Below are 72,089 nucleotides of genomic sequence, written 5' to 3'. Positions count from 1 at the left end.
ATTTTGCTTTCCATTATGTCACAAAGCCCTTTTACTCTTTCCAATTGTTGTGTTGTTGCTCTAAAGAAGGTTTTGCTCTTTGTATCCTCATAATGTGCTATCATTTCCTCCATGAAAATTGACCACGTAACAAGTTTTTTACGAGAACAAAGCCCTTCATACCATAAAAATTGATCTGGTTCTAAATATGAAGATGCAATACATACCTTTTGTAACAGTTGTACACCATGTAGATCAAAATATTGCTCCAACTGAAGTATCCAATTTACTGGATCCTTGCCATCAAACTTCCTCATCTTGCTTTTTCTTGATTTTAGGAGCTCGACCTTGAAATGAATGTAACTCCGTACTTTCAGATCTTTAAGTTCTGAAATTGTGAAGTATAGTAGCCCTTTGTGTCCTCTTTCCAATGCCACCAGTCTGATCCAAATTGGATTCTCCAAGAAAGAGTTATGCACAATCTCCCAAGATGACCTGATTATAGACCTTTCCAGAAGAGCGAAATTGTATGAAGTGCCACGTGTCACTGTTTCAACCTTTGGATCTGAAAAATATATAAAAGAAAACTACAGTCCGTCCTCTTTCTGTATCTTCTTACAAAATTTCAATCCGATGCTCAGAAAGAACGTTATGACGATTTTCCCCAGGTCACCTGTTTTAAGTGTAATTTAGAAGTATGCAAAAAGACCAACTTCCTCAGATCATATCTCCGAAAATATCATGCGAAAATCTCTGAAATTCGGACCCAAAGTTCAGCGCGCTTTCTTCTCAAATGGGTTTTTTTTTAGACTTCTGAAACGTCACAGAAAAAACGTTATAGCGAAAATTCCACGATGACCTGTTTGGAGCAGCGAAACCCTAGAATCCAAAGCTCTGATACCAAATGTTATGAAACCAGCTCAAGAAAAGATAGAAAAGATAAATCCACGCCTTATAATTCATCCTCTTCGAGGGGGCAACCTCTTTTACATTACATAAATGAACAATTCTTGGATGATACAAATGAAAATACCTCCTTTCTATATATAGGAGTCTAAGTGGTCCCAATACAATCAAAGCCTACATAACAATAATATTGTAGGGCACAACAATAACAATAGTGGGCTTCTATGGGGCACAATAGTAACAATATGGGCACTACATGGGTATGTCAATATAATAAGTGGGTTATACTAATAACAATAAAGGGTTACACTAGTAGTATAGGGGCCTAACACCCACACAGAGGTGGAAAAGGAAACCCTTCAAGCTCAAGTGGATGGGGTAAAAATCGAAATTCAAGTCAAGTCTCAATCAAAAATCAAGAACAAGGTTAGAGGTATGATAAATCGCAAGTTCAATGTCATTATTATAAGAAGTATGGTCATTATGAAAATGAATGTAGAAAGAAGAAACGTGACATAAGTAACAAACACAGTGCAAATTTCACAAAATAATCTTAGAACCAAGATAGAATTTTTTTAGCTTGTAATGTAGCATAAGAAAAACAAAGGGATGTATGGTTTCTAGATTCAGGGTGCAACAACCATATGACATGGAACATAGAAATGTTTTCCAATATAGATGAAAGTGTGAAATTTGAGGTGAAATTAGGGACTAATAGCAAACTCTCTATCATGGAAAAATGAAGAGCTTATATTCTAAAAAAGAGGGGGAGAAGAAGTACATTTCAGATGTCTATTTTGTCTATGGTTTGAAGCATAACCTTATAAGCATTGGACAGCTCATGCAAGAGGGCTAATGTCTTTTTCAAAAATGACGAGCGTGGAATTTTGGATAAGTCTCCAAGTAGAAAACTGTTTGAAAAATTTTAGATGGAAAGTAGTAGAATGTTTGCCCTAAAGACAAAACCAGATTTGGAGGAAGAAGGTGCCTAAGCACAATTTTCAATGAATTCACAAGAGGATGAAAGAAAATTTGTAGCTGTCACACAAGTAGACTTTCAAGTAGACGTCAAATATTAAAATTGGTTATGGCATTTGAGATTTGGTCATCTCAACTTTGGAGGCTTGAATTTGTTGCATAGGAAAGGCATGGTGAAGTGATTTCCACTCATAGAAAAATAGGACATCCTATGTGAAGAATGCATCTTAGGAAAAAACATAGAGAGACATTTTGAGTAGGAAAGTCAATAAGGGAAAAGGAACCTTTAGATATTTTCCATTCAGACTTATGTGGACCAATGCAAACACCATCAATTAGAGGCGGCTATTATTTTTGACTTGCATAGATGATTATACAAGGAAGACATGGGTCTTGTTATAAAACCAGCTCACAAAAAGATAGAAAAGATAGATCAACACCTTAGAAATAAGCCTCTTCAAGGGGGAAACCTCCTTTACATTACACAAATGAAAAATTCTTGGATGATACAAATGACAAGACCTCCTTTCTATATATAAGAGTCTAAAGGGTCGTAATGTAATCACAATTGACATAACAATAATAATGTAAGGGCACAACAATAACAATAGTGGGCTTCTATGGGGAACAATAATAACAATATGGGAGCTACATGGACACAACAATATAATAAGGGGGTTGCACTAATAACAATAAGGGGTTACACTAGTAGTATAGGGACCTAACATGCCTCTCTCCTTCAAAAAGTGTTGTCCTCAACGCTTGAGTAGTTCTAGATGCTTCTGTATAAAATTCTCGTCCTCTCGTGTGGAATCTTCAGCGGGTAAGTTCTTCCACTTGAGGAGATACTCTGAAATTGATCGATTTTGTAGCCGTTGGGTTCTTATTTCCGTGGTTGCTTTAGGTTCCAATATTATTTTTCCTTCCTTGTCAAGTTCCAACAATATTGTTTGAACTGGGATCTTCTCATTATGTAAGGTCACCATTTCTTAAGTGTATGTAGTATGTCCAACATTTCCTTGTCATAAATAGCTTTTCGTAAATACTTTCCTTTGATTGGACGAATTTCGAAAGCAATGGGTCTTTATTCTTGCATTAAAACATCACCAATTCCATTTCCTAATGCACCATATTCCACAATAAATGTTTTTGTGAAGTCTCGCATAGCTAAGGCCAGTGCTTGGCACATTACCTCTTTAAGATGTTAAAAGGCCTTCGTTGCTTTTGGAGTCCATGAAAATGCATCTTTCTTCAATAATGTTGTTTTTGGAATGTCTTCAATCTTCATTCTTATTTGATGATATCCTGAATGAAGAGCCAACTTGGTGAAGTAAATCAATCTATGTAATTCATCCATTAATTCGTCAATGATAGGAATGGGAAATTTATCTTTAATAGTGAGTTTGTTGAGCTCTCTATACTACAGAAACATGCGCCATGACCCATCCTTTTTGTGCATCAATACTACTGGAGTAGAGAAAGAACTTTGACTAGGTTGAATTATACCAGCCTCTAGCATTTCTGCAACCATATGTTCAATTTCACTATTTTGGGCATGTGGATATCTGTAAGGCCTGATGTTTGGAGGAACACTTCCTAGAATCAAATTAATATAATTATCATGATCACGAATAGGTGGGATGCCTTAGGGAGTCTCAAATGCCTTGAAATGATTGTCCAAGACTTTTTGGAGATCTTGAGAAATAGATGATTTCAATGTGGGAACCTCTAACGAACATAATTGTGCAATTACACCTCATTTTTCTTTCTTTAGAATATTTTTCATTCTGTTAGAGATAATTATCTTTCCCAGTTTCCCTATGATACCCCTTAATTCAAATTCCTTTCCGTCCAAAAAAAAATTCATGAAAAGTTCTTGAAAATTAAAAACTATTGTACCCAAGGATCGTAGCCATTAGACTCCTAGTATAACATCAGCACCACCCATTGGAATGGAAAGCATTGGGCTATTCAATACATATTCTCCCATAGATAGCTTGATATTATGGTAGTTTCTAGAGCAATTTATGGTTCCTCCACTTACAACCATCACTTGACACTCTGGTGTTGGATATAGGAAGCAATTCAATTCCTTGGCTATCTTACAATGAATAAAATTATGGGTACTGCCTGAATCAAATTACCTTTTTCTTCTTGATATGTCCTTCTATCTTGATAGTTTGAGGAATGGTAATTCCGGCCAATGCATTACAGGATATGGTCGGATTCATTTCTTCTTTATCAATGTGATCTTTCACTTCTTGAACCTTTTTCTTCTTGATATTTCCTTCTATCTTAAGAGTTTGAGGAGTGGTAATTCTTGCCAATGCTTTACAAGATATGGTCAAATTAATTTCTTATTTCTCTGGGGTTGTTTCCTGGTGTATATCCTCTTCTTTTGATGTTTCTTGATCCTTTTCTTCCTCCTCTTCACAATCTATGTAAAACAATTTCTTCTCAACACACATACAACCTTTAGTGTATTTGCTATCACAAATGTAACAAAACCATTTTTCTCTTTTTTCTTCCAATTGTTTTGGTGTAAACCTTGTAGGTTGTGGAAGGCTACGAACAAAAACACTTCCATATTTATAGTTGTGAGTGTTGGAATTCCTTGTTTCCATAATTCTGCTTTCAATTTTTCTTGCCAACCCGAATGCCTTCTCCAATGAATCGAGTTCCCAAAGACGAACCTCATGTTGAATGTTATCCTTTAAAGTCCCTATGAAGACATCAATCCTTTTCTTCTCTAGAATATCATTTACCCTTATATTCAATTTTTTAAAGTCCTCAATGTGCTCTACCATTGAACCCTTTTGTTTGAGATTTATCAATTGGCTAAAGAAGGTGTTTCTCTATGTATACTCATAATGTGCCATCATTTCCTCTGTGAAAATTAAACCATGTGACAAGTGGGTTATGAGAACAAAGCCCTTCATAACATAAAAATTGATTCGGTTCTAAATATAAATATGCAATACATACCTTTTGTAACAGTTGCACCTCATATAGATCAAAATATTGTTTCATCTATAGTATCCAATTTACCAAATCCTTGCCATCAAACTTCCTCATATCAACTTTCTTGATTTTAGGAGCTCGATCTTGAAATGATTGTAACTTTGTAATTTCAGAACTCTTAGTTCTAAAATTATGACTTGCGGTAGCCCTTTACATCCTCTTTCCAATTCCACCAGTCTGATCAAAATTGGATTCTCCAATGAATATTAATGCACAATCTCCCAAGATGACTTGATTATATACATTTTCAAAAGAGCGAACTTGTATGAAGTGCCATGTGTCACTGTTTCAACCTTCAGACCTGAAACTGATATATAGAAATATACAGGCCATCATATTTCTGTAACTTCTTACGAAACTTCAATCTGATGCTCAGAAGAAAAGTTATGACGATTTCCCCAAGGTCACTTGTTTGGGATGTAATTCGGGATATTGCAAAATCCCTAAAAGTCTTGCACTGTATCTCCGAAAATGTAGAGAAACATGATCTAAACTTTGGGCCTGAGCTTCATCAAGATTTCCACTCAAATGGGTTTTAATTTCAGAATCTAAACCTTCATAGAAAACAAATTATAGCGAAAATTCCACAATGACCTATTTGAAATGGAATTCTGGAGCTTGCAAAAATGCTAACTTCCTCAAATCATAGCTGCGAAAATATAGCATAACAAGATCTGAAATTTAGACCCAAGGTTCAGTTTGATTTCAACTCAAATGGGCTTTTTTTAGCTTCTGAAACATCGCAGAAAAAAAATTACAGTGAAAATTCCACAATTACCTATCTAGGGTAGCGAAACCCTAGAATCCAAATCTTTGATACCAAATGTTATGAAACCATGGTTTCACAAAAAGATAGAAAAGACAGATCAACGCCTTAGAAATAAGCCTCTTCGAGGGAGAAACCTCCTTTCAATTACACAAATGAACAATTCTTGGATGATACAAATGACAAGACCTCCTTTCTAGATATAGGAGTTTAAGGGGTCATAATGTAATCAAAGTCGACATAACAATAATAATGTAAGGGCACAACAATAACAATAGTGGGCTTCTATGGAGCACAATAATAAAAATATGGGGACTACATGAGCACAACAATATAATAAGGGGGTTTCACTAATAACAATAAGGGGTTACACTAGTAGTATAGGGACATAACAAGTCTACTTCGTAAAAAAAAGTGAAGTGATTGAGGGCCTCTACCAATGAAAATCTCTTGTTGAGAATAAAATTGGACATTACATCAAATTCTTGAGGACTGACAAAGGTGGCGAATACATCTCAAATGACTTCCTTCGATTTCACCAGGAGAATGGAAATCATAAGCAATTTTCAACAAGGTATACACCTTAGCAAAATCATTTCATGGAAAGGAAAAATAGGACTATTTTGGAAATGGCAAGAAGTGTGTTGAAGGAAAATTATTTTCCAAATGATTAGTAGGCTAAAGCTATCACTTGTGCAACATATATCATTAATAGGTGTCCAACTAAAAGTGTAAAGAATATGGTTCCTGAAGAGGCATGCAGTGGAAGAAAGAATAGTGTCACTCACATGAGAGTGTTTTGATGTGTGGTGTATGCATATGTCTCGGATGAGTTGGGGGAGAAATGCATTTTTTTGGATATAGAAATGAAACCAGTGCATACAAGTTCTACAATCCATCAACCAAGAAGTTCATAATTAGTAGAGATTTGCAGTTCATAGAAGAGGAAGCATGGGATGGAAGTTCAGAGAAGACAATCAATGTTAAAACATGCATACCACATGAAGACAAAGATGCATTGATAGCAGCAACTAATTCCTCAATAGTGCCTCCTTCTACTCCTATTCAAGCTCAACAAAGCAATCATCAAGTAACACCATCAACAAAAATAAGGACAGTGTCGGACAATCAAGCAAGTACTACTCCAAGAATGTCGCAAAGACATGCAACCTCATCTACTTCAAGCGCAAAATCAAGTGGCATGTCAAGCCCATCTTTTGCAAGCATAAAAAGACAAAAAATTATAAATTTAAGTGAAATTTATAAGCAAGATGAAATGGATAGTAGTGTTGGTCTAAATTCTTATTTGCATTGTTTTGTCATGTAGATCACCCAAACCATTTTGAAGATGCAGCCAAAGAAGTGGGCTGCGACAATTGATGAAGAAATAGAAACAATAGGAAAGAATGACACATGGGAGTCAGTGGACCTTCTGCAAGGAAAATAAGTCATTGAAGTGAAGTGGGTCTATAAGGCTAAGAGCAATGCTAAATGATAGATTGAAAAACATAAAACAAGGCTAGTTGTCAAGGGACACAAGCAACAACATGGAAGAGATTATGCGGAGACATTTGTGATAGTCACGAGGATGGAACCAGTGCATATAGTGTTGTCAATTGTCACACAACATAAATGGAAAGTGTATCAAATGGAAGTAAAATTAGTGTTCTTGAATGGAGTGCTGAAAGAGGAAGTATATGGTATGCAACCACCTAGTTATGAGGTAGAAGGCCAAGAAGAAAAGGTGTATAGGTGAAGGAAATCTATTTATGGGCTTAAGAAAGAACCGCATGCATGGTATAGCAGGATAGATGCTTACTTGATAGACAATGGCTTCAATAAATGTGACGATCATCCTACTCTCTACATCAAAGAGAGTGATGGTAAGCTTGTTGTTGTTGTTTCATATGTAGATGATTTGATTTTTATAGGGAGTGATGATTTCCTCGTTGCTAATTTCAAAGAAGTCATGAAAAGTGAGTTTGAAATGACTGAGTTGGGGTTGTTAAGGTACTTTTTGGGCATAGAAGTGAAGCAAATAGAAAATGGTATTTTTATTTCTCAAGAAAAGTATGTAGCAGAAATTTTGGAGAGGTTTATTATGCAAAATATCAAGCCCACACCAATTCTAACTGTCATGGGGTTGAAGTTGAGCAAAGAAGATCGCAACAATTTCAATCCGACATTATAAAAAAGTAAGGTGGGCAGCTTGATGTATTTGACGACAACTAAGTTGAATATAATATATGTAGTGAGTTTTGTGTCAAGGTTCATGTAGACATCCAAGCATACACACTGGAAGGAAACCAAAAGGATTTTAATGTATGTCAATGGAACAAAGGAATATGGTATTTTGTACACCGCAACAAATGATTTTAGGTTGGTTGGTTACACTGATAGTGATTGGGCAAGAAGCGTTGATGATAGAAAGAGTATGCTAGGATATGTTTTTCATTTGGGTTCGGGAGTCATTTCATGGGCCTCCAAGAAGCAACCAATAGTGTCATTGTCAACAACAGAAGCTGAATATGTCCCCGCAACAACAACAACGTGTCAAGAATTTTGGATGAGAAGAACATTGAGGGATTTATGCCACGACCAAGAGGGAACAACAACTATTTTATGAAACAACAATTCTGCAATTGCACTATCAAAGAATTTTATTTTAACAAAAATTTTGCTAAATATCATTTTATTAGAGAATTGCTTAACAATGGTAAAATTGTGTTGTTGCACTGCAAGTCACACAAACAATTTGCAGACATTTTAACAAATTCATTAGCACATGAAAAGTTTGTTTATATTAGAGATTGTTTGGGAATTGTCAATGGCGACAGTTGTGATTAAGGGGGAGTGTTGGAAAAATTAATCTCAACCACCGTGTTAAATAAACTAACAACAACCATACTTGTGGTACACAAGCAAATGAAGCAAGTAGAATTTATTTGCAGGTTGTAGATTTTTGTTTGCATGTTGAAGGTAGATTAAATGAAATTCTAAGTAGGAGCACAAATTCTTCATTCCGTGACACACATCAAGCAAGTAAGAATGAATGTGCACTTAATGAAGGGTTGTTGAAAAGGTATGGTCAAACATTTATTCCACAACTGTTATTTGTATCCAGCAACACTAGCTTAGAAGAATTATGTTTTGGTACAATCACCCATCCTAAGTTTTAAATGTTTTGTTCTGTCATGCATTAATGTGTCAAAAATGTATGTTTTGAAATACATGTATGTAAACATTATTTTATATACTCTAGGGTGGAAGTACGAGAGAAGAAGAGGAGAAAATCATGGAGTAATTTGTATAGTGAAGGGTGGAAGTATGAGATAAGAAGAGGAGAAACTCATGTAGAAAATTATGGTGGGTGCATGAAAACAAATTTGTTATGGGGTTTTACAGATCAACTCCTGGTGAAGTGTAAATTGTAGTAAGAATTTTGTTTTACTTGGTGAAGGAGTTGCAGCCTCCATTTATCATGTGAATTTATTTTCATGTGTTTTGAAATATAATCACGTTAGTTTTACGGTGCAACCACTCTCTTTTACTCTCTTGCGAGTTAATTTTTGAGTTTTTAGCTCCATTCTAGTTGCAATTTGATATCGGCAACTGAAGTGTTGAAGGGGACTCCTATGCCCTAAATCTTTCACGACACATGTTAATACAAACTGGATGGCACAAAGATGATGTACAAATAATTTTGCAAGATATCCAGAGAAAATTCATATAAATTCACCTTAAGGAAATCCACCTAAACAGAGATTATATTAAGAAAATTGTAACCTTAATGTTCTAGGGTATGAGAGAAAATTCATATAAATTCACCTTAAGGAAATCCACCTAAACAGAGATTATATTAAGAAAATTGTAACCTTAATGTTCTAGGGTATGTGAGCAAACAAGACTGTAAACATGACATATATTCTATGTTAGGGATTTGTCTATCTAGTTATGATATCCTTTAAGTCCCACTAAAAGAATCAAGCCTTTACACATGTATAGATGCCTGGGAATCTACCAAAATGATAAAATATTGTTGTCTAATTTTTTTATCCTCTTCTACAGCCAACAACCGATTTGTTTATCGTGTTATGAAGCTAAGCTCCTAGCAGGACCAACAACCCTCCATAGGGAGTACCACCTTCTTACTTTCTAGGAAGTGATGGAAGATCCATTCCTCATTCTCACCTTCTTACTTTCTAGGAAGTGATGGAAGATCCATTCCTCATTCTCAAAAGGATGATCCTCACTGAGCACACCGAACCCCTTGTCTCAAAGACGAAAGAAAAAAGATCTTCCAATAGAGGTTTAAAAATGGGATAGAAAGGCTAAAAAAGTATATTATTTGCATATCTATCCAGGATTTTTTACATTAGAGTTTTGGCATAGTTTTACATTAGCTCAGTCTATTTTGGGGAAGGGATTTCCCGATAAAGCCTTAATTATGTCTTTTGGATTCAGGTGCGCAGCGAAATGCGAATGGACAATTCAAGTGGACATGGTGTTCGGAGTGCCCATAGCTGGCCCGAAAGCAACACGGAATATCCAAATCTAAAATCAACAAATGGACTCTTTGAACCTCTCTTAGTCGCTTATAGTTTTATTAATTTTGATCCTTTGAGGGAAAGGTGTAAAAAGAAAAGCTCGAGTCCCAATTTGAGAGTTAACATTCTGACAAAGCACACGCCCGATGCTGGATGAGCCATCCTTCCGTCTCTCTAACATCTTTTGTGATATGATAACAACCAAATTCCGCTCTATTATTATGAAGGCCTAGAAAGACCAACCTCGAAAGATAAAGGCATAGATTGGCTGATCTGATGGAGCCTTGGAGCTTGCAGGGGTAATTTGTAACCAATTTTAGAAAAATGAAATTTTCTAAAATGGCGTTATTTCCACCAACTGATCCCATGGATTATGTCCTCAAATGAATAGTACATGGATTCTGTAATTACCTGCCTAATCGGATTTTTTCATCGAAGGCAGGTTCCTTCTTCAAAGGGCTTTACCTGACTACCTTTCTGTTGGCAATAATATGATGGATGGTTCCCCTGAAAACGCTATGCTAAGAACTATGATAGCTCTGTTCGCTTAGGCACCTCTGTCACCATAGGACTTTGCAACTATCAAAATGTATAGAAACGTCATTTTAAACATATTGCCTCACTTCACTTAACAACGCGGTTCTTCTTAACTCTGAATCCCCCGGGTTTTCGATAGAATCAATGGCACTGTGTTTTGTATAATGTTGTACAATTATAAATTATTTGGACTAGGTGAGATGCAAACGTTTAAACTGGGCACGTGGTTTGCATGCAAGCCCCACAAGACAAGTTTTTTTTAATATATATTAGTTAGTATATTCTTATGTTTATTTTAATATATTTATTTAAAAATTCCTTTATAATAAAAGTAAAGTTAGTTTACACTCATAATAATGCGTTTATTCTAGGTGATATCGCCTCACCTAGAAACTGTTTTCTGTGGAAAGACAACTTCATGTGCTTCACAACCTTGTAAATAAATTACCCTGCTTGACCTGGAAGAGCTTCCTTAAGTATACTTCCCTAGTTGAGTATTCTTGCCATTATTGGAAATTGTTTCTACACCACCTCTAGAAGCACTCAACGAGTAGCTACAGTTATAGGCACAATACATCGTAGTAAGAGGAAGATGGATTTTTTATTTCTAGGTAGAGGGAAGACGCGTAAAACAACCTTACTAGTTACGCATGGTAGCCAAGTTTGCATGGAAAAACTGTTGAAAGCATCTCTGTCATAAATATCTGTTCGACTGATTCTTTTCCTTCTTGTTCACTTCAGAAACCAGTATCACATCAGAAATCATTCGAAACAAAGATCAGATTGAACCGAACTTCTATTGTGTACGATAGTCCCTGAAGTCGTGGAGAAAACTATGAACTATGCATGTAAATGTCATTTTTAATTCAAAATCGAATGTATTTTCTTTTAGTTAACTGAAAATATTGTATTTAGTGAAACTTATAGTGTTGAATTAAAAAGTTTTCCAAGTGAAGATTAAGTCTATGTTTTTATATAAATAGTGTGATGCGCAAACTTTGTTTATAAATATTGACAAATATTTTGAAGTTCATATCAGCTATATATATATATATATATATATATATATATATATATATATATATATATATAATGCTCCTTGGATTACTATTCATGCACGTTCGCCATTTCTATCATAGTGTAACCGTAATTAAACAAAGAAAATATTTATTTTACATTCTGAGTGTGGATCTTTGTAGCTCTAATATTTAGTGACAAGTGGGAAGGATGTCCATTTTACCTGCAACCATATTAAAATCCCGATTAACACTTTATTAAAATCAAAACCGACATCAAAATCCTGAGTAGACACACTCCTTGAGCTAATCATAAATTCACTTAAAAATTTTAACGAAAAATTAAAACACATAACATAGGTTTAAATTTTTACGATAGAACATGTACACTAATAAAAAAAGCTTATAACTATTTCACCTTTAATCGTGTTCACCTTTATTTTAGTGGCAATAGATGGGAATGGTTTAAATGCTTAGTTGGTGATGGGAATGGTTTAAATGCTTAGTTGGTGTTTTTGCTTATTGTGACATTGTTTTGCTTAGGGCAAGGACTTCTTGCTTCGCAACTTGAATTCACAATTAAATAAAAAGAAACATACATCATAGGTTAATAGTGAAAGTTTTAGATCCAATTCAATTGGGAGCGATAATCTTGCTTCTAACTCAAACTCTCAGTCGAATACAAAGAAGCATTCACCATAATTTTACTCAACTCTGACAGCATGAAAGTGTTCTTTTGGATCATGATATTTATCATTTAAAATCGATTTTTTCTCCATATATACCAAAATGAAGTACCATCATTAAATTTTCAGTTGACCAGTAAATTAAATTTGAAGACCCATACCTGGTTAAACGTATAAAAATCTAAATGTTGACCACACTTATTGTATGGTGTCTAATGTCCAACTTATGATTGGAATGTATAAAAACTAAAGGGAAGCGCGCTGGAAGCTTGTGAAATGTCCAGACCAGCTACATGGAAAATTTGTGTTGAGATTTTCGGTTTTCATAAATTAGGCAAAAATCTCAGTAGGTGACAACAATAAGATTTTGTTGCTATATTAGCTCTATTTTGTTGGGAGAGAGTTAATGCATCCTATATTTGTTGTAAGAGGATTTATGAGACAGTTAGATTCTCTTAACTATAAAATAGATGTCCATACGGATTGGGAGGTGTGAAAGTTTGTGAGGAAATTGATTATTTTGTAATCTCCTGTTTGATAATAAAGATTTCCGATGCCTATGTTTGGTGGACGTAGCCCAGATTGGTTGGGTGAACCAAGTTAAACAACTGTGTCATTTGTGTATGATTTTATATGCTGTGTTTGTCTTTTATTTTCGCTGCGCACCGTTTGCTCTAACAAGTGGTATCAGAGCGAGTTGGAGGAGTGGCGCAGCGGAGGAGTGGCGGGCCCAAATCTGCTGGAGGTTGGAACTGTTGCCTGCGCGTTGGACCAGGCGGCATTGAAACAGACATGGCACGTTGCTGGAGGAACTGCGTGTTTGAACATAGCGTTGTGGCTGTGCATGCAAGACGGGAGCGGCGTGGTTGTGCTAGCCGAGCGGTGGTGCTGGCGTTAGAGTGAATGCAACGCTGGAATGATCCACGAACCTCGAAGGTTGTCAAAGACGTTGAGGAGCAGGTGCGTGATTTTTTCCAAGAAAACTCAGAAAATTGCTATGGAAGGTGGGTGTTGGCTGATTGGCGCGTTCTCTATAGGAACAGTCGCGCCAATGTTAGAACAGTGGTGCTAATTGGCGTGGTCCCGAAGATAATAATCACACCAGCGCGCTAAGAGCCTAATGGGCGCGGAAACTACAGGTATACTCGCGCCAATTTTCAACACTTAAACTGATTTTCAGTTGGCACGGATCTTCTATTGTTAAGCAAGCGCCAAGTCCATTTTTCTAATTTTCTGTGCGCCAATCCATTCACAATGTTTTTAATTGTAATTTGAAATTTAAACAGCAGAGATATTTTATGATAAGGAAACAGCAGTGTAATAAGGCAACGGTATTTGTTTTATATATTAACTTTATTTATTAAAAGGTTGCAATTGGAGATTGTTTTTTGGTCGATACAAGATGGCGAAAACTCAGAGTGCTCGGTTTGAAATCGAGAAGTTTAATGGCAAAAACAACTTCGAGATCTGGAAAGTAAAGATGCATGATCTGCTGGTACAACAAGGCGTGGCGAAAGCGTTGTTGGGAAAATCCAAACAGCCATACAATATCACAGATAATGAATGGGCCGAGATGGATGAAAGAGCAGTGAGTGCTATTCGGCTGTGTTTGGCGGATGATGTGTTGTTTAATATCGTGTCAGAGAAAACAGCTGCAGGCCTGTGGTTGAAGCTTGAGAAGCTCTACATGATGAAATCCTTGACAAATCGAATTCTCCTAAAGCGACAGCTATACAGTTTGTGAATGAAGGAAGGTACATCGATTACTGATCATTTGAATGTTTTTAATACTCTACTGGTGCAATTAGAAAGTATAGAAGTAAAATTTGAATCAGAGGATAAAGCTATTACTTTATTGTGCTCGTTGCCCGAGTCATGGGATCATTTTGTTACTTCTATAAGTCTTAGTTCATCAGAAACCATTGAATTTGATGATGTCGTCGGAGCTTTGTTGTCCGAGGAGACAAGGAAGAGGTCGAATGCTGACACCTCTACATCAGAAGCAATGATGGCTAGAGGTCGTTCTAGAGAAAGACGCTCTGGTAAGCACAGCGACTCGCGTTCAAAATCGAAAGGGAAGAAGAGTAAAGTAAAGTGCTGGTTTTGTGGCAAATCAGGGCATTTGAAGAAGGATTGCTGGAAGCGACAACAAACTTCTAAAGAAGCTTCATCGACAGAGAAGAAGGAAGCAAACACGACAGATACAGGTTCGGCATCTGGTTCAGGTATGAGCGACGAAGTGTTATCAGTTAATTTGTCAAATCATGATCAACATTGGTTGTTAGATTCCGGTGCATCAAACCACATGTGTATTCATAGAGAATGGTTTAAGACGTATAGATCAATTAATGATGGAGTCGTGTACATGGGTAATGATGTCACATCTAATATTGTGGGAATAGGGAGTATACAGCTGCAAATGTTTGATGGGACAGTTAAAATGTTAACTGATGTAAGACATGTACCAAATTTAAGGAAAAATCTAATTTCACTGGGAGCACTTGACACAAATGGATATAAAACTGTCATTCAAGGTGGAGTAATGAAAATTTACAAAGGTATTTTAGTAGTAATGAAAGCTAAGAAGGTACGAAATCTATTTCAGTTAGAAGGAAGAACAGGGTTAGATCATGTGTCTACAGTGTCTGAACATGACAGTAGTTCCATTCGCCTATGGCATCAAAGGTTGGGCCATATGAGCAAAAGAGGGTTAAAGATTTTGGTTGATCGCAAGATAATTCCTAATCTAAAGTCTGGAAAGTTAGATTTCTGTAAACATTGTCTGTTTGGAAAACAAAGTAAGCAAAAGTTTAAAACAGGAAAACATACTAGTAAAGGAATACTTGATTATATCCATTCAGATGTTTGGGGTCCGGCCCCTACAACCTCATATGGTGCCTCGTCATATTTTGTATCGTTTATTGATGACTTTTCTAGGAAAGTGTGGGTCTACATGTTGAAAAGGAAGTCTGATGTTTTTACAGTTTTCAAGCAGTTTAGAGCATTGGTAGAAAACATCACTGGTAGAACTATAAAATGTTTAAGAACTGACAACAGTGGTGAGTTTACCTCCAAGGAGTTTGAAAACTATTGCAAGGATGCAGGGATCGAGAGACATAAGACTACTATTTATACTCCTCAGCAAAATGGAGTTGTTGAACGCATGAATAGGACTCTTTTAGAGAGAGCAAGGAGTATGCTGAGTAACGCTAGTTTGTAGAAGGAATTGTGGATAGAAGCGGTGGCTACAGCTTGTTATGTGATAAATCGGTCACCATCGACAGCGATAGGTTGCAAGATTCCTCAAGAGGTATGGAAAGGTCACCCTTGTGATTATTCTAAACTCAGAGTGTTTGGTTGTGATGCATATGCTCTAGTGCCTAAACATCAGCGAACTAAATTAGATCCAAAATCAAAAAGGTATATCTTTGTTGGATATGGTGATGGAACAAAGGGATTTAGATTGTGGGATCCTACTACCCGCAAAATCATCATCAACAGAGATGTAAAGTTTAATGAATCCTCTCTTGTACAGTTAGATGTAGATAATAAATTGAAACAGGATGATGTATCTGATTTTCAGCACATTCAGTTTGACAGCACTTCTAATGATAGTCATGATGACCATAGTTCAGATTCTAGTCATGAACAGGTTTCAGAATCAGATTATGAATAGGGTTCAAATGTAGATCATGAACAGGTCTCAGATGGTGATCATGAAGAAGTTCCTACAGATGGTAGTCAACCAATTGTGGAAGCACCAGAAACATCCTTAAGGAGGTCTACAAGAATCAAATGCCCTCCGAAAAGGTATGATGATTATGTTACTTCAGTTGCATTTACCGCTAATGATGATGAACCTCTGTGCTATCAAGAAGCTATAGAAGGTTCGAAAAGTGACAAATGGAAAGCAGCTATGAAGGATGAAATGATGGCCTTAGGTAAGAATGGGACATGGGATCTGGTTGAGCTTCCGAAAGATAGGAAAACTGTGGGATGTAAATGGGTTTTCAAGGTGAAACATGGTGTGAATGATACGGAGGACAGCTACAAAGCAAAGCTGGTTGCAAAAGGGTTCTCTCAGAAAGCAGGCATTGACTTTCATGAGATATTTCCACCAATTGTTAAAATAGTTTCAATTAGAATTGTGTTAGCGTTAGTTGCTTTGCTTGATTTAGAATTACAGCAAGTAGATGTTAAGACTGCATTTTTACATGGAGACTTAGATGAGGAAATTTATATGGAACAACTGGAAGGGTTTGTTCAGCATCGCAATAAGAAATTTGTCTGTAGGCTCAAGAAATCAATGTATGGTCTGAAGCAGTCACCTCGACAGTGGTACAAGAAATTTGATTCTTTCATGTTGAGTCAAAAATATATAAGAAGTGAATATGATCATTTCGTTTACTTTAAGCAATTAAGTAATGGCATGTTCATTATCTTAGTGTTGTATGTTGACGATATGCTTTTAGCAAGCAAAATAATTGATGAAATCAACAAGTTAAAGACTCAGATGGCAAGGACATTTGATATGAAAGATCTAGCAGCAGCAAGACAGATTTTGGGCATGGAGATTTTCAGAGACAGGAGCAATGGTAAGCTGTGGCTATCACAACAGAAGTATATTGAGAAAATACTCGTGAGGTTTGGTAAGAACAATGTGAAGCCTATGTCAGTCCCTTTAGCTTCCCATTTAAAGCTTTCTTCCAGTTTATGTCCTAATACAGATGAAGAAGAGGAATATATGTCTCGAATTCCATATGCCAATGTAGTAGGATGCTTGATGTATGCGATGGTTTGTACTCGACCAGATATTTCACATGCAGTTGGGGTTATCAGCAGGTATATGGAAAATCCAAGTAAAGAACACTGGTCAGCAGTAAAGTGGGTGCTTCGGTATTTGAGAGGCACAAGTAGTTATTGTATCACTTATAATAAGAGTAGTGAATTTGCTTGCGGGTATGTTGATTCCGATTTTGCAGGTGATTTGGATAAGAGAAGGTCAACTTCAAGGTCTGTCTTTACTCTTGCAGGTGGAGCTATTAGCTGGATGTCAAAGCTACGAAACATTGTTGCTTTATCCACTAATGAAGCAGAATACATTGCTGCTTCTCATGCTTGCAAAGAAGCAATTTGGCTGAAAGGTTTGCTTGGTGAGTTTGGTAGGTTATAGGACAACATCAAGTTACTTTGTGATAGTCAAAGTGCAATACATTTGGCTAAGAATCCGGCCTATCATAGTAAATCAAAGCATATACCAATAAAGTACCATTTTGTAAGACAGGTTATCACTGAAAGGGGAGTCTCTCTTGAAAAGGTGCATACAAAGGAAAACTGTGCAGACATGTTCACGAAACCAGTTTTGTTAGAGAAGCTACGTTGGTGTTTGGCTTCTCTTGGCTTGCAGAAAAGATAAAATAATAAATGAACAGGGTATCAGGCTAATTGTTGTCAAGGTGGAGATTGTTGAGATTTTCGGTTTTCATAAATTAGGCAAAAATCTCAGTAGGTGACAACAATAAGATTTTGTTGCTATATTAGCTCTATTTTGTTGGGAGAGAGTTAATGCATCCTATATTTGTTGTAAGAGGATTTATGAGACAGTTAGATTCTCTTAGCTATAAAATAGATGTCCATACGGTATGGGAGGTGTGAAAGTTTGTGAGGAAATTGATTATTTTGTAATCTCCTGTTTGATAATAAAGATTGCCAATGCCTATGTTTGGTGGACGTAGCCCAGATTGATTGGGTGAACCACGTTAAACCACTGTGTCATTTGTGTGTGATTTTATATGCTGTGTTTGTCTTTTATTTTCGCTGCGCACCGTTTGCTCTAACAATTTGTTGTTGGTTTTGAAACATCAACCCCCTTGTTCAAGACACGAAGGTCCATCTGATTATGGGACACGCTAGTTAGTCCCGGACAAAGAGACGATAAATTAGGAGGAAGTTTACCATCTCATGATCTCCCCATTTTTAGAAAGTTTTTCTTAAATGAATTTTTTTATGCAGTATGAAAATACATTATAATTGAGTTGTCAAATTAGTCGTGGGACAATTATTATTGATGTAGAAATATATTTTACTATGGGGAGAAATAGACGACAAATTAGGAGAAAGTTGACCATTTCATTATCTCCCAATTTTGCAAAAGGACTTTTTATAAATGATTCATCACTATTGTTGAAGGAAAACCATTCCATTTGAAATTATCAAAGGTGCATTCACTAGATTCTTCTAGGTTCTAATTTTTAGGACAAACTGCAAGCCCAATAGAGGGTTGATTATATTAAGTATCTTTTTATTTATTTTTTATTTATTTTATAAGGGGTTTTATATTTTTATTATTTAATTATCAATAATTATTAATTCGATGGTATGGATTGAACCTTCACATAATATTCTTACTAGTAGTCACATATTAAAGGTTGAGATTTATCTTAAAAGTAATTATGCCATTTTCCCCCTTGTAATTAAAATGATTAGTGAAAAAAAAAATGCCATGTGAACATGTATCATATGAACATAAGTTAGGATTTTCTTGGAATATGGTATTAGTAAATTATGGTATTGGTGTAGGTATTCTAACAAAGTCTTAAGGATCTCAATGTTTAGATAGGGTAAATCTTCATAATTAAAGTTTTGTGTTTTTGTAAATGTAATTTATGTATTAATTTAGAAAAAAAAAAAGTTATAATTTAGTTATTTTTTATGTTTTTTTAATCTTGGTAATGTAAGATGTATCATGAAGTAAGTGACTTGATGCATATCCACATTTACCAACCATTTATTTTATGTGGTTTCTCTAGTTAATATATTAGCAAAAACAATTTATAAACAAAAAAAATGACTAGTATTATAAGATTAAAAATATATTATTATTATTATCATCATCCAATTGGTGTATGAGAGCCCCTTCTTTGTGGGATAAGGGAACCACCTCCGGGCAGTGATTTGACTGATAATTCTACTAAGGCATACATTATCCCCATCAAGTCTACTAAGGCATACATACTCTACCTGCATCTGGTCTTGAACCGGTGACCTCTTAGGAGGGAACACATGCTCTTAACCATTAGACCCACTCAAGTTGTAAATTTGAAGTATTATATTTATATTAGTTTTTTTTAATATTTAATTCTCATTTTAATCACAATATTATTTTAGTTTATATTTTAGTGTATAAATTTTCTTCAACCAATTATTATTATTTTAATGTAATTATTAATAATTAGTCGGTGGATGGTGGAGATCCATAGAATATTTTTGTGGCATATCTATTTTGAAACAGGGTTCCATAATTTTAATTTAATTGTCAATAATTATTAACTGGGTAGTAGACATTTAACCTCCACATAATATTTTAAAATATTCTTGGTAATATTGAAGATAGAGAGTTGACATTTATCTTAAAAGTAATTACACCCTTTTTATTTTTCAATTTAATTAGAAAAAACATAGTTACAAGTGTCATAATAGATTTTTATTTATGACAATGAACTTTTATTACTTATATATTAATGCTTTTTATAGTTAATAATGAGAATAATAATTATAATTATTTGAAATAAAACTATAATTTAATTAATTTTTATGATTTTAAAAATTTTGTCAATATGAGATGCATAAAGAGATAATTGTTTTGATATCCGGCCTAATCAACCCACTTTAACTAATTATTTAATTTATATAGTTGTGCTACTTTATAGCTTCAATTCAATAATAAGTAAAAAAATCTTTAATATTGTGATTAAATTACAATAATTTTCACATAAATATTTTTGTAATAATTTTTCCATTCTATATTATATAATAAATGCAAAAATCTATAACTTATAAGAAAATAATACAAAAAAATTATAGTATTAAAATAATCTTATATTTTTTTCATCATAATAAAACATTTCTGTTAGTCATAAAAATAAAAGAATACATACTCCAAACAAATGTAAAGCATAAAAAGGATTATGAGTCTTCTTTCAACCCATTTTTTTTAACTTGTCTTTGTAATGTAATATAAAAGAATTCCATTAGCTTATCAAAATTTATATCTCTACCCTATTATCTTGGAAATCATACCAGACATAGTAAAGTCCAAATCAAGCAGCGTTAGAAATGTTTGTTTATTTTTTGGTTGCCCAAATTACTACAAACCCATATATATGGTCATGTAACTTCCCATTAAGTGTTGGCTATGGTTGGAAGTAACCACCTCATTTAGTCCAAGTCAATTAATGATATTTGATGGAAATATCATCATTAAGTTCAAGTTAATTAATGATATTTGATGGAAATATCATTATAAAGATGAGTGGATTACAAGGATTTCTAATTTTATCAAGAAATGAAATGCATGTGATTCCATCCTTTGGCACATTAAGTCTTGGGTAGATGAGGATATCGATCTATTGGATTTATGAAAATATTTCCTACATCAAATCTAATCACCATGGCCAGAGATAAGTTTCATTTTATTTCGCATTAAATTTAAAGCTTACATTTGGTATAAGAGCCATCCTTCATATTCTAGTGCTTGATTTGAATATTTTACTCCCTTATTTCTCTAAATGAAATTTTCTCTCTACCATGGTCTTTTCCTTGGAGCCATTTCATAACAAAGAAATATCTTTATTGATTTTCTTTGAAACCTTATTATTTTGAGAATGCAAGCCCATAAATTATGTTAATATATTGGTGGCTTTCAATGTTACAATACATATTTATACATGCCTAAGCATCCAATACCATGGACCGAAAACCATAGTGTCCAAAACCATTTGTGAAAATCATGCACAAAACCATAGGTAGGTCAGCCCACCTAATATAAGGTCCAAAAAAATTTCCTTGGGACATTTCCCTAAACCCCGTAGAGGGGGGATACCCATCCACCTCTAACCACCTATGACCCCCTTGCTATGTAGTCAAAGCAATGAAGGGGGGGCTCCAACCCCCCCAGTTAACTAGGGGGGCTAGTCGTGGAAAGAATATAACACAACCCAAAATTATCCCACTTGTTCTTTTCTTTCCATAGGAGGGCACAGGAGAGCTTAGTCATTTATCTAGCCCTACAACGCCCATTGTTTCTCCATAGTAAGAGAACTTCTCAGAGCTCACAGATTTTTTCAATGCATCTTCAGTATTCTTCAAAGTGTCCACATTACCAGCAACACCTTTTTGTCTTCTATCATATCCTCACAAAGTGATACTGAACATCAATGTGCTTTGCCTTTGAATGGTAAGAAGGGTTCTTTGCCAAGAAAATTTCACTTTGACTATCACAGTCTATTCTTATAGCTCCCTATACGAACCCCATACTTGAACACAATCTCTGCAACCAAACTGCTTCCTTGCTTGCGTGAGTTGTTGCCATGTATTCTACCTCTATAGTTGATAATGCCACTACATATTGTTTCTTACTCATCCAACTGATTGCACCTCCAAATAGTTTAAACACATACCCACTTGTAGATCTTCTCTGATCGAGATCTCCAGCCCAGTCTACATCAACAAAGCCACGGATATCCAAAACTTTGTCCAATCCTAGTCTTCCTTGTTAACGCAAACCATAATCACTAGTGCCACACAAATACCTGAAAACCTGCTTCATTGTTGTCCAATGCTCCTTTCCTAGTTTTGATATAAACCTGCTCAATACTCTCACTGCATGTGCAATGTCTAGTCTAGTACAGATCATCGCATACATCAGTCTACTGACTGCACTTACATATGGAACATGGGACATGTCCTCTTCCACTTCTTGTTTCTTGGGATACTGTTCAGCAGATAACTTTACACCCACAGGAATAGGAACCTTCACCGATTTACTATCTTGCATATTAAACCTCTGTAGTATTGTCTCGCCACACTTCCTTTGGTTTAACTAGAGCTTCCTCTTTGCCCGATCTCTTTTAATTTCCATGCCCAAAATATAATTTGCAACACCAAGATCATTCATGTCGAATTTGGAGGACAATTGGGTCTTCAAATCCTGGATAATTTCTTTGTCATTTCAAACTAGAAACATATCATCCACATACAAGACCAGATAAATAACATGGTCACCAATTACTTTAAAATACACACAGTTATCTTCTTTGCTTCTGGTGAATCCAAGTCCCCGTATAAATGTATCAAATTTATGATACCACATCCTTGGTGATTATTTTAACCCATACAAAGACTTTTTTAACTTGCATATCGGTTCTTTCTTACCCTTCACCACAAAGCCTTCAGGTTGCTTCATGTAGATCTCCTCTTCCAGATCCCTGTGAAGAAATGTTGTCTTCGCATCCATCTATTCTACCTCAAAATCAAAAGCAGCAGCAACAGATAAAAGTATTCTAATAGAAGCTACCTTGGCAACAGAAGAAAAATATCACCAAAATAAATTCCCGACACCTGGGAATAACCTTTTCCTACCAAACTAGATTTGTATTTCTCCACCTTTCCTTCTGCATTTGTCTTCTTCTTGAACACCCATTCGCTGCCAATGGGTTTCCTTCCATCTAGTAACTCCACCAGATCCCAAGCCTTATTTTTGTGCAAAGATGTCATTTCATCAACCATGGCCTCTTTGCAGAGTTTTCCATCCTCTGAATCTACTGATTCCTTTATAGTTCTGGGATCATCATCAGTAACAGATAAGGAAAATTTTGAATAGAAAGTAGATGGACTATACCTTTCTGGTTGCCTCCTTTCTCGAACTGATGTTCTCACAACCGGAGTTTATGGTTCTTCATCTTTTGATTGCTCTTCTGTCGTAGAGTCTGATTCTTTCTCCTTTAGCTCAAACTCTATCTTCTCAGGTTCCTTTGATGGCACTTCATGTTTAATAACATCTTTCACCTCTCTGAACACCACATCTCAGTTGTACACAACCTTCCTTGTTACTGGGTTCCAAAGCTTATAACACTTTAAACCATCCTTATACCCAATAAAGATACACTTTTCATATTTACTATCCAACTTGGTTCTTTTCTCCTTTGGAACATGTACATATGCATCACATCCAAATACCTCAGATGTGAAAGAGAGGGTTTCTTACCAGTCCATACCTCTTGTGGAGTCTTATCCTCCAACACTGATGAAGGTGATCTATTGACCATGTAACATGTTGTCTCCACTGCCTCTACCTAGCATTCATGTCCTAACCCGACACCACTGAGAATGCTTCTTTCCCTTTCCATCAACGTCTTGTTCATTCTTTTTGCAACTCCATTTTTCCCAGGTGTGTATGGAGTAGTCTTATGCTGTGCTATACCACACTTCTTACAAAATTATTCAAATTCCTTGTTGCAAATTCTCCATCGTTGTCTATCCTTAGCACCTTTAACTTCTTCTCTCTTTGGTTTTCCACCGGAGCCTTAAATTCTTTAAACCTGTCAAAGACTTCAGATTTCTTCTTGAGGAATATATCCATGTATTCCTTGAGAAGTCATCTATAAATGATACATAGTACACAGGCTTACGTGGTGATGGAAACTTCACAAGTCCAAACACATCTCTATGCACAAGCTCTAATATCTGTTTCGCCCTCTTACCACCAGAGGGGAAACTCACCCAATTCTGCTTCCCATATACATAATTTTCACATAAATCAAAATCCGGAGAGCTATTAGTCATACCTTCTACCATACCTTTACCATGAAGTATTCTAAGGCCCTTCTCTCCAATATGTCCAAGCCTTTGATGCCATAGCATGATCTTTTCTCCAGAGACCACTAGATTTTCTGCTCCACTTTCAAGAACCACAAAACTGTTGCACCCATAAATAACAATGCTACCTTGTAGCTTGTACAGAGTTCCAATATGAACTCCCCGCATCAATACCAATGCTCCCTGAACCATCTTGCAAGTATATTTATTGAACACTATTTTTGCACCTGCATCATCCATCCTGCTTACACAAATCAGATTTCTGGCTAATGCGAGAATATGCAGAACACTCAGAAGTGTTCTAACCCTTCCACCTTGCAAATTCAACTTTACTTTTTTGTGACCAATGATTCTAGCCTTCCTATCGTCCCCTAAGGAGACATCACCACCATTGTATTTCCCATACTCACAAAACCACTCTCTATGGGGAGTGAAGTGAAAGGATGCACCTAAGTCAATCAACCATGCCTCATGATCTACATGTGTACTTGAAGAAGCCAAATACACATCCCCACCTTCATCTGAGGTGGTTTTCACCTCTGCAGAAGAAGCATCATCAAATCCCTTTCCTTTGTCAAAAGCTTTAGATTTACCGTCCCTTTTGTAGTGCCCTTCCTTTCGCATTTCCAACACTCCACATTTACAAGTTTTCCTGGAGATTTAGATCTCCCTCTAGATTTAGATCTCCCACTCAATGACTTATTTTTGTTTATGTTCTGGGACCGTCCTCGTACAAACAAGGCATCACCATTCTGGCTATCCATATTTTTCCATCTCATCTCCTCCATCAGCAAGGATGAGACTATTTCATCAAACTGCAAGGCAATTGCATTGCTACCTATTTTAATAACTAGACTATCCCACGAATCTGGTATAGAACACAACAAACTGATGCACTTATCTTCATCTGAAATTTTAATATCAACAGATAATAACTGACTTACCACAGTATTAAATGCGTTCAGATGCTCCGTCACCGAGTCTCCATCTTTCATCCTCAGGTTATACAACTTTTTTTGTAGGAATAGCTTATTCACCAGAGACTTAGATTGGTAAAAAGTCCCTAACTTGACCCACAAATCCTTAGTCGTAGCATCCCCTGATACATTCAACAATACTGAATCTGAGACACACAATTGTATTGCGCTCTTTACCTTCCGATCCAACTTCTTCCATTCTTCATCGAACACTCCCGTTGGTTTAGTACCTGGATCTACCACGATCCACTAATCTTTATCTACAAACAGATCGTCCATCTTAATTTTCCATAACTGAAAACTCTGACCATTAAATTTCTCAATCTCTATTTTTCCACTACTTGCCATCTTCTTTCACCACGACGATCGATCCAACAGATCTCCCACTTGTTATAGACATTTTTGGGCACTGCAACCCCAATCATAAATGTCCATAAACCAAGGGCTCTTAAGTCCCTAAAAGTGTTGTTCCAACCTCTAAAAGAACAAGGTCAACTGATTACATCTTCTCCCAGAAGTTCTCCATGAAAAACTGCTCAGAACTGGTCAAAACTGGACCATCTCACCTGCTCCATGGTCAAAGTGCACTGCATCCCACCTAAATACACACGGGAGGTGCGATGCATCTTGAAAAGCCCTTCTATGGGGTGCAGTGGGCAAGAGTGGACAAATGGCAGGGTCAATCTACAAGGTGGAAGATCATGGAATCTTCCAGAAACTTCTCCTGTGACACTTGCCTCTCTGCATTCGCCCAGGGATGAGTAAGAGATCATCAATCTCCAAGTGGAATCAAGAACTATCAGAGAGAGGACACTAATCAAATCTCAAAAGCTGACTCACCCCCTTGCAAACATCTATATGGATCCCTCATCCCAGAGATCCAGGGGCTGGAATTTTGTATCTTGTAAGGAAGCGCTGCTGGTTTCTTGGTGCAACATCATAGTGTTGGGTGATCTAAGCTTTTCATGAGGTGAAGAAGGGCTTTCTTGCTGAGAGGATGATGCTGGGTCAGAACAATTGGTTGTAATCCTCTTTGCTATTCTTGATTATTAATAAAGCTATTCAAGTTTTCCTCCACATTCTTGTATGATTGATGATATATGCGTTTGTGTGGTCAATATATATCTGGTCCTATATTTCTTATGATAATAGATCTACGTTTTTGGATAATGTTATGCTGCTTTGATTCTACAGGTGCTCTTTGAAGCTGGGCAGACGAGGAAGCGAGTGGTAAAGATCTATCAGAAGGGAGAGGAATCAAGCAAGGAACCAAGCGCAAGACAGAGGTTGTTCTCATTCATTCCCCTCTTATCTATTTCTCATAAAGGAAAATGAAAGTAGTTTTAGTTTGTTTGTTTCTAAGGTAGCTACTAGCCTTAGTGGGACTAGCAGCTCTGCATAGACACTACATTTCCCGGTAACAAAATGGCAACTCCACTGGGGAGCGAATAGATTTTTTGTTTATCTACATTTGTTTACTTTATAAACTTACAGACAGAGCCTGAATTCAAGCCAACTAGCCTTCGAACTGCATTTGCTATGCAAGTACAAAGTAGATCAATGCTGCTTCAGTCTATCTCCGGGTTTTGTTTATGAATTGAACAATTGATTTACAAGCTCTCTAATTGCCCTTGTGGTGGCTCTAGTAACCTCCTTAGATCTACCCCTGTGATTGATTTACTGATTACCACTTGATCGGCCTAAATCCCTAAACTGCGCTGCAAACTATGACCCAGAACCCGGTTAAAGTCTCATCCCTGGTCCATCGCACTGTCTCTTCTTTGGATTCTAGATGCATCGCACTTCCCGAGTGTAGTAGGTGCGCTGCATCTCTTTTTCCCTGTGTTACAGGTGCGCTGATCAGACAAGGCCTTTTCTACTCTTAGATTTTGATTTCTGTTTTCACTCTTTTCAGCTCTATTCAGGAGTTTTGCTGTCTGTAGTCAGTACACCTCTGTTGAAACCCCCTTCCTTGCCATTATTCCGCCTCCATTGTGCAAAGGACTGTAAATGTTTTTATGTATTTTGAGCCATTTTCAGTTCTCTTTTACAAAGAAGTAGCGTAATTGAACTGTCATTTCTTGATTTGAAAGTGTCGCAAGTGTCGTTTTCAGTCATAGAAGAGAATCCAATTGTTCTTGATAGTCGATTACATTGTTACTCTTGTATTTGATTTGAATTAGTAGTTTTTCAAGTGTCGAAAGCAAGTTTTCAATTCCAAATTGCAAAGTGTCGTCATTGTCCTCAATTTGTCTTGAAAAGGAACTTGCTAGTAATGTTGCTTTGAAAAATAATTCAGATTTGTGCTTAGCTTTCTTTTTATCATTCACACATTAAGAAGGCTGAAAACAAATACATGCATGTGCATTTGCATTTAGACTGTTTTTCGGTTTGATTTAGGACAGTGCATATAGTGTGTGCTCTCTGCTCTATGTTGAAAGAATATCATCTCTCTTTCCTTAGTAGCTAGGATTTTCATTTGTAAAAAGAAGATTAAATGATTGTTTATCATCTTAGATTGCATTTTAGGAATTGTACATCTACATCACACGGTGAACCTGAAAGGAAAAGTTCTTAAGCAAGATCAACTGTAAAATAAATTTAATGAATCTAAAAATGCTTTGGAACCTAACGCACAACATTTAGAAGTCTAGGCTAGAGACGTATTCCGGTGTCGTAAAGCCTGGTAACTGTTGTTTTCATTGATGGTTGGGTGATTCCTCCACTTTGAGACGATAAGTGCCAGTATGGACTTGTCCTCCCACGTACCGTCGAGTATATATTGCGAGACCACAATAGGCTTTATCCTTTATCCATAGGAAGCCGTGTATGCCGCCCTATCGATCGCAATGCACTAAACACAGCATTCGGGAAGATTGACTGTGGTACCGTGAAAAGTATTCTGCAGTTTTGCGATTGGTTTGGTAATCCCTCTGTCTAGATTTCTAGAGCAGTCTCTTCATTCCTTTTTAGACTCCTTAAAGGAAAAGGTCCATCTGAGCACTTGTCACTTCAGTCTCATTAAAAATCGAAGGCGACTAGAGTCATATTTTGTTTTTTCTCGACTCTTAAAAATTGAAAAAGCAAGTTGTGTCAAAGCGTCTAAAATTTATTTTAATCGGAATAAATATCACCTTTTCTATGTTGGTCTTAGGTTGAGAAAAATGGAGTCCACCAACCAAGGAGTTCCCCTTGGGGGAAATCCTAGTCCTTTCTCCTCTTGGGGAGATGTTGGCGCACCCCATATGGCCACATTGTCGCTTCCAGGATTGACAATCGGCTTGCCCGTATGGCTCTTCTCAACTTCTGTCGTTCATAACACCATGATTCCTGAACAATCAAGTCAGCAACTAAACGATACCAGAGTTACCCCCCAACCTTCTACTTCGTCCAATTCTTCCTCTCCTCCTTCCTCTTCGCTTGATGAAGCTGGTAAATCCAAAAATCAAGTAACCGAGAAGAAGAAGGAGAAGAAGAAGAAAGAGAAGAAGAAGAAGGAGCCAAAGGCAAAAAGGGGCAACCAAGCATCGTCTAGCGAAAATCCACACACTGCACCATCCAGGCCTAAATCGCCATGTGTCATTTGCAAAGGAGACCACTATCATTGAGATTGTCCTTTCATCCCTCGGATCTTAAGGGACTGGTCTCCTCGTTTGCACAATCCGGTGTTGTCAACCTCTGATGATCATGTTGAAAGTACACCGTCAACTAGTGAAAGTGAAGCCCCTGGAAAAAAAGGAAGATGTAAATTTCCTTGTAAACTGTGTGAAGGTGATCACGTCGTCCACCATTGTCCCTTCTTAGACGAGGCTAAAATAGTTTTGGACGACCGTTCGGTTTCACCGTTACGGCTTCCTCCTGGATATAAGAAGCTCGTGCCGAGTCCGTCACTAGTTGAAAATCCGGCTGACACGCCCTTGTGGTTGGCCGAAGCATCTATCATTGAAGATAAACCATCTGAATCCACACCAGATGAAAGTCAAAAGGTCGAGGCGGCAGTTGACCCGGTCTTGCCTTCAGAGGATCCATCTTCAGATGATACAGTGACTGAAGAGAACAAGAACGATACCGTTCAAATTCTCTTCATAAGCACAAACTCCGATGAACATGGGAGCAGTCTACTCGTTCCTTTACCGCAAGAAGGAAGTTTGTCAGAGTCATATCCGGCCGTCTATCTGGTCCCACCTCCAAGCAACCTAGTTGTTTCCTTCGATTGGAATCTACTAGGCAGACCCCATTTACCAGCTAGTGTACCATTTCAAATCATTACTCAAATATATATAATGGTCATGGCTGGTACCATCATAGATGAAGGGGCTTCTGTGAGTATCCTTTCCTAAACTGCTTGGAAAGCGCTTGGTTCGCCATCGCTTTTGCCTGAAATGAGAAATCTAACAGGCTTTGACAAAGGAACCAGTCGACCGTTAGGGATCCTTCCCAATGTGCCGATAACATTGAGAAGGAAAACCGTTCATATGAACGTAATGGTAGTCCAAGGACCCCTGGATTATAATCTACTCCTTGGACGTGACTATATTTATTGCATGGGAGCCATTGTCTCCTCACTCTTTAGAGTAATGTGTTTTCCACATGAAGGAAGAGTGGTCAAGCTCGTAGACCAGCTTTCATTTCCCGGTTCACACATAGAAAATAGTCATATACCATCCCTGAATGGTCTTTTCACGCAAGGAATGTCTCATCAATCCCCAGTCCGTCCTCCCGATGAGCGCGAGTGATTCGGGGGATATGACTGAAACCCAGGGGGCATGCACCCTAGCCTATTTCGACAAGAAAACCTTGGGTATAGGGTAGGTTTCTGCAAAGGATATATGACTGGTTGACACACCCATCCATTTAGGAAAATGGGGTTAGACCAGAATAAGATACCTCTGTTAAGGTAGGCCGTAAAATATGAAAAGATTGTCGAGCAATTGGCCTCTCTAGCTCGTTAAAGGGACCGGAAGTGCTATCCCTCCTTTAGATTTTAATCTTTTTGGACTTGAGGGATCATTACACAAAAAGATCGAGTGCTTGTTTTGTTCGGCTCGTTAAAAGTACCGAAAATTCATCCCTTTTGTATTGTTTTATACTTTTTTGGACTCAAGGGATTATATGACGAAAAAGGATTATTGGAGTTTTCTTTACGTCCCTTTTTCAGACTCTCTAAAATTGAAAAGGACCGAGTTATCCTTGTCGTTAAACTCGTTAAAACCGAATAGCGAAAAACTCGTCTATACAGACAAGAACGAGTTTCACTATCGCTAGGCTCGTTAAAACATAGCGATGGGTTTGCCCGAAGGGAAAATTATAGAACAAGCATATGTTATCCTCCTCAAGCTTGACAAAAATAAAGAGGTACTGGTCAGCAATGACTGGGGAAAAATTGGGAAGAAAACGTGAAGAAACCTTATTGGTAGCAAGTCGCTCTTGAACATGACACTTTCACTCCGCATCCGAGTCGGGTTGGGTTGTTCCGTTCACTGGTCATATCACCATGGGTCCATCACACCATCCATATTTTGGGTTAACGCTACCAATCCATCATGTCAATGTCGCCGATATGTTCAAGAGAATTTGCTCATAGAATTCACCTGTGTCTCACCCATTGCAATACATTTACGCACCATTCTTTCATGACTGCCACCCTGAACCTTATATCACCAGATTGTTTTCACCTCCATTAAAATCATTTGCTCCGTTCCGTGTCATTGATGTGGGATTCACTAAGGCCCTCCTATGACGGATCGCTTCTTGTCGACATTAGCTCATTATCCAAGAAGTCGATCTAGGAACAACCCTTTCAGTACTTTGAAGCTTGCATGCCTTAATGGAAAGTTTCGCACTTCCGGCGACAGGTTTGCATCAATGGCCTTCAATCGAAAGATTTTACGTGGTGTTCGATGCCAAGTCCCTTATTCACACCACGTGAATTGTACTGTAGTACCTTGAGGGTCATCATCATTATCGGTGATTCCTCTCGCGTCTGTTAACAGCTCACATCATTGGCTGGTAATCAGGCGATGTCTTTCCATGTTCGACTCCAGAACATCTCTCACATGGATCGACTTGTACTTTGAGTGAAGATCGAATGAGATTGAAGACCCTGGATCTAGTTTCATCCATCCGGGCTGCGATATATATTCAGGAAAATAAATACATAAAATGTACATCATTACTGCACAGATAATCATCCAACCTAAGGGATGATAGCTCTACCAGAATCATTAGTCTACACTCAGACGATTGTCTATCTTATGTACATGAAAATGAATTTATAAAGTTGAGCATGGGAATGCCCGCCTCAGCTAGATCATGAAAATATTATGAAGATAATGTATTGTATTGTATCTTATTATAGGTCGCCTTCCAGCATGAAAAAACTTCAGATCCTCATGATAAAGCATTTCGCCCGACATCAACAGATTAACGACCTCATGCTTTAGGGGGCAACTGTTATAGACATTTTTGGGCACTGCAACCCCAATCATAAATGTCCATAAACCAAGGGCTCTTAAGTCCCTAAAATTGTTGTTCCAACCTCTAAAAGAACAAGGTCAACTGATTACATCTTCTCCCAGAAGTTCTCCATGAAAAACTACTCAGAACTGGTCAAAACTGGACCATCTCACCTGCTCCATGGTCAAAGTGCGCTGCATCCCACCTAAATACACATGGGAGGTGCAATGCATCTTGAAAATCCCTTCTATGGGGTGCTATGGGTGAGAGTGGACAAATGGCAGGGTCAATCTACAAGGTGGAAGATCATGGAATCTTCCAGAAACTTCTCCTGTGACACTTGCCTCTCTGCATTCGCCTAGGGATGAGTAAGAGATCATCAATCTCCAAGTGGAATCAAGAACTACCAGAGAGAGGACACTAATCAAATCTCAAAGGCTGACTCACCCCCTTGCAAACATCTATATATGGATCCCTCATCCCAGAGATCCGGGGGCTGGAATTTTGTATCTTGTAAAGAAGTGCTGCTGGTTTCTTGGTGCAACATCATAGTGTTGGGTGATCTAAGCTTTTCATGAGGTGAAGAAGGGCTTTCTTGCTGAGAGGATGATGCTGGGTCAGAACAATTGGTTGTAATCCTCTTTGCTATTCTTGATTATTAATAAAGCTATTCAAGTTTTCCACCACATTCTTGTATGATTGATGATATATGCATTTGTGTGGTCAATATATATCTGGTCCTATATTGCTTATGATAATAGATATACGTTCTTGGATAGTGTTATGCTGCTTTGATTCTACAGGTGCTCTTTGAAGCTGGGCAGACGAGGAAGCAAGTGGCAAAGATCTATCAGAAGGGAGAGGAATCAAGCAAGGAACCAAGCACAAGACAGAGGTTGGTCTCCTTCATTCCCCTCTTATCTATTTCTCATAAAGGAAAACGAAAGTAGTTTTAGTTTGTTTGTTTCTAAGGTAGCTACCAGCCTTAGTGGGACTAGCAGCTCTGCATAGACACTAGATTTCCCGGTAACACCACTGAACAGGGTCTACCACAGGCCCAAGAAAAGGCCCTCAGCTACAAAGTCGTCCCCTTGAAGCCAAAACAGCTCTGATACCAAATGTAGGTTCTAACCCCATACAAAAATTACCTACATACGAATTCTAAACACACAAAAAATAAAAAATGTGAGAGCATAACACATAAAACACATATACACAGAGATTTTCCCCTGGATCCCAAAACTGGGGCTACCAGCTTGATTTTTCATTATGTTAATTTCAATGTTACAATACATATTTATACATGTCGAAGCATCATATACCATGGACTGAAAACCATCGCGCCCAAAACCATGTGCGAAAACCATGCACAAAACCATAGGTAGGTCTACCCACCTAATATAGGGACCAAAAACAATTCCCCGGGGTGCTACCCTGAACCCCATAGAGGGGGGCTACCCACCCTCCTCAAACCCCCTGTGACCCCCCATTGCGCAAGGAAGGGGGGGTTCCGCCCCCCCTCTAACCCCCCAGTTAACTAAGGGGGCTAGTTGTGGAAAGAATATAACACAACCCAACAAATGCATGCTAATCATTAATTCGTTCAATGCATTGACCTCAAGGTTAGTCAATACATTTTTTTATCATCCTTGATACCATTATATGCTTGTAACATTTAATTGACTCGTATAATAACCAAAACATCTTAAGTCAATGATAAAGCATAAATGTCATATTGGATGCAAATAAACATATTAATAAATAACATCAAAATTGAGATTAAATCATGGAAATGATATGCCATGGCACCACATCATCATTCATAAATTAATATTAATATGATAATAAATAAAGCATCAAATTAGAGATAATTCTAAATTCCCATAGGTAAGGTTCCTACTTGTTGTTCTTTGTAATATGTTGGTAGGTGCTTCTTCATGAACCTTTTCACAAATAACTCCCAAGTAATTGTGTCATGAGTGTGGTGTAGTTGTCACTTCAGGTTATCTCATCAGTTTACGACACTATCTCCGAGCTAAAATATCACTATCTTAGCCTTCGAATTTGAAGTAAACTATCTAAGTGTGAAACATCTTATCATTCCCTCCAACCAAGCTTCTGCTAATTCGTTGGCATGGCCTCCGACAAATTTTGGGAGCATGATCTTCTAGATCTCTCTAATAATGTCCTTAGTTGGAAGTCCTTTGTTAGAGTCCCTTGATCCTTTGGGGTTTTTTACCTTTGATGAAGGGTTCTCTACTTCAACCTCATTTTTTTGGTGCCCTCTTAATGTTTCATTAATTTCCTCTAGGGAGAAAAATATGAGATTCAACTCCAATAATGGCACTGGGTTTTCTAAAGTATATGGTATTTGTATCGACCCTCCTCGACCTTGATTTATTCGCTTCCTCACTATTATTTATTGGTCAAATATTTTCATGACACAAAAGGTTCATTAGTGCAACTTACGACGTTGTCAACTCTCACTTGGCTCACACATGTTTACAAAATGATAGGTTTAATATTTCCTTTTTATTATGCTTATAAACAAGAATTATTGATACTGAGAAAATCCTCAAGGATGTTCTAAATCCTCTCCCATTACTAGCTAAGTGAGCTACTGCATTGCACCTAACAATTACTCTCAAACATGTTTATCATGCATTGAAAGCCTCGTTGTACCTTTATAATTTTTATTATAGTTAACACTATACCATCAATCCATAACATCTTAAATATCCTTTAGTTAATTAATTAATGTTATTAGTAATTCATTAACTAATTATTTAATATAGCCTTAGTATTAACAATGTAACAATTACAATGTTAAGTTAATTATTTAATTTATTATCATATTAAAAGTAAGCCTAATAAAAAATTCACACACTTAATCTTATATATATATATATATATATTACAATTATTTAATTTGAAAAAAAGGATTACTTTTATTATTTTTCTTATTATATTTATACAAAATAAAAAATAAAAATAAAAATACATCTATAATAAAATGAAATATGAAAAATATAATAAAGAAAAAAATGAAAATAGAAAATAAAATAAAATAAAACCAATGAACACTTGGACCTCATGGAGGCCAAGGACTTACATGAGTCCCAAGTGCCATCTTACCTCGCTTAACCAAAACCTAACCTTTCTGTCTCACACCATTCGTTTTACTTAAGTTCATTATGTTGTAGGGAGGCCATAAGATTCTAGTGTGAGGCCACTAAAGAATTTTGTTCTCTGAAATCAGGCACAATATGTAGGTTCAAAGTGTAATGGCCCTACAACTTTGATTTCTCTATCAATCATGGAGTAATTTCTGAAATTGGATCTCTGATTTGATTTGTACTTTCAATTATTGTCTTTGACCGGGTGTGTTTCCAATTTTTTTTTTGTCTTTGGTAGAGTGAGCTATAGATGTCTAATACTCAAAATGTCTCACCCAAGTGAACGTGGCCTAAATCACAGAGCTAGACCATGAAAAATTATTAGTGTTGATCGTTAAAGTAGCCAATAATGCATGCATATACAAGAAGAACTAACGAGGCATTTTCCCATTACCTAAAATTGTCAAGGAACCTTTTGGGACAAATTAGGATACATGACCTCAAGGAGTGGCTAAAGATGAGGGAGCCAGAGATTTCATTGTAAGGAAAGCTCCACACAGGAAAATCTTTGAACACTATTTAAAAACTTTAAACACTAGGTGTTAATGAATGTCTAAGTTTACATGCCTCATTCCCAGCACACAACACCCCGTAGGGTATCTAGGCACCCATGTCATCGTCTATCACATGTCACCCTCCTGCATTCTTCGCTGAATTTTCCCTTGATTATGCTACACATCGTGCTGACTTCCACTCATGTATCATGATCATGCCCATCGCACATCTTGCCCCTCCCTTTCCCGTCGTGTGCATATCATTGGTACCCTCCGCCTAACGTGGCCATTGCACCAATCATGTTGTTATGTTGCCCAACACTTCATCTAGCCTGCTTCTCGTTGACTCATGCATGCAATCGACCTATGGGTGCATGTGCATTTCACCTTAGTGTGGACCTGCCTAAGGTATTCGCTTTTCTAGTGTGCACCCTATGCAACGCCCATGGGTCCACTTCATCCAACCAATCTGCCAAACACCAGACCCATGCGTCCAATGTGTCATGCCCATTCTCCACACCCGTTGCATCACACGACTTAGGTGTGCATGGTTTATAAGTCATCAAGGATCGTCATGGACGCCCATTTGGCCATGGTCCCAACTCAAGGTAATGACAATGCTTTACTTATATGTGTCATTTTTCATTCATTTGTTTAGGTTGGCACCCCTTCATAAGTCAAGTCGACCCACCGTGTGTCATGCAGGCACAACCCTTTCATCAGTTGCCCTGGCATGCATGACACACCACACTCTATCGCGCACCTCGGCACCCTGCCATCGTGCAATCATACAATCGTGCCTGGGGCATGGCTTCTCACTTCACCAAACTCACCCACACTCATTACACCCATTACACATCTTTCCCGGGCAACTTCCATCACATGTCTTGCCCGGTTCATGCCTTTTTCTTATTTCACATGTCATGCTCGACCTCCACTCATGTGGCGAGGTTCATGCTCATCACACATCTCGCCCAACCTATTGAAACATATTTTGGCACGCAAAATGTCTTTATAAATGCACAGGCTTCTATTCTAAATGCGCCACAAACAAACATCAAATGTGTTTTCATGGGAGAGGCATAAAGGCTTTTTTCTTAGGTTTATATGTCAATTATTTGATATTAATCCTATTTCTAAGTTTTAAATCCTTATATCATCCCTCTGCTCACATTACTCTCCACCTTCATATCCCTAAGTATTAACACCCCTCTTATATCACACATTCCCCAACATTGCATTAAATCATTCCCTCCGGCCCCAATGAGTATCCTGTCACTTGAGATTAACCTTCCGTCACATCGCTCTCCATCTCCACCCATCTTCCCACATCTGACAGCCCGAATACGATCCCCCCCCCCTCATCATCTAAGCTTTACCATCAAGTTGGGGGGGGGAGGAGAGGGTGGGTCCAAAATGGGCGGTATACAAAACCGCATCCACCCTAATGTGGCAGCCTCCCATAATTTCAGAGCCCCCTCAGGTGAAACTACTAATCGCTTCTTCCCCCCCCCCTCGAAAAGTTGTTTCTCCACCTCCCAATACCGCTCTCCTATCCATTGAGATCTTGCCACTCACCTTCTACCACATCATTTGTCGGTTAACTCCAACAATCACATTCACTCCCCTCGTAAACCACCCTTCTTAATTACGTCAACTTTCACAGCATTTCCCTGCCAATCAACCACTGCCACTTATCTCCTCCTTCCTCATCTCACTCTCACTTACCATTCCATCCCATGCCTTCCTTCTGCCTCCACATCATCTCCTACCCCCACATCAAATGTCTATCTCATGGTCAGCTAAAATTATGTTTTCTCCCTATATAGCACAGTAATGTAAAACATTTCTTACAAACCCATGAAAACGTATTTTCAAAAACTGAAAGAGGTTTTTTTTCTAACCTCCTCATGTAAAAAAACCTTTCTTAGTTTTCTAACAGTTATTATGGTTCGGGAGATACAAAGGTATTAAAGGACCCTATTTTTTAGAAATTCTGGAGGAAAAAGCTCAAAAAAAGTTAGTGACTTGGAGGCCATCTCATCAAATATGAGTTGAAAAAAAAAATGAATTTCTCTTCTTTAGTAACAGAAATCCTCAAGGATAATACCAGAACTCTTCAAATAGTTTTAGTTACCTTTATTTGTATTTTATTTTTGTTATACAGTTTTTAGATATTTGTAATATCTCTTGATATTTTTATCAAGATATTTTGTTGTAAATTGTATAAATACTTCATCAATTGAAGTAATACGAGTGGGACTTTCATGCCAAGTCTCTTTAACTATGTAACAGCTTCTCTAGTAGAATTCTAATGAAGGCCTTCCGGCTCCAATTATGACAGAATTTTGTGTTTCTCGTATGTATTTCTAGTATTTTCATAACTTGTTCTACATATGTTCAAAGAAATTGTAGGAAGGTCTGGGTAAGGTAGATTAAGTCTTGATATCTTTGTAATTCCCTACAAAATCATAACCTTTAGAAAGAGATTAGTTTATTGGACTATTTGTCCAAGCTACCTCCTCTTTGACTAGTTTTTTCTTTATGTTTTCTTATAGCCATTTAAAGAGACTAGCTTGTTAGACTATCTATTTGAAATAGCTCCTCTTGGAATCGGTTTCACTTTGGCCTTTTGTTACCTTTGGATATGTTTTTGTTGGGCTGTAGAAATATTCTACACACATCTAAATTTCCCTAGCTGTTAAGTAGTCAGTTTGACTTCTCAATTATTAGGAATCCCCTTACATTCTTCTACCACAATCCTTGAAAAAGCTAAGTCATTCTCTCAGGCTGGAAGTTGACACTTTCAGAAGGGACACTGTGTGAGAGGCCTTTAATCTAATTAGGGAATGTCATTGATCACCAACCACCCCCAATTAAAACCATAAATCTAGCCATCGTTCTTCAAAGGTTATTGTTCAGCGACAAGTGAACAACATTAAACAAATCTTCGTAACCATTGAGGGATCCCCCTCTGGTTCATCGAGCAACTTGAACCTAAAGGCTGGTTGAGTTGGTTTCCTGGCGTAGTTTTTGCAGCCAAGGACTGCCTATGGGAAATAGGTACAACATTTGGCATCATTGCCGGGGAGCGAAGTAACGAAGATATCTTTCTCCGGTGAACAATAAATATTAGATCTATTCCTTGCTAGTGAACAAGGAGTAGGCATTTAGTATTGGTTGCATTTATTTCACCCGGTGACTCCACTTTGTCATATGGCGATTCCACTGGATAACCGATCCCACTATTTCGAAATTTCACCTGCCTTTACTACTATGCAAGGCTCATTGATACTTCCAATCAACAGTATATGTCTCTCCCTCTTAGCTATGGTCAGAAATCTAAAATGTCTACAGAGGATGCATATTTTAAAGTACACCTATGAGTATAAGTTTCCCATAGGATTTCACGTTCATATTGTATATATTCTTCAAATTTTCAGTTGCTGGCAATATGGTTTTTCAATAAATCCACTTTGCACTTGGTTACATTGCAAAGAAAATTACACCTAACTGTGTAAAGTTTTTCACTTCAATTAGATAGAGGTGTGGGGATTGAATAGATATCTTGAGTTTCAATATGCAGTACATCAACGTGTTCGTTGTTTATGAGTGGTGTGATTTGAAGAGTATATGATAGATCAATTTGTATTTTTAGTCTCTAGAAATTTTCAGTTTTCAGATTTTAGTATGAAACAGTATCTGAATTACTGCAGGCATATGGTTTCATTTTACAGTTCTAGGTTGTAGTGTGCAGTATTCAAATGATAGATTGATCCATGAGAATTGGTTATATTTCTACATAAGATGGCAGATCAGTGGTTGATGGTTTTATGGTATGAATCCATGTCCAACACTTAAGGCAGTTGGTCTACTAGTTCTTTGCATCCCGTAGGGGGAAGCAAACCCCATTGGAGTTGATGTTGTAACATATTTTGGCACACTAAATGTTTTTATAAATGCACGGGCTGCTATTAATGTGCTACAAACAAAAATATAATTGTTTTCATGTAAGAGGAGAAAAGTATTTTCTCTTAGGTTTATATGTCAATTATTTGATACTAATCCTATTTCTAAGTTTTAAATCCTTATATCACCCCTCTGCTCACATTAATCTCCACCTTCATATCCCTAAGTATTAACACCACTCTTATATCGCACATTCTCCAACATTGCATTAAATAATTCCCAACGGCCCCACCGAGTATCCCATCACTTGAGATTAACCTTCCGTCACATCACACTCCATATTCGCCCATATTCCCGCATCCGACACCCCGAATACAATTTCGGCCCCCCCTCACCATCTGAACTTTACCATCTGAGGGGGTCTGAAATGGGCAGTATACGAAACCATGCCCACCCTAACGTGGTAGCCTCCCATCATTTCGGACCCCCCTTGGGAAAAACTACTAACCGCTCCCCGCCCCCCCCCTGAAAAGTTGTTTCTCTGCCTCCCGATACTGCTCTCCTATCCGTTTCGCTCCTGCCACTCACCTTCTACCACATCATTTGTTAGTTAACTCCACCAATCACATTCACTCCTCACGTAAACCACCCTTCTTAATTACGTTAGCTTTCACAGCATTTCCCCACCAGTCAAACACTGCCACTTATCTCCTACTTACTCATCCTAGTCCCGCTTACTGTTCCATCCCATGCCTTCCTTCTGCCTCCACATCATCTCCTACCCCCATGTCATATGCCTATCTCATGGTCAGATAAAATTATGTTTTCTCCCTATAGTAATGTCAAACATTTCTTACAAACCCATGAGAATGTATTTTGAAAAACTAAAAGAGGTTTTGTTTTCTAACCTCCTCATGAACAAAAACCTCTCTTAGTTTTCTAACTGTTGTTATGGTTTGGGAGATACAAGTGCATCTTTAAAGGCATATTTTCTCGGATTTTCCTGTTTTTAGTTAGTATTTTCAAATGCGGTTTCCGAGCATGTGGAAATGAATTTTCAAAAATTGAAATATTTTTTTGTTACCAACATCATCACTTACTACCACCTCTCTCATTTTTCTAACAGCTATATTTGTTTGGAAGAAACAAAGGTATTACAGGACCCTATTTTTCAGAAATTCGAGAGGAAAAAGCTCAAAAACAGTTAGTGACTTGGAGGCCACCTCATCAAATATGAGTTGTAAACAAATTTGAATTGCTCCTCTTTAGCAACAAAAATCCTCAACGATAGTACCAGAACTCTTCAAATAGTTTTAGTTACCTTTATTTGTGTTCTATTTTTGTTATATAGTTTTCAGATATTTGTAATAGTAATTGATATTTTTATCAAGATATTTTGTAATAAATTGTATAAATACTTCATCAATTGAAGTAATTGGAGTGTACTTTCGATGCCAAGGCTCTTTAACTATGTAACAACTTCTCTACTAGAATTCTAATGAAGGCCTTCCAACTTGAGTTATGACAGAATTTTGTGTTTCTCGTGTGTCTTTACAGTATTTTCATAACTTGTTCTACATATGTTCAAAGCAATTGTAAGAAGGTCTGGGTAAGGTAGATTAAGACTTAATCTCCTAGTAATTCCCTGCAAAATCATAACCTTTAGAAAGAGATCAATTTGTTGGACTAATTGTCCAAGAAAACTCCTCTTTGACTCATTTTTTCTTTATTTTTTCTGATAGCCATTTAAAGAGATTAGCTTGTTAGACTATCTGTCTAAAATTGCTCCTCTTGGAATCAGTTTCACTTTGTCCCTTTGTTACCTTTGGATATGTTTTTTTTGGGCTGTAGAAATCTTATACACGCATCTAAATTTCCTTAGTTGTTAAGTAGTCAGTCTAACTGCTCAATTATTAAGAATCCCCTTACATTCTTCTGCCATAATCCTTGAAAAAACTAATTCATTCTGTCACTAGCCTGGAAGTTGACACTTTCAGAAGGAACCCTGTGAGAGAAGCCTTTAATCATGACTAGGGATTGTCATTGATCGCCAACCACCCCCAATTAAAACCACAAATCTGGCCATTGTGCTTCAAAGGTTGTCATTCAGTGACAAGTGAACAACATTAAACAAAGCCTCATAACCACTGAGGGATCCCCCTCTGGTGCAAGGGCCAGCTTGAACCTAAAGGCTAGTTGAGTTGGTTTCCTCGCATAGGATTTGCAGCCAAGGACTGCTTACGGGAAACAGGTGCAACACGACCCACACCTATTGTGTGTGTATCGTCGATGCCCTCTGCCTGACTCGCCCTTGGCATCCATCTTTTGATTGTATCACGTGGTGCCCCAACTCAACCACATGTTGTCGACTCATGCATGAACCCCTCCTATAGGCATATGGGTTCCACAACTTCTTGCAAGTGCACCTAGGGTGCTCGCCTTTGTGCTTGAAATCTTTCTATACAGTCACACACATGGCCAGTGGTTATTTTATTATTAATAGATTTTGAAGAGTGTGAAGGTTTGCACAATGAAAAATTAAAAGTTTCCTCCACACAATGGACTCCCTTCGTAATCCCGCACATATTCATTTGTGTTAATTTTGAAAATATATGTTAATATTAATATTTTATTACTTTGAAAATCATACTTTTAAATTTGATATTTTAATGCTTTTAAATAATGTCATATGTAATAATACTTATGTAATGTGAATTTTAATTTAAAATTACACACTCGTTTAAAAATTTAAACACCTGTGTTTAATTTTACGTTCCTTCCTTTCAAAAATAAATAATGCCACATATTCTTAAATTCCTAATTTTACATGCTTTGAAATAAATGATTAATTGGTAAAAATATCATTAAATTTCATGAATTTAATAAAATGTAAAAGTTATAATTTCAATAGTGTCATTACAAATGAGGAAATTTGTAAAAGTAATAGTTATCTCATACTTAGCTACTTATCCCATGCTAATAAATAAACCTTAAAAACATTTGCTAGACATGTCTGGAGCTTTGCTTGTGCAGAGGTTTTACTTTGCGGAAATCTTCGCTCAAGAAAAAACTATGTGTATTGTTTTGCATGCAAAGCTCCGCACATTGTTTAAAATCTTTAAACACCAGGTGTTAACCAATGTTTAAGTTTACATGTCTTCATTTCAAAAAAGAGAAAAAAGTCAACGCGATGTGTTCTTAAATGCTTAATTTTACATGCTTTCACATTAATGATTAACTGTTAAAAATATGTTTAAATTCATAAATTTAATTAAACTTTAAAGCTATGATTTCAATAATGTCCTTACGAGTATTGAAATTTGTAAAAATAATAGTCTCTTACTTAGCTCCCCAACCCACCCTAAAAAATAAACCTTAAAAGATTTACTAGACTTGTGTGGAGCTTTGCTTGTGTCAAGCATTGCTGCTAGTGCAGAGCTTAGCTTTCACTGTGCCTAAAACTCGCCAGCGGCACAAGAAAAACTCTACACATTTCTTCACTTGCAAAGCTCTGACCACCTTAATTTACTAATAAAAAAATATTTTGTCATCATTACGGTCAACCACCTTTCCATTTTTAAGATTTTATTGTTATACTCAACCTTTTAATTTCTAAAAATTTTATAGCAAGTGATGTCATGATTTTGAAGTCTACTTTCAGTTAATAGTTTAATATATTGAAATTGACTTGATTTATCATATGCTGAAGAGAGAATTGAAGAAATAATGAGAGAAATGAGAGGTTTTTGGAATATTTGTTTTTTAATTATTGGAGTCATTAAATGTTTTGGTTTGAATCTTTTTACATTGTATTACCATGTGAATTCATAACACTCAAAATAGAAACAAGTTTAACTCATAAAAATATGATTAATTTCATAAATTTAATAAAATTTTGAAGCTATAGTTTCAATAATGTCATTAGTAGTGTGGAAATTTGTAAAAGTAATACCGATCTCTTACTTAACTCCCCATCCCATGCTAATAAACAAACCTTAAAAAAATTTACTAGACTTTTGCAAAGCTTTGATCTTTGGAGCTTTCACTATGTGGAAAACTTTGCACAAGCAAAGTTGTGCACACTGCTTTACATGCAAAGCTCTGTTATACTCAACCTTCTAATTTCTAAAATTTTATAGTAGTGATGTCATGATTTTGAATGTCCACTTTCAATTAATAATTTAATATATTGGAATATAATTAAATCTGGTGAACAAATAACCAAAGAAACGACAAGGTTTTTGGATTATTGTTTTTTTCTAGTTTAAATGGTAAAAATATGGTTAATTTCATGAATTTAATAAGACATTAAAATTATCGTTTCAACAATGTCATTACTAGTACAATATACGATGTGGAAATTTATACAAGTAATAGTCATCTACACACAAGGAAATATTAATTGGAGATTTGTGCAGCGCTTCCACAAGGAAATATTAATTGGAGATTTGTGTAGCCCTTCCCCTCTCTCGCTTACATAAAGAGGCTACAACTTCGTCAGTTTTAGCATCATTGGGAAGTTTTTCCATCATTGGGAAGAGTACCATAAAAGGTTCAGTGTCAATGTTAGTGAGTGTCAAAACACTCACTCATAGAATGATCACTCAGAAAACTAATTTTTTTTAATGAATTGTTAGACATTGACAAATACCAAAAATTAAATGTTATCTATAAAAAAAATTATGTCCCATCAGAAATATGAGAAATACACTTTGACCACCAAACAAATATTATAAACACCGATAAAACAAAGACTAATAATAAAACCATATCTATATTAATAAACATTGTTCTCCCAAGGAAATAGTGAAAACTATAAACATTGTTATTGTGGGGAGAGTGAAAACTTTTTGAATATCAATGATGTTAATAGAAATCAACAAAGCGTTTCATGCATAGGAGCAAACAATAACGAATAAACATTGCCTATGGTGCATTAATATAATATTGTAAAGTATGTTGCATAAAGGTGTATGTATTTATGAAAAGGTCTACTATAGAATAGTATAGTATATTAATATATTAGTGTTAAAAAGTTATTTTTTTAAATTTTATAAATTGGGATGAATATATATTAATAAAAATGAAATTATTTTTAAGAAATTTTTACATTGTTTCATTACGTATTTTGAGGAATATATATTAATGAAAATGAAATTAATTTTTATTTAAAAAAAAATAGAGTAATTCATTACGTTTCATAAATGATATTGACTAAATTTATTACTTTTTAATATAATAAATTTCAATAATATAATTTATAAATTTTAAATATTTATTATTTTTAAAAATCATTAAATATATTTATATATTTTAAATAATTAAGATTGCATTGCAAAATTACCACACAATGACAAAAATATGTAAGAGTTAGATTGCTCCTAGCTATTGTCGTCGTGCATTTCGGTTCAAGTGGTATCACCCAATGTAACATAATAAATTAATGTGATCTCTCTGATACTATATATTGGGTGTCAGATTAAAGCCACCCAATAAATTGATAACTTCATGACATTGTCTCGAACCAGATCTACATGTAATTTATTGCTATATATATATATATATATAATCGGTCGATTTGGTTTACAGATCTACATGTAATTTATTGCTTTATATATATATATATATATATATATATATATATAAAAGAGTAATTTGTTTTTATTATGAAAAAGTTTAATATAATATGATTTATTATAATAATAATAAATGATTTAAAAATAATTCCAATAATATACACATTAATAAAAAATATTATATGAAAATAACTAAAACTAAACTAATATATATGAAAAACAACTAAATAAATGTGATCCATGAATGCTAAAGAATTTAGTTGCTTTACCCAATGATTACAATATAGGCCATATGATTTTTGAATAACTGGACGAAATTTTTTTCAGGCTCAGTGGCCAAGAATTCACTTGCTTTACCCCCATAATTACAATATACGCAATACGATTTATGACCAACAGCAAGAGAGTTTGAGTTGACAAGGTTCTCTCAAAGAAAGGCAGTATCTCTTACTAAAAAGATCCTTAAAAGACAGGATGCCAAGATATGAAAGCTCCATCAACTGTAATCAGTGCCTTATTCACACCAATGGGAATCAGCTTGAAACAACGAGGTTTATGTTTATGGTTAATATATTATTATGGCATAATCACAATACACAATACACATCCTTACTTAGCTTAATGATTAAGGAAGAAATGTGACTAGATATTACGGTGAAGCATTATTATGAAAAAATGAACTCATCTTCCTACATGGGGGATGTTGGTGCTATTATCACCCCATTCCATATTTCGGGTCGACTTGTGTCCCCTCGCACACGGATATCTCCAAACTCCGTTCGAGTCCGCTCCGGCTCTGGAAGAGGAGAATTATTTCCATTTTCAAGAAAGATGGCTTCTTTTATCTTTCCTACTATTTCACCCATCGTCGGCCTCAACGATGGTTTTGGTTCCACACATGTAAGCGCTACTTTCACAATACTGGTAATAGATTCCATGCAGTAGTTTCCACTCAACCTTTTATCTGCGATCTCTTCTATTTCCCCAGGATTTTCACTCCTCTCCACATAAGACCTCACCTTTCCAATACACCCACATGTAGATATCGTTAGTCCGTAGCACAGTAATTCACTTAAAAAACATATTATACTGTTAATCTTTCAAGGTAACGATTTTCCATTCTATTCATTTCTTACCCATTGAATGAGGTTCAGCTCGTCGTCTGTTAAATGTGCATTTATGGGTGATCTCCCACATACGATCTCCAGAAGAACAACTCCAAAACTATATACATCACTCTTTTCCGTCAACTGGTGAGTGCGAAAATACCTGCCAAACAAATCCAGAGGCGTCAGTAATTAATTGAATTCGTTCAGCTTCAACAACATTGCAAAGAGAGTGAATGTTATATCTATGGTTTACTCTGGATCGAGATATCCTGGAGTTCCTTTCACCGTAGTGGTAACATGAGTAACCTCCCCTTCACTGGTCATCTTTGAGAGACCAAAATCGGCAAGCTTGCCATTCAAACTGCTGTCCAGAAGAATGTTAGCGGTCTTGACATCCCTGTGAATTATCTTTGGCGTGCAACCCACATGCAAGTATTCCAGTCCTTCAAATAAAAGTCACAGCCACATTAAATGAGAAACATTATTACGGTGGATTGTATAAATTGAATAATTCAGATGTAATCAAATTAATAAAATGGGCCCTTTAAAGAGATACCCTGGGCGGCATCTAATGCTATATTAAGCCGTGCTTTCCAACTCAGTTCGGAAATTTCTGGGCTTGTACCTGGAAAAGGACATTTAGAATCAAATAAAAGTTTATGGTCATCGCAGATTCGCAGTAATTCCTGTTAACATGCAGCAAATCATTCGAACAATATTGATCAGCAAAATATTTACCATAAAGACGGTCTTTTAATGATGCTCCAGCCATGTACTCGTAGATAAGCATCAGGTCTCGAGATTCACTGCAGTATCCGAGTAAAGCTACCAACTTCTTGTGATGCACTTTAGAAAGAAGATCAACCTGTTAATCAACATTCATTACAGTAGCATAGTAAAAATACCAATATATCAATCAAGTGAAGCACATATTTATGAGTGCTGCCACACATCACCGTCGATGTCGGTGCCATTAAAAATATATGGTTAATTTGAATCCTACATGGCTTATGAATCTCAGAATTACCTCATTCTGAAATTGTTGAACACCTTGTCTGGAGAAGAATGAGAGAACCTTTACGGCTATCTCTTTTCCATTTGGCAATTTACCCAAGAACACAGATCCAAAGCCACCTTCCCCAATCTTTCTGCTAAAATTTTCCGTGGCTGCAATCATCTCTTCTAGAGTAAAGGCAAGGGATATTGTTCGATTCGGCATCATAATTGGGTTGACTGCAAATTTACTAGGTATTATTAAACAATTCTTAATTTCCTAGGAAGACAGCCGCGATTTTCTGTATTAAAATATCATACTTAAAATTCAAGTTATTTGGTAACCTTCACTTGGACGTTGTTTTGCTCTTAATTTCTTCCGATATACAGCAATACCGACGACCAACCCCAAAGCGACGATTAAACCTGCGCTGATCGTTACTGCAAGGATAACATTCACTCTGCCCTTTCTTGAAATATTTCCGCTTTCTTGAATTTCTTTGATACATTTTCCCTTATCTATACCTACACAAAGGTCGTTGTTGCCAGAGTATCTGCAACACACCAAGTAAAGAGATTAAACTTTCAGCCGTTTAAGTATAAACATTGCAATGAAAAATCTAGACCTTGAATATATTAGAATGCAATTCCTGGGCAATACGAAAAATAAGAATAAGATATTAAATTACCTGAATTTCAGTGAAGGCTTGTAAAGAAGTTCTGCAGGAATGACACCTCTGAAATTATTGTTCTCTATAAACCTGTCAGTGGGAAAAATGACTGTTATATTATATTAGTCATAAATGCTTCTAATGCCATAAAATTATATTAACCAGGGTAGGCTGACATACAACTCTTTAAGGTTTTTCAGTTTAGATAGCCAATCAGGAAGATTGCCATTCAAGTGGTTGTTTTGTAGATGTCTGCACAACAAGAGAACGAAATGGTTGCACTTATATTTGTAAAACGACGATCAATCTGTCTCTAAAATAAATAATAGACGACAACGTGAGCGTTTATGTTTGTAAGAAAGGACTTACAATCTCTCTAACAACTAAAGGGAAGCGAGTTGGAAGCTTGCGAAAAGTCCGTACCAGCTACATGGAAAATCTGCTGTTGGTTTGAAACATCACCCCCCTTGTTCAAGACACGGAAATCCATCTGATTATGGAACGGACTAGTTAGCCTTGGACAAAGGGACGATAAATTAGGAGGAAGTTGCCCATCTTTTTAGAAAGATTTTTACTAATGATTTTTCCAAGTGGGAAAATATATTATAATTGAATTGTCAAATTAGTAGTGGGACAATTATTATTGATACGAAAGTCTATTTGATTATGAGATGGATTAGATAGTCGATAAATTAAGAAAAAGTTTAATTCATTATAATTGTTGAAAGAAAAACCATCATATTTGAAATTATCAAGGGGCATTCACCACATGCCTCTAGGTTTTAATTTTTAGGACAAACTCCAAGCCCAATAGAAAATAGCTTATACTAAGCATCTTTTTATTTATTTTATGAGAGGTTCTATTTTTTTATTATTTAATTATCAATAATTATTAAGGGGATGGTATGGATTGAACCTTCACATAGTATTCTTACTATTCTTACTAATAATCACATATCAAAAGTGAGATTTATCTCAAGAGTAATTATATCCTTTTCCCCCTATAATTAAAATGATTAGTTAAAAAAAATGTCATGTGAACATGTATTATATGAACATAAGTTAGGGTTTTTTAGGGATGTAGTGTTAGTAAGTTATGGTATTGGAGTAGGTATTCTAACAAAGTCAAGGATCTTCGTGGTTAAATAGGGTAAATCTCCATAATTAAAGTTTTGTGTTTTTGTAAATGTAATTTATGTATTAATTTTTAAAAAAGGGTTATAATTTAGTTATTTTTTATGTCTTTTTAATCTTGGTAATGTGAGATGTATCATGGCTTGATGACTATCCACATTTACCAACCATTTAATTCATTTGGTTGCTCTAGTTAATTTATTAGCAAAAAAAACTTTATAAACAAAATTTATTATTATTATAAAATTACAAATATATATGTAAATTTAAAGTAATATATTAATATATATATATAATTTTCATTTTAATCACAATATTATTTTTAATTTATACTTTAGTGTATAAATTTTTTCAAGCAATATTATTATGTCAATAGACATAATTATTGCTTTCAGATTTTAATTTACTTAATAACAATTATTAGGTGGATAGTGCCTATTTAACCTCTATTGCTTTCAGAAATTTAATGTAATTATTAATAATTAGTAGGTGGATGGTGGAGATCCATAGAATATTCATGTGGCATATCTATTTTGAACTAGGGTTCCATAATTTTAATTTACTTATCAATAATTATTAAGTGGGTTATAGAGATTTAACCTCCACGTAATATTTTAAAATATTCTTGGTAATAATCAAGATAAAGAGTTGATATTTATCTCAAAAGTAATTATACCCTTTTTAATTTTCAATTTAATTAAAAAAACCATAGTTACAAGTGTCATACTAGATTTTTATTTATGGCAATAAATTTTTATTGCTTATATATTAATTCATTTTATAATTAATAATGATAATAAAAAATTTATTTAAAGCAAAACAATAATTTAGTTATTTTTTTATGATTTTTAAAATTTTGGCCATGTGAACTCAATAAAAGAATAAATGTTTTGATATCTATTATAATTGAATATCTAATCTACCCACTTTAACTAACTATTTAATTTATAGAGTTGTACTACTTTATAGCTATATCAACTTCAATTTAAATTAAATTGAGTTATATTTCAATTCAATAATGAGTAAAAAGAGTCTCTAATATTATAATTAAATTACAATAATTTTCACATAAATATTTTTACAATAATTTTTCCATACTATATTATATAATAGATGCAAAAAAAACTATTATTTATGAGAAAATAATACAAAAATTTTATAGTATTAAAATATCTTTAATAAATAATCTTATTTTTTTTCGTCATAAGAAAACATTTGTATGAGTTAGAAAAATAAAAGAATACAAACTTCAAACAAATATAAAGGATAAAGAATTATTTAGCAAATTTTTTGTTTCTAGCGTGTTACTTTGGAAACCAGACCAAATATCAAGCATTAGAGATGTTTGTTTGTTTGTTTTTTGCCCAAACTACCACAAACCCATATATGTGGTCATGTAACTTCTCATTAAGTGTTGGTTATGGCTAGAAGTAACCACTCCATTAATTCCAAGTTAATTAATCATATTTGATGGAAATATCATTCTAAACACGAGTGGATTACAAGGATTCCTAATTTTATCAAGAAAGAAATTGCATGTGATTCCATCCTTTGGCACATTAAGTCTTGAGTAGATGAGGATATCTATTTATTTATTTATTGGATTTATGAAAAGATTTCCTACATCAAATCTAATCACCATGGCTAGAGGTAAGTTCCATTATATTTCACATTAAATTTAAAGCTTACATTTCGAATAAAAGCCATCCTTTAGGTCTATTTTACTTTCTTATTTCTCTAAATTAAATTTTCTCTCTACCATGGTCTTTTCCTTTAAGCCATTTGATAACAAATAAATATATTGATTTTCTTTAAAACCTTGATTATTTAGAGAATATAAGTCTATAAATTATATTAAGATATTGGTTGCTTTAAAAGAGTATAATTAATTGTTATGATTTACAAATTATTACACATATGAATCTTAATATATACCTATGAAGATATTTCATTATGATTTAAGTTATTTAATGATGAGATATGTTGAAAATTTAGTATTTCAAACAGGGTAACATCAAAAGAACCAGTGAGTATATGCATTTCATTTTGTTACATAATTGTTTTTAAATTTTATTCTTATGATAAATATTTTTTTGCTATATAGATTTATTTTATCGTTAAACCTTTAAAAAAAAATCAATCCTGCAAGTGCTTTTCACTATTTTTTTTCCTTTTGTTGTTATTATATTTCTGTGATGAATATTTTTTTGGGATGTACATTTATTTAATTGTTAAATTTGCTTTTCACTACTTTTTTTCTTTTGTTTTTAATTTATGTAATTTTAAATAAAACAAAATAATAATGTTAATATACATTTTATATAACTATTAAAAAAAACTAAAAAGTAACAGTGAAAAATTTAGAACTGGTTAAAAATTTTAGAACGTGTTCAATCTGGAACGATACTTACTTGAACTCACTATCAAATCAGAAGAAGCATTCATTCATTCAAGTTGGAGCGATAATCCATCTTCTAACTTGAACTCTGAATGAAATAAGAGAGAAGCATTCATCATAGTTTTAGTCAACTCCGACCGCTGGGAAAGTTTTTATTTGGGTGTGCTATACGCAACCAATAACCTTTTTGACAAAAATCCCACGTAATTTTACACGCATATAAACCGTAAAATGATATATATAAAAAACAAGTACCCGTCGTTAAATTTTTACTTGATCGCTCAATGAAATTTGAAGCTCCAGATATGGTCGGACCGTGGACGTATAACAAAGTGAACGCTGATCGCACTGGTATCGGTTATGGTCTGCTGTGTAATGGTCAATTCATGATTAGAACGTATAGCGGCTAGGGCTAAGCGCGTTGGAAGCGTGTGAAAAGTCAGGGCCAGGGACATGGAAAATCTGCTATTGGTTTTGTAAGTTGACACTGTTGAAGTATTACTTTCAACTGCCGTGCAGCGCCAAAACCGCCAACGTTCCCCCGCACCGCCTTTCACTAAATAGTGGTAATTCTTGGGAGGCAGCGATCACACTTACTTGCTGACACCTGCCCGGAGTGGTTTTGTTAATACAACTTCCCCCGCGCGTAAAGCTCGGTAAAAAGAGACCTCCACGTAATTGCGATATCCCTGTGATTGACATCAAGGTTCGATGTACAAGCCTGCCCCATGGATTTGACGTGAATTGATTTTTTCATTGACACCCATCGTTTATCAGTGAAATAATTAATGAAATTTACTATGGTTGTAGGTGAAGGCTTTTAATTTTATTTTTTTTAATTCACGGGAGTATGGTTTTTTTTAGTTGTTGAATATGCAATGTAATAGGGGAGACGTAGCAGCGCGAGAGTAAGAAGAAATTTACAGCAGTGCAAAGACAACAGCGTAGCATTATTTTTATGGTCTAAGAAATTTGTTGGTCGAAGGTTTTCAATTTTATTTTAAAAGAATCCCTCTAGAAAAGAATCCCTCTGGCAGAGGAAAAATTTTGTAACAGCATCTTGTTAATGAATGCAAAGTTTTTTTTTTGTGTAAAAAAATTTGTTTCCTGTATTAAAAACAGAGCATTATTCTCTGTTCATTTTTGTTTGGAATTATCAGAAATCCCCAACATGGTATCGGAGCTTGTCCAGGCTCTTTGAAGGTGTCAAAGAAGCTGAAGGAAGGATTTCTTACTGCAGTAGCTTCTCCAGCAGAGTGAAGACTAGTCAAGAAAGAATCCAAGGTATTTCTCAAGTTAGTTTTCGTGTCACTGTTGAGGACAGTCAGTGATTTTAAATACACAGTCAAGTATTTTGAAGCATAGTCAAGAGTGCAAGAATGGCTGGAGCCAGCGCTAGCATAGGTATCTGTAATACTCAGCTCCTACAATTTAATGGGAAAAACTATGACTATTGGGCAATAACTATGAGAGCTTTGCTTGCTTCTCAAGACTTATGGGAATTTGTTGAGGATGGTTTTGAAGAACCAACAAATGAAAATGAGTTTAATAATTTAACTCAGGCAGAGAAAAATCTATTGAAGAGTAATAAAAAGAAGGATTATAAAGCCCTCTACCTTTTGTATCAAGCAATGCGTGAGAGTGTGTTTCCAAGGATAGCAGCGGCTAAGAGATGCAAAAAAACATGGCAAACTCTCAAGATAGCCTATCAAGACATGGAGAAAGTGAAGACAGCGAAACTACAGTTCCTCAGGAGAGATTTTGAGACTCTCTGCATAAAGGAGTCAGATAATATTGACTCATTCTTCACACAAGTGATTGGTCTTGTCACACAGATAAGGTCTCATGGAGAGATTCTTGAAGAAAGGAGGATTGTGGAGAAACTATTGAGGATCCTACCCTCAAGGTTCGATGTGATTGTCTCCACTATAGAAAAGACAAAGGATCTGACAAACTTCTCAGTTGATGAACTACATGCATCATTGATAACACATGAGCAGAGATTGCGTAGAAATGAAAACTCATCTCTAGAACATGCCTCCAAGACCCAGATGTTCTTTAGAAGAGGAAGAGGTCAAGGCAGAGGAAACAAGAGAGAAAGAGGCAGAAGCCAGAACAGAGGTGGAAGGAACAGTCCAGCAAATGCTCAAGGAAGAGACAGCAATCCAAATCAGAGCCAAGGCCAAGGCAGCAGCCAACAAAGTGGACAACATCATGCTCAAGGACAAAGGTATGATAATTCCAATGTCCAATGTCACTATTGTAAAAAATATGGGCATTATGCAAATGAATGTAGGAAGAAGCAGCATGATATGAGTAATAGAACTAGTGCAAATCTCACTAGAGAAAATATCAGCCAAGATAATTTGTTTTTAGCCTATAATATGACTAAAGCAAAGAGTGAAGATATATGCTTTCTAGACTCTGGTTGCAGTAACCATATGACAGGAAACATAGCCCTATTTTCTAAGTTAGATCAGAGTGTGAAGTCACAAGTCACACTAGGGACTGATAGTAAAGTTTTTGTTATGGGAAAAGGAGAAGTAAATGTCTTAACAAAGAAAGGTGAAAAGAAAACCATAGCAGATGTTTATTATGTTCCTGGAATGAAATGCAACCTCTTAAGTATTAGACAGCTTATTCAAAAGGGGTACAATGTTTTCTTTGTGGATGATGTGTGCACCATCATGGATAAAACACCCAGCAAAAAATGTATTGTTGAAGTGAAGATGACAATGAATAGGATGTTCCCTCTCAGAATGAAAGCAGATTTAAAAGATGGAGAAGAAATAGCGTCAGTGACACAAGAGGCTTTCCAAAGCGAACCAAAAGATGAAAATTGGTTGTGGCACTTGAGATTTGGACATCTCAACTTTGGAGGCCTTAACTTGTTGAATAGAAAATGAATGGTAAGAGGATTACCATTGATAGAGAAACCAGATAGCCTTTGTGAAGGTTGTATCTTGGGGAAACAACACAGATAAAGTTTCCCATCTGGGAAAAGCATAAGGGCAAAAGCACCCTTAGAGATTGTCCACTCAGATTTATGTGGACTGATGCAAACTCCATCACTTGCAAGCAACCACTATATACTAACATTTATTGATGATTTTACTAGAAAAACTTGGGTTTATTTCCTGAAGAACAAAAGTGAATTGTTTGAAATATTTTGCAATTTCAAGGAACTTGTAGAAAACCAAAGTGGGCTACATATCAAAGTTCTAAGAACTGATAGAGGAGGTGAGTATATCTCCAAAGAATTTCTACGTTTTTGTAGAGAAAATGGAATTCATAAACAGTTTACCACTAGGTACACTCCGCAGCAAAATGGAGTTGCCGAAAGGAAGAATAGGACAATCATGGATATGGCGAGGAGTATGTTAAAGGCAAAGCATTTGCCAAATGATTATTGGGTTGAAGCTGTACACTGTGTAGCGTACATTTTGAATAGATGCCCTACAAAAGCAGTCATGAACAGAGAACCGGAAGAAGCATGGAGTGGAACAAAGCAAGGAGTCACCCACATGAAAGTTTTTGGATGTGTAGCTTATGCACACATTTCCAATCAACTAAGGAAGAAGTTGGACAGCAAATGGGAGAAATGTATTTTCATTGGATACAGTGAGGAATCCAAAGCTTATAGGTTGTATAACCCATCCATCAAGAAGCTTATTGTGAGTAGAGATGTTCAGTTCATTGAGGAGGAAGCTTGGGATGAAAGCATAGAGAAAACTGTGAATGTTAAAAATTCTTTGTCTCATGATGAAGATGATGAGGAGATGGCCGAAATACATCCCTAAACAGCAGCACCAACACAAGGGCAGCAAGAGACACCCTTGAGGAGAATTGAAAGTGCTTCTCCAAGCACACCACAAGGAGGAAATTCAAGTGTTTCTTCAAGCACTTGTACACCAAATGAAAGAGGTAAGAAGTTCAGAAATTTAAGTGACATTTATGAACAAGAGGCAACAAATGAAGGTATGAACTCTTTGTTTGCTTTATATTGTCATGTTGATGACCATGTTCATTTCGAAGAAGCAATTAAGGATAGGAAATGGATAGAAGCTATGGATGAGGGGATCAATGCCATAGAAAGAAACAAGACATGGGATTTAGTTAAACTACCAAAAGGAAAAGAAGTCATTGGAGTTAAATGGGTCTACAAGACCAAGAGTAATGCTGAAGGCAAAATAGAAAGACACAAGGCAAGACTTGTTGTCAAAGGATATAAGCAGCAACATGGGAGAAACTATGAGGAAACTTTTGCACCGGTTGCTAGAATGGAAACCGTGAGAGCAGTGTTGTCCATAGCAGCACAGAACAAGTGGAAAGTTTACCAAATGGACGTGAAGTCAACATTCCTAAATGGAGTGTTAATGGAAGAGGTTTACATTGAACAACCTCTAGGCTATGAAAAGAAAGGCCAAGAGCACAAAGTGTGCAGATTGAAGAAAGCTCTTTATGCGCTGAAGCAAGCACCAAGAGCGTGGTACAGTAGGATAGATCCCTATCTACTGGAAAATGGATTTGAAAAGTGTGAGGGAGAACCCACTCTCTACATCAAAGAAAAGGGCCAGTAAAATACTAATTGTTGTGTTATATGTTGATGATGTTATTTTCACAGGTAATGATGATTACCTTATTGAAAATTTCAAAACAGTCATGAAAGAAGAATTTGAAATGACTGACATGGGTTTGCTGAGATACTTCTTAGGAATAGAAGTAGAACAAAATGGAAATGGAATTTTTATTTCACAAGAAAAATATGTTAATGAAGTGTTGGAAAGATTTAATATGCAGAAGAGCAAAGCAGCAATCACTTCTACAGTGATGGGATTAAAACTCAGCAAAGAGGACAACAACAAGGATTTTGATCCTAGTTTGTACAAAAACATAGTTGGCAGCCTCATGTATTTGACTGCAACTAGGCCGGATATAATGCATGCTGTTAGTTTAATTTCTAGATTCATGGAGAGGCCAAAAGAAGCACATTGGCAGGCAGCAAAAAGGATTCTGAGGTATGTTAAAGGTACTAAAAGGTTTGGCATTTTATATACTGCTTTAGAATGTTCAGATTTAATTGGATACACTGATAGTGATTGGGCTGGAAGTGTAGATGATCGGAAAAGCACATCCGGTTATGTTTTTCACATGGGTTTAGGAGCCATTTCATGGGCTTCTAAAAAATAGCCTATTGTAGCATTGTCTACAGCAGAGGCAGAATATGTGGCAGCTACAGTAGCAGCGTGTCAAGCAATTTGGATGAGAAGGATGTTAAGGAGTTTATGCCAAGAGCAAGCAAAAGGAACTGCAATTTTTTGTGACAATAGCTTAGCTATTGCATTATCCAAGAATTCTGTATTTCATAAGAGAACGAAACACATTGACACAAAGTTTCATTACATCAGGGAATTGGTAAACAATGGAGAAATTGTTTTAGAACACTACAGAACTCAGGAGCAGGTTGCAGATATTCTGACCAAACCATTGGGGAAGAAAAGTTTTGAGTTTTTGAGGAAATGTCTGGGTATGACTGATAACCCAGCAGTTGAAATTAAAGGGGAGTGTTGAAGTATTACTTTCAACTGTCATGCAGCGCCAAAACCACCAACGTTCCCCCGCACCGCCTTTCACGAAATAGTGGTAATTCTTGGGAGGCATCGATCACACTTACTTGCTGACACGTGCCCGGACTAGTTTTGTTAATACAACTTCCCCGGCGCGTAAAGCTCGGTAAAAAGGGACCTCCGGGTAATTGCAATAATCGTCCGATTGACATCAAGGTTCGATGTACAGGCCTGCACCATGGATTTCACGTGAATTGATTTTTTCATTGACAGCCATAGTTTATCAGTGAAATAATTAATTAAATTTACTACGGTCGTAGAATGTAGGTGAAGAATTTTAATTTTATTATTTTTTTAATTCACGGGAGTATGGCACAAGTAAAAAAAACGTATTGTCATTTTTTTTAAGTTGTTGAATATGCAATGTAATAGGGGAGACGCAGCAGCGCGAGAGTAAGAAGAAATTTTTCTTACACAGCAGTGTAAACTTATACGGTAGAGACAGAGTTTTTTTTGTAATGCACAGCAGTGCAGAGACAACAACGTAGCATTTTTTTTATGGTCTGAGCATTTTGTTGGTCGAAGGTTTTCAGTTTTTTTTAGAAGAATCCCTCTGGGAGAGGAAGAATTTTGTAACAGCAGTCTTGTTAATGAATGCAAAGTTTTTTTTTTTGGTGTGTGAAAAACTCTGTTTCCTGTGTTAAAAACAGAGCATTATTCTCTGTTGATTTTTGTTTGGAATTATCAGAAATTCCCAACAGACACCTTATTCACAACACGGAAGTCCGCCCGATTATAGGACGGACTAAATTTGGAGGAAGTCGATCATTTTGTTATTTCCCAATTTTGTACAAAGTCTCATACATTTAATGGTCTTTTGGAAAAGAATTATGTTTTTAACGAGGGCCATATAGTAGTCCCTGCCCCTGCCCCTGCCCCTAAGTTTAAAGATAAGTAAATTAAAGGAGACTGTTCAGCAGAACATTGGCTATCAGAAATGTGCTGCTTTTCATATTATAATGGATGTAAGCCAGAATGTAGAACGACCTCATATGCCACGAAGCCAAGATTCTCTATTTTAATTGTCATTTAATAGCATAGTGCCATTCAAGCTCAACTAATGAGATTGAATATCTTTGCTTAGAAAACAGCTCCAAGGTAATGATTGATTGGTGGAATGGTATGCGAGTTGAATAACTAAGTGAAGATAAGATAGCAATAAATTGTAGTATAATTCTCACAGCAGATTCATCATCTCTATGAAATAGCATAACGATTATCCTTGCAAAGAGGCATTAATATTTTGATTATAGATTGTAAGGCTAAATCCAACAAAAACACTCTCAAAAAGTAAAGAAATAAATTGTCAAAATTCACAGTAGAATGAAGATCATAAGATATTAGAGTGCCAGGAACTAGGGCTTGCGGGAAGGAAAAACATAAACACGAGAAATTATATATATAAACAGTGAAAAAAACCTTTTATAATTTAACTAATAGTTATACTCTTATATTAAAATATAAATAACTAAAAATTTATAACTTTTTTAACAAATTATATAAATTAGATTATTTTTTCTAAAATCTAATTTATGAAAAAAAATTATGATGTATTTTTCATTACAAATGTAAAAAATATGCACTAAACTTCTCCTAATTTTTTTAAAAGCTTCAGAATCTCAACCACCATTCAAATGAACTTCAAATAAATTATACCAACACCTAAAGATGCTTTAACATGTCTGGAATTTTTACTACCCCATCTAATAGGTTCAAACCCATCATTTCCATGGCCAAAATTAAGTGGATTTGTTTGTCTTTGTGGTTAGCTTCCTTGTGAGCTTATGCACATCTACTAGTTTGTTATGTGGTATGCTTTCCCACCAATAGCATGATTCCTTTGCCAAGCCTTGATAGTGGGACCATATTTAAAGCTAATCATCTTTCCCAATTTGGTATATTAAGATAAATCAATCACAGTGCATCACATCAGCGAGGCGTTGACCTACTACTAGACTTAACAGCTTAGTGGTAATTCTAAATTTTTTCCAAACATATAGAGATTGATGTTTGATGCCCTATGGGAAATGTTCCAAATATTGTATGCTACAAACTAAAATTTCGTATACTCTTTGACGCAAAAAGATTCGTGGGAGGTTTGTTGGAGGAAAGTTTGAGAGAAAGAAAGAGATAAATTAAATTAATATTCAAGATGGACGGACCAAAATATGTTAGTGGTATTGTAAAAGTACAACCAAGCTAAAATAGTCAAGAGGGAGTGGTTACTTAGTTACTAGTTAAATTCAATAAACTAAAATAAAATGGGCTAGCAAATTATTCATTCAAACCATGGGAGAGCATCCACGACAAATAAAAGAATACAAGCTTATTTTGATTGATTAAATATAAGCTGCACTTGTGGAGAGAGCGATTGTTATTTTCTGTTTTCTGGTATATTTTTAGGTGGAGGACAGAAGATTTAATGCAGACCAATGTTTGGCATAATAAGCTGTTTAAAAACAAAAGTAGAAAAGGGGCTTGACTCTTTTGTCTGATTGTGAGATCCTTGTAGAATGCATGCATCTTGCAGACCACCCAAGCCACTGGGATGTCATGGGTGCCTAATAAACATGGATTTACATTTGAGTCCTGAACTTAACCAAATCTAAAATAAATCATCTAGACTTGGGCGTTATCTCATTTTTTGTAGTTGTAATGTAATTTAGACTTCTCATCAAGCCAACGAGTTCCTCCTTGATAAGATAGAGTGTTGCCCTATTACTAATTATAAAATGCATTCATGTGGATTGGAGCATTATTTTGTCTTCTGCTGTTAATATTTTGTGTAATATTGGCTTGAGAAGTTGAAGTGTCACTATTTTTTTAGGTCTTACTCGATGTTTTCCAACCAGAAATTTTAATACTCTCAGTTTTCCATCTCAAACAACTATGACATTAATGTCTTATTAGATTGTATAATTTTTTTCCCATCTAATTTGTCATTGATCCAATAGAAGTTGGCCTATCTACTGTAATGATTAAGAATGCAGTTTCAATTCTATAATTTGTAGCTCTGGTTGATTCATTATGGACAGAGATTTAAGTTTGTAGAAAGAGAGTATTACAAGCAACATATGTTTAGTTAATACATAATTCATATTTTTGAGAATCAGAGGATGTCCTATTGTAATCGTAGACCTATCTGAACTTGAAACAAGTTGCATGATTTAACTAAATATATTTCATGCACTGGATTCCATCAGTGCAATAGTCCATTTCACCTCCAATATTTTTTTCTCTTTTTGTGCCCTCTTTGCTTTCGTCAAAACCATGGGGTCCATTTGGATTGCTCTCGAGTGAGAAAGCAGGGAGCGGTAAGAGCTTATTTTGTTTGAATAAACTAAACTTATCTCACATATTTGACCAGTCCATAGTTGTTTGTAAAGAGTAAATATTTTAAATAAATATACTAACAAAATGAACTATTCTGTGCACACGCTACTACGTCAGATACAATGCATAAAAGTCATTGACTGTGCAGGCAATGCAAATACGGAAAGGTATAAGCGAAACTGTCACCAGCTCGATGCAAATACGGAAAGGTATAAGAGAAACTGTCACCAACTCAAGATTATGGATTATGTTTTATGTTTACATTTGCATTAATGTTTTCCATCATAATTATGTGACACAAATCAAAGACCAATGCTATTAAACAGAGGACATAAACCATTGAAAGATAGACCAGCACAAATTGAGCACCAATGTTATTAAAAAAGAGAACATAGACGATTGAAAGATAGACCATTTGATTGCATTGCAATTCACTGTGACTATTTTTATACAAAATTGTTGTTCGAATAGGGGAAATGAATAAAGATAATAAACATTCAGTTATACATTGACCAAGAAAGATTTATAACTAACTGGAAAACTAAAACCAAACACATGCATAAACAAACAGGATTTACATGGTAAAACCTCAATAGGGTGTCAAGGAAACGTCCATGGGGCAAGGGATTGGAATATCTATTAATTCAACAATTATTCTCCACGATTACATTTCTCGGACATTCACTAGTTTTATACAAGCCTCCTCTGTTACATAACTGCTATTTCGGTATAAAACTAACTAGTTACATTTTTACCCACATTTACATAATTCGTTGTCAAACTTTCAACAAACTCCACCTTGACAACAATTTTCCTAATCCCTTGCCCATGCCCATTCATCATCTTTTCTGCAAGCCAAGAGAAGCTAAACACCATCGCAGCTTCTCTACTGTAACTGGCTTTGTGAATATGTCTGCACAATTCTCTCGTGTATGGACCTTTTGAAGAGCTACTTTTCCGCCATCGATCACATGTCTCAGAAAATGATACCTTACATCAATGTGCTTGGTTCTGCTGTGATAAGCAGGATTTGTAGCCAAATGAATAGCACTTTGACTGTCACAAAGTACATTCACTTTCTCCTGTGTCCTTCCAATCTCATCAAGTAAACCCTTTAACTAGATTGCTTCTTTACTGGCATCTGAAGCAGCTATATATTCTGCTTCGGTAGTGGACAATGCAACTGTTTCTTGAAGCTTTGACATCCAACTAATTGCTCCACCTGCAAGAGTAAATACATAACCTGTAGTAGATCTTCTTTTGTCCAAATCACCTGCATAGTCAGCATCTACATATCCGCAGACTGATCCTTCACTACCATTAAAGACGATGCAATGGTCACTTGTGCCTCTTAGATATCGAAGCACCCATTTCACTGCTTGCCAATGTTCTTTACCTGGATTTGTCATGAACCTGCTGACAACTCCAACTGCATGTGAAATGTCAGGTCTTGTAGATACCATCGCAAACATTAAGTTGCCTACAGCATTTTCATATGGTACATGAGACATATACTGCTTTTCTTCATCACCTCTAGGATTCAAAACCGAGGAAAGCTTAAAATGGGAAGCTAGTGGAACATTAACAAGTTTCACATTGTTCATAAAGAACTTTTCAAGTACTTTCTCCACATACTTCTGTTGTGATAACCAAAGCTTGCCATTTTTCCTGTCTCTATGTATCTCCATGCCCAATATATGTTTTGTTGCTCCAAGATCCTTCATATCAAACGTCCTAGAGAGCTGAGCCTTTAACCCGTTGATCTCTTCCATTCTTTTGCATGCAATAAGCATATCATCAACATACAAAGCTAAGATAATGAATATGCCATTGAAAATTTTGAAGTATACACAATGATCATATTCACTTCTTATAAAATTCTGGCTCACCATGAAGGAATCAAACTTCTTGTACCATTGTCTAGCAGACTGCCTCAGACCATACAATGATTTCCTAAGCTTGCAAACTAATCTTCTGCTACGACCTTGTACAAAACCTTCTGGCTGTTCCATATATATCTCTTCATTCAAATCACCATGTAGAAATGTTGTTTTAACATCTAACTGTTCTAACTCAAGATTAAGTAACGTAGTTAGTGCCAACACAATACGAATAGAAACAAGTTTTACAACTGGAGAAAAAATCTCATGAAAGTCTATACCTTCAATCTGAGAATACCCTTTTTCTACCAGTCTCGCCTTATACCTTTTGATACTTCCATCAACTTTCCGTTTCAATTTGAAGACCCACTTGCATCCAACAACACTTCTCCCTTCAGGAAGCTCTAGAAGATCCCAGGTATTGTTCTTGGCTAAGGAATCCATTTCTTCTTCCATAGCTGTTTTCCATTTTTCGCTATCTGTATCATCTATTGCTTCCTGATAACAAGAAGGTTCCCCATCTTCAGTAATCAAAGCAAAAGATGAAGCAGAATCTTCATACCTTTTGGGAGTTTTCCTTTCCCTTGTAGACCTTCTTAGAGCGACTGGTTGCTGAACTGGTTCAAAAACTTGAACTGGTTCAGAAGCTTCAACGGCTTCCTTTTTGTCTTCAACACCTTTTTCTCCAGAAGTCTCTCCTTCCTTTTGATTGTCACCAAAAGGTATAGCCTCCAACTGAACTCGTTGATTTGGCGATACCTGTTCCTATTCAATTCTTTCAACATTTGATTTAAAAAAGAAGATTCATCAAATGTTACATCCTGACTAATGACTATCTTCCGCAATGTAGGATCCCACAACGTGTATCCTTTCACTGCATAGTCATACCCAACAAAGACATAACACTTCGATTTTGGATCTAATTTTGAACGCTGATTTTTAGGAATAAGAGAATAAGCATCACAGCCAAATATCCTCAAATGTGAATAATCACAAGACTGGCCTGTCCAAACTTCTTCAGGAATTTTACAATTAATTGCTACTAAAGGTTATCTATTAACAAAATAACAAGCAGTAGATACTGCTTCTGCCCACAACTCCTTTTGCAAGTTAGCATTGTTGATCATGCTTCTGGCTCTTTCCATAAGAGTCTGATTCATACGCTCAGCAACACCATTTTGCTGAGGAGTATAAACAACAGTTTTGTGTCTAATAATTCCCTCATCCTTACAGTATTGTTCAAATTCAATTGAAGTGAACTCACCACCATTGTCAATTCTTAAACATTTAATAGATTTGCCTATTCTTTTCTCTACCATTGCTTTAAATTGTTTAAAGACATTGAATACATCAGCTTTCTTTTTTAGCATAAAGACCCAAACTTTACAGGAGAAATCATCAATAAACGTTAAAAAATATAGAGCACCTCCATATGACACAACAGGGGATGGTCCCCACAGATCAGAATGAATATAGTCTAAAATATCTTTACTATTATGATTTCCAACTTTAAATCTCTGTTTACACTGTTTTCCATACACACAATGTTTACAGAAATCTAACTTCAAGGATTTCAGATCAGGAAGAGATTTACGTTTCATCAGTATCTGAAGACCTTTCTCGCTCATATGACCTAATCGTTGATGCCATAGACGAGTACCTGCTTCTTCCTTTTCTGACGCAACCACTGCTTCACTGACCTGAGTACTTCCTTTTAACCTGTAAAGATTTCCGACCTTTTCTGCTTTCATAACCACTAGGGCTCCTTTAGATACTTTCAAGACACTATCCTGACCTATAAACTTATAACCATCTAAATCCAACACTCCCAAAGAAATCAAATTTTTCTTCAAATCAGGTACATGTCTAACACTAGTTAATGTTCTAACTATGTTATCATACATCTTAATCCTGATCTTTCACATCCCAACAGTCTAACATGACACATTATTACCCATAAACACAGAACTACCATTTACATTTTCATATGAAGTAAACCAATTTCTATGTGGGCACATGTGATGAGAAGCACCAGAGTCTAACAACCAACTATCTAAACCCTGAGAGACATTACATTCAGGTGAAGTTTCACCTATCATACATAATTCTTCAGCAGATAAAACTTCGTCTATCATACCTGAATCGACCTGATTCGCTTCCTTCTTCGGGTTATCGGATTCTTGTCGTTTCCAACAGTGTTTCTTCAAGTGTCCAATTTTATTGCAGTGCCAACATTTTGCCTTACACTTCTTTCCCTTTGATTTAGATCTGTAAGACCCCCTTGGTTTTTCTACTCTTTCCTTTGAGCGTCCTCTAGCTACCATGGCTTTTGATGCAGCTATTTCAGTACTGGATTTCCTTCGTACTTCTTCAGACAAGAGAGCTCCCACAACTGATTCAAACTTCAAAGAATCAACAGTGCTCAAGCTGATTGAAGTTACGAAGTGATCCCATGATTCGGGCAGAGAACACAGCAAGGTTATGGCTTTATCTTCTTCTTGAATTTTAACTTCCATATCTATTAATTGACATATAAGTGTATTAAAAACATTCAAATGTTCTGCAACTTTTGAACCTTCTTTCATTCGAAGACTATACAACTGTCTTTTCAGATAAATTCTGTTGGTTAATGACTTTGTCATATAGAGTTTTTCTAGCTTTTCCCACAATCCTGAAGCTGTAGTCTCTTCAACAATATTGAAGAGAACTTCATCCGCCAGGCATAACCGGATGGTACTGAGAGCTCAGGCATCCAATTCCTCCCAGTCTGAAGTATTCATGATTGCAAGTTTCTTAGTTGCCCCATCCAATGCCTTGTGCAACCCTTGTTGCACAAGCAGATCCCCAACCTTCAGTTTCCAATGAGCAAAATTGCTCTTTCTGGTGAATTTCTCCACCTTGAATTTCGCATTCGACATCTTGGCCATTTTGTTCTTCTCCTAGGGTTTCAGTCTTTTCAGCTAAGGTTTATATTTCCTTATTTTTCCAAGAAAGTTTTTTTCTTCAACTAGGGTTTATATTTCCTTATTTCTCCAAGAATTTTTTTTTTCAATTTAACTAGAAAAAACCCTTTGAACAAGAACTTTTCTTTCTTTCTTTCAATTTAAAAAAAAAAAAAAAAAAAAAAAAAAACTGTCCTTTTTTCCTTTAATTTACTCACATCCACCCTTTTATTTTCACAACTTTCGGAGAAAAAAAAAATCTAAGACAAAAAAAAATTCTTTTAAAAAATACCCGGATCCATAAGCCAGGCCTCTGGCCGCACGTAGGCTCTGTTCTAGCAACAATATTCAAAGACAGCAGTAGGCTATGCCCTCCAGCACGGCTTTAGTACTCTACGAGGCTCTTCCTCTCTGCTCCAGCACGCAGAGGTCTCAATAGCTCCCTCTCTGCTCCAGCACGCACCGGGCAGGCTCTTCCTTTCCGCTCCTTGCAAACTTCACGCAGATGGCTCTGGTCTTCACCTCTGGTCCAACACAAAGTGCTCTGGTCCACGCAGAGAGTTGATGGCTCTAGTCTTCACACGCAGAGGGTGGCAACCTTCAAGCTCTGGCGGCAGGAGCAAAACATGTAGGGTTTTACACTGCGTGCAAGGCTGGATAACACGTAGCTCTTCTGGAGAAAAACACGCAGGACGTTGGTTACACGCTCCTCGGGCTCTGGCTTCCTCGACTAGCATGCAACCTTCCAAGCTAGCAACAACTCCACCGGCCAGCACGCAGTCCTCGGTTTCAACTCCACCGGCCAGCACGCAGCCCTTGACGGTTTGCAAGCCACCAACAACAACAACTCCACGGGACTCTGGATAGGGCGTCAACGGTTTGCAAGCCACCAACAACAACAGCTCCATGGGACTCTAGATAGGGGCAAGCTATGCTTCTTTCTCGACAGATGTTGCCAGCTCTGGCTTCCTTCCTCGACGGTTTTATGCAGCCCCTTTTTTTCACAAACATTCGCCTCCAACCTGCCTCTAATACCAATTGTTGTTCGAATAGGGGAAATGAAGAAAGATAATAAACATTCAGTTATACATTGACCAAGGAAGATTTATTTAACTAACTAGAAAACTGAAACCAAACGCATGCATAAACACACAAGATTTACGTGGTAAAACCTCGATAGGGTGTCAAGGAGACATCCACGGGGCAAGGGATTGGAATCTCTATTAATTCAACAATGATTCTCCATGATTACATTTCTCGGGAATTCACTAGTTTTATACAAGCCTCGTCTGTTACATAACTGCTATTTCGGTATAAAACTAACTAGTTACATTTTTACCCAAATTTACATAATTCATTGTCAAACTTTCAACAAAAATTTCAAAAAAAACTAAACCATTTGATTCCATTTCAATTCATTGTGAATGTTTTTATAGCATATTTCAAAAAAAGACAATTGACTGTAACTATTTTTATACAAAATTTCAAAATATCCTTGCTTTCATATGTGTATTTGTATGCTTTCTTCTTGCAGCAAAATTGTGCAGATATGTTGTATGTCGATAGAGGAGGATCCAATCAATACAATTTGATACAAAAATTTACAAGAGCATTGGACTAATTTTTGGATTACCATGCATTCTTGCTGTAGCTAATGTGTGCAAAAGTACAAGACCTGCAAAGAGAAGGGAAAAATTATTACAAATTGCTTATTTTGAATAACATAATTTAAATTGCATATATGTGCTTTGTAGTTGAAATATGAACATTAATTAGAAGAACACCTAGCTTTGGTTGGGCTGTTATTGCTGTGGGCACGTTGGATCTGGTTATCTTCATTGATTGTAAATGTACCATGTATTTTGAAATCTCGTAGCATATACATGGTTGCTTGTTTTTTTTAACATAATCTTCAAAGGACATTTTTGCTAGGTTGGGAACTAATTGTTTCAAGACTAATTTGTTTCTGATGCAACACTGTAAGCTAGTGTTGTTGTTAAACTTGATGATGCAATTATGACACCGCGAATAGTAAAACAAAGATTTTGTATTGCACTTCACGCAGTTAACTATTGTGTCCTCTATCATTGTAGAGAGTGGTATTGGTGAATTGCATTCAACACAAACGGGTTCAAAGTGCGTAGAGTAAATGCTTGCAACTGTGAATGTTCCTTCTATCTGTTGATAAGGGAGGATAATTAGTATATGTGAAAATGGAAAAAAATGACAAGACAATTGCATATGGAGAAGTAGAAGGATTGTTTCATGTGTACTTACAGAGATTTTTGGAGGGCTCAATTTTCTCAGTTCTTCTGCTCTTTATGCATCCAACTTTTTTATGAAGGTTGATTGGGCTATGCAAAGGGTTCTTTCTTTAACATATTTCCTGTTTTTTATGTTTTTGAATGGCATAATTGGAAAATTCATTTTTTGCAATTATTGTTCAACTTCATTTTAGAGTGGTGCAAATGTTTGAAATAACAAAGAATTTATTTTTTGTTATTTCAAACAACAATGAAATTCAGGATGAGAATGTTAATATAAAACCAATGCAAAGTAATTTATGTTATAGTTGCTCTATTGTCATCAAAATTCCCAACTTTAATTTGTAGTGTATATTGCAAACCAATTTTCTGTGCAGCTGTGACAACTGCAGCAATTGTTCCAATTGAATATGTTTGTGTATTTGTTGTAAGTTGTTTTACTGTTGCATCTAGAATGAATTTGTAATCTTTGTAAATTGGTGGTATGTTCACTACAGTACTTGATTCAGTTAGTAGCAGAATCCAGTCACAATCACCACGGTCATAATTTGTTTTAGGTAGAATTTTAAAATTTGTAATTGATATTGTTTTCCCTGGTGATATTTTTTCTTCGTGTTGTTAGATGAGCTAAGTTGGTATGGACAATTTGATTGTCATGATTCCTTCACCATCTGTCAAACTTGCACGTAGTATTTGTCTTGCCTTGTTGACTTTATCAAGGTATGTACTATAAACAACCATGACATCTCCACTGAACAGATTTCAAGTTTTGTGAATGTTTAGTTCTTCAATTGTAATTGGAACTAAAGATGATGCTTTGGATCTGTGTATGGATGATGTTGATGTGACAAAAGACACAATTAAAACTAAAAGATAATGTTGATGAATATAAATTACATGTTACAATGAATTCTATAATAGTTTGTTTCAAATGTACTTACTTGTTTGGTTATGTTGCAAGCGATGCTTCTTGTTGTTTCTCTATTGTTGCTTGTTCGATAGAGCTGCAATATGAGGAAGATGTTAAATCAATACTAGGATTAAGTATAGGAACATAAGTAGTGAATTTTATAAGTAATTACTTAGGTGTAATATGCATTTCCTAAGGAACTGATTTTTATTTTTATTTCTAATTTTGATTGTGTTGGTGATGCTAAGCAGAGAAGTAACAAAACTATTTCAAATAGGCTAAATATCGGATTGTAATCATGTTTGAAAAATAGAGATTCCATAAATGAACATAGTGAGAATAGAACATAAACAACGATCAAATTGCTAAGTTGTTGAGTTTCAAAAATTATAATATCTAATTGTGGGTGGGATTATTGAGACATATTCTTTTGCTATTGTGGGTGTGGCTGAGTTATCCATCAAAAACTAGAAAATGATATTTCAGACTAGATTTTAACTTCCATATTTTATGATGGCTAAGATACAATTGAACAAGTTTGAATGTGTTTTCTGATACTAATTAGATTAAGAATTTGGTCAATACATATGGATGATTGCAGATACCTCTAAAAGGGATGCATTCAATAGTTGGTAGGGAAGTTGGGCAAGCCAACTTGTGTTCTAGAGGACCTACTTGGTCTACTTGGTGGCATTCTCTTAGCATGCACAGTAAAAGGAAAATTGTTAAGGAGCACAGTAGATCAAGGGGATGAGTGTGGGAAGGTGAAGATAAAAGAGAAAGCTTATTATCAGGAAGAGTTTGGCAAAATCATAGGCAAATGGCTATAGACCAACTTCAAGAAGCTTTTGAAGAGGATAGATAAGGACATAACTCAACTTCAGTAGATGGAATTTGGAGCAATGGAAATGCAGAGGCTTCAAAATGAGGATGTATGGGGGCAGATAGAATATGTTGAAGAGTTGATAATGAGGATGTAGAGTTTATTGAGGGGTTGGAGGGCTATATTTACTCTAGTGGCAGAGTGGAACTTAGGATTACAACACATTTGATTGGCTTTGTTACTACCATGCAAAGAGAAATGAAGGGATGTTATCTCAAAATAGTGAAAATGCTGGCACAGAGAGAAAGTGAACATGGAAAGGGGGCCAAAAGCAGAACTTTGACGAGAGCCACTATGAAACTAGTTAGAGCTATAATGGCATCTCAATGACCTAGAGCAGATATTTCTCGGGTACAGAAAGTTTATTGTTTCTGAACTTTCCGGAGTCGAGATTACGGTAAGTAGGGATTTTCAAAATCCCTGTCAAATTAATGCTGCCAACATGAATTGCAAGGCTTGGGAGGAAGGAGCCACATAGAAATTCAAACTAAGGATCATCTGACATTTGGAAAAGCCCCGTTGGGTATGTTGAATTCCTGGGCATTATCTCTGTGGGTGCATGGGATGTCTATGTGGGCTTATTGTCTATCTTTATATACTTATGTCTTAGAGTACCCTATCATTCCGCCCCTCCGTTTATCTTTGGAATCTGCGTATAAAGAGGAATTTTTGGTATGCAGACCTTTTCCCAAGGCATTTGGTTTTTTTCACGATAGTGGATCTGGTTTTTTTATACTCAAACTATGCATGTACTTCTTATGTGTAAATTGACTGTGCCTGCATAGATGATAAAATGTTTTAACCTGAGCATCAAAGGAACCTTAACTAGTCATTTCAGCCGGAAAGAAAGAGGAAAAAGGACTGTGATAAGTTTCTATCCTAGCACACCGTGAAAAACCCGTAATGATTGCATTACAAGCGTGGACATAGTGAAATTCTATTTCTTGTGGTATATTCTTGGAGAACACCCAAAACATTTCTACCATTCCAGCTTTACCGAGAAGCAGACAAATGAGGGAATATGTTGTGGAGGTAACGCGAGATGGGTCCTTCAATTATATCCATTGTAGAAGATACAGAGCCTACAAATATAAATCCTCTTATCCAAGAAACTGTAACAAAAAATTGCAATCCTTGTGGCTTATTCTTCCAATATAACGGTACAAAAAATCATCCACCATGGTATTCCCTGGAAAATTCTTGGCGATATTGATAATGGGCCGCAATAAATCTTCTACTTCATCCATCAGGTTTAAGCTAGCATAGGGTTCATTTTGTATCTCACATGCATGACTTCGTTCAGGCAGTCCTCTTCCATGCGAATTGAAACTAGAACGTAGGTAGGATTGGAAGAATGCATTAATGGGGTGTGATTCTGAGTTTTCTTTATCCATGCCCATATTTTTATATTGTTTTAGGATTGTTTGTTCGTCCTTGGGCCAAAAATATTTGTGGGGATTTCTTTTTTGAGAAATCGAAGGAATAGGGAATCAAACTCCCATTGTATGTTGTGCATCTAGCTTGTGAGTTTGTTGGTATTATGTTGGTGTTGGTAAACAAGTGGGGTGTTGGATTCAGAGTGGCAGAGGATTCTTTTATGGTGTTTAGTCAGGAGGATGAAAGGAAATCGAAGTGTACATGCAGAATGAGGGAAATGATAGAGCAAAATCGAGGAAGTAATGGATCTTGGTGAGCATCTAGATTGAATAGAAAGATTTGATCTATTATCTAGTGAGAGATGAAGAAGACTCGGTGTGTGGAGCATCATCATATTCAGTGGATGTATTTATTACTCATCACTCATATGCATGAATGAAGTGCCTTTTGAAAACATGAAACTATTCCATATATTTTATATATGGAAGCAAATTTTTGGTCTGACCATATCCTCAACAATTGAACGATTGGTTTTCTAGACAAAATTATTGGAGAAATGGAAAGATAATTTGGTCAAGATTGTAATAGTGATTTACTTTGAAATTATGGGAGTGATGAGTGAGGGTGGAAAAATTTTTAAATGGAGGGTGTTTATGTAGCTTTTATTTTTTCAAAAATCTAACCATGTAACAAGAAAATCAATTTTATGCACAAAGCTTACTATGTTGTTTTTCACTCATCGGGAAAAACTTCATGTTATGCAAATCAAGAAAGTATACTTCTATAGGAGATTAGCTAGACACAGGTTATTAATTTGCTACCTATACAGGTCATACTCTTGAGAGTCATTTAGGTAACTTTGTTACCGATTAAACATTTGTATAAATTCATACTATAATCCTAGGCAACATAATAGAAAATAGAAAAACACCTTAAAGACTTAATAAATAGACATGTAGATAAGAACATATGATATCCAAAGCTTGATAGAGAAAGTGTTTATCTATCAACACGGTATGCTTTAGAAGATTTGTATTGCTTGTCTGAGTCGAATTCTTAGAGTCTAACCTCATCAAGTAATTTCTAAAGACAAGCTTTTCTTCTCATAGGCATAAACATATAGAGCTAGTCACCGAAGCATAAACAAGTTTAACAACATCCACATATGTTGAAAAAACAAATTTGTAACCAAAAAATTGATAAAGCTAAGTCTGAGGGATTTTCAATTTTATCTCTTCTACTTATGGCATTGAAGTCTTTGTTTTATTAAACTGCAAAGATGGCCATTATGAACATAACATCAGAGTGATATGAAAAAATGGATACGACGCGAGAATGGAATTTTGAAAAGATGATATGGACAACAAGTTAAAGAGAATTTAATGCTTGTTTCTTGAAGAAAATTATTTCAGCATATATGCACCAACATCAGTCTTTTCCACATTAGGTTGTTGCCCAGAATTAGTTTATTAGCTTTAGTTTAGATATAGAAGTTGTTTTTTTCTATTTTAAGTTTATTTTTCCAGTTTTAGGAAAAGTGCACTAACTAAGTATATGTGCATTTTTACAAATGACCTTTGATCCCAAAGATATAAGTTGGGTGATTATCATGGTTTGGTCTTGTCTTCTTAAAGCAGAATTGTTAGGAGCACATTGTGTACATGCATGCAAGTTTAATCCTCTACTTAGGCACCTATGGCTAAGCTTTTGTGAATTTTAAAGCACAACCTATTTCTCTATATAGGTAGGCAGGGTCTCTATTAGGACAAAAGAGTGTGTCATTGCATGAAAGTTGGTCCTCCATTCTAGGCATGTAGGTTTAAGGTCTTGTGCATTTTAAATCCTAGCCTACTTCATGGTATAGGTAGAAGGAAACCTTAGTCCCTATT

General features: G+C 36.0%; 1 protein-coding gene across 1 annotated transcript; it reads right to left on the bottom strand.

Annotated features, from left to right (window-relative positions):
• Positions 1-45,011: 45,011 nt before the first annotated feature.
• On the bottom strand, positions 45,012-65,674 carry LOC149188344 (putative LRR receptor-like serine/threonine-protein kinase At1g67720). Its single transcript, XM_089409929.1, has 10 exons — positions 65,289-65,674; positions 47,633-47,704; positions 47,471-47,542; positions 47,127-47,335; positions 46,816-47,021; positions 46,527-46,653; positions 46,345-46,413; positions 46,042-46,231; positions 45,816-45,948; positions 45,012-45,698 (listed from the first exon to the last, which is right to left on the bottom strand). Exons 1-10 carry the CDS (start codon positions 65,672-65,674, stop codon positions 45,369-45,371), a joined length of 1,794 nt encoding a protein of 597 aa, XP_089266055.1. The 3' UTR covers positions 45,012-45,368.
• Between the last annotated feature and the right edge of the window lie 6,415 nt (positions 65,675-72,089).

The sequence above is a fragment of the Pinus tabuliformis genome, chromosome 3_1 (genome assembly GCF_031772625.1).
Source record: "Pinus tabuliformis cultivar Carrire ecotype Pingquan chromosome 3_1, CPIR1, whole genome shotgun sequence".
Classification (NCBI taxonomy): domain Eukaryota; kingdom Viridiplantae; phylum Streptophyta; class Pinopsida; order Pinales; family Pinaceae; genus Pinus; species Pinus tabuliformis.
This window is presented reverse-complemented; position numbering and strand designations above follow the sequence as displayed.

Excerpts from the sequence above, each read along its gene's own strand:
- LOC149188344 (XM_089409929.1), bottom strand. The coding sequence starts at position 65,674 with ATGGAGCTGTTGTTGTTGGTGGCTTGCAAACCGTTGACGCCCTATCCA. Across the intron at positions 46,654-46,815 it reads TTCAACAATTTCAGAATGAG|GTTGATCTTCTTTCTAAAGT; the intron begins GTAATTCTGAGA and ends GTTGATTAACAG. Across the intron at positions 45,949-46,041 it reads CCAGGATATCTCGATCCAGA|GTATTTTCGCACTCACCAGT; the intron begins GTAAACCATAGA and ends TTTGTTTGGCAG.